The 72,089-nt window shown below is 43.5% G+C and overlaps 1 protein-coding gene across 1 annotated transcript; it reads right to left on the bottom strand.

Moving 5' to 3' along the window:
- Positions 1-62,142: 62,142 nt before the first annotated feature.
- Positions 62,143-65,310, bottom strand: LOC18435220 (protein TEEBE). Its single transcript, XM_006845273.4, has 3 exons — positions 65,228-65,310; positions 64,260-64,757; positions 62,143-62,827 (listed from the first exon to the last, which is right to left on the bottom strand). Exons 2-3 carry the CDS (start codon positions 64,612-64,614, stop codon positions 62,310-62,312), a joined length of 873 nt encoding a protein of 290 aa, XP_006845336.2. The 5' UTR covers positions 64,615-64,757; positions 65,228-65,310; the 3' UTR covers positions 62,143-62,309.
- Between the last annotated feature and the right edge of the window lie 6,779 nt (positions 65,311-72,089).

Below are 72,089 nucleotides of genomic sequence, written 5' to 3'. Positions count from 1 at the left end.
TCTCTTTAAAACAAACTTGCTACAAAATAGATAAAGCCATAGTCAATATTTCCCTTCCAAGATTTAACCATGTGCCACAAATCAAACTAACCTTATCTTAAAAGCAAATAAGAGAATCAAAAGAGGTGGGGTGTGCCAACCTTTTGTGGCACATGTGGGGCCCCACCCACATGCCACATGGTGGATCCATGTGCACTATGGGCCTCGATAGAATATTATAGAAAAATATTATTTTTAAAATTGAATAAAACAATTTAAAATATATATTTGAATTTTTATAACTATGTAAGAACAATAACTGTATTTTTACAAGTCTAAAAATCACAAATAAAATATTGAGAGATTCATAAAAATTCAAATAATAAAAATAAAATCATTTCAATAATAAAATGAACACAATTAAATTAATATGATCAGAAAATGATCCATATGGTTTTAGGAATCCAATTCGTAATAACGGGGTAGTCCACCTTCAACTGTGGACTATAGACCACACTAGCTTTATCAAAACGACCCAGTGTTTCTCATGACCCACAGTCCAAGCAAGGGCTCATTAGTAGGTCACCAAAGTCAAGTCGATGAATTAAGGGGTCGCAATCCTAATCTGTGGATTACAGGTCCTCCCCTAGAGACGAGTCAAGGTCACCACGATCTGATGCGACCACAGCTCTATGACATAGAGGGGTATCTCTCGCACATGCATGCGCTTCACCCAAAGGTGGATATCTGGCTTTCCCGAATGATCTATCAATATGCATGCCATGTGATGGAACTTGGATGAGGTTTTGACTCCTGTCTCAGTAGGCCACCATCACACATAAGGGTCACACAGTCCCTCGGGTCACTCATCCGGGTATGTTCTCTGACCTCATCAAGGGCTAACCCATGAACCCTCATCAGTTTGTTCTTCATGCCCAAGTAACATGGGTTTTGTCCAACCGACTGGCCTAGATCGTTAAGCATAGATCGGTATCAGCAAACCATCATTTGCTTAGTATGGTCCACGAGGGACCACACTCCCACTGAGTTCATGTTCCACTATATCATTTCATTTTACAAGCACTCATAAGGCCTTTAAAGGCCATATAAACCTAACAGTCAGGTCAATCATCATGTCAATCTAACCACTGTGCTAGGCTAGTCACCCGTTCAAATGTCTTTTTCTTTTCTTTTCTCTCTCTTCTTCCTTCTCCCAACCCTCATCTCATCATCTCTTCTCTTTTCTCCTTTAGATGTGCACGCCTATTTCACCCAAAGACAAGGTTGGGTTCCTTGTCCCACTTGTCTTGTAACATTAACCATGTGTGTGTTATTGTAGAAACAGGAGAGTACAGGCCAAGGGAGGCGATTTCTAACCAGTTGATGAACTGGAGGGCTTTCTTCATGATTTAAGAGGGCGCCCACGGGAGCCAACCCGAGTAAGTCCCGAACCCACTTTAAATTCCTCTCTCGTTGGTTGGTATACCTGCTGTTGTTCTTGAGCAAGGTTCCCGAAAGAGCGATCTCAAGTCCTGGGTTCCCCTGAAACCCGAGACACGTGCTGCCAGATCATCTAGATCAAGATGATGAGATCGAGGCACCTAACCAGCTTGGCGACTCCACTGGGGACTTACTACCCCTTCATCGGATCGTACTTGTTTGGCTAGTTTCTCCTTTGTCTTTCTGCTTTTACACACACATGGCTTCTGGGTTCCTTAACCCATTCATTCGGATCGGGGATTTCCTCATCCCCGCATTCACGATCATCCCCCGCGAACAAGGTCCTTGAACCTAGTTCCCATCCTTCCTACTAAGCGAAGACCCAGTGTTTAGCTCTCAGGTCTTAACCTGGATAGGAGTGAGGAGGGACTTAAAGGTCCCTGACTCCCCATCTCCTAGCTTTGGTGGAACCTTTGCCAAAGCACCCTGCATCGATAATGCATCTGCTACCATTCACAGCATGCACCCTGTCATTGGTGAGTCAACTGTCGGTCGTATTGCCGAGGTATGCCGAAAGGCTTCCCAGTCCCTCTCTGCAAAAGGCAAGGAAATTGCCATTACTCCTGTGGGTCACTGCAAGGCTACCCCAAACGTTCTTGCACCACTTCGGGTCTCTATGACTAGAGACTCAACACATCGAGGCACAGACCTTGGGACATCCACCTCTCGCACACACGCTAAGACTCGTGGGTCATCCATTCGAGTCACACCTCAGGGCAGCCCTTGTGCTACCTCGAGTAAGCATTCAGGATCAGGCCTCCTTGGGCCGAAACCCGTGCTTATGCATGTACATCTCATTGCTCGGGGCAACACCCATTCTGCACCAACTAGAGTACACGGGAGATGACCTCTTTGCCCTCCCACTCAGCACACACTTATGCACCTTGTAAAGGGCAAGCTTCCACCTGTTCACTTACAGAAACATGCTCACAGTTCTCGGCCTCTTAAGACCAGACCACCTGTTCGAGCCCGTGCTGACCCCCATGTCAGCCGGAATGCTACATCAAGGGGCGTACACATGACACCTTCCTAGGCCACTTCTTGCTCCCGACGCAGACATCGTCGAGAGCCAACCCCCTCTTCTTCCCCCCTTTCTCCTCCCGACAGATGCCTCAAGACCTGGTACTCAAAAGTTTTCCTTAAGAGTACCATCCTCAGCCAGCCCCATCAGGTCGACTATGCCTCTGGAGCCCAGAAAGGATGATTGATGAAGTTCTGTGACTCCCAAGGCAGCAGCCCAAGCTGGACCCTATCCTTGATCCCCATTCGTTGCCTCATCTTGTTAACATGACCCTCTCATGTTCTAAGAAGGTAGATCAGCCTCGACCCAGTCTCAGTTTTGAAGAGAGGTCTATCGCAATCTCAAGCTCAAGCAAGACAGAGGACTGCAAATCCTAACCAAGGAGCCGACCAAAAAAGTCGAGCACCCAGCTCCATGGGTCTCCTTCCTGAAAATCCCTTCTACCCTCTTCGAATCACAGAGACTCAAGAGGAGATGCGAGAATCTTGCACTGTGGTAAGTGTCATAAAAGATGATCGGGCCACTCAATAGTCACAAGCCCAAGACTGTCGAGAACTGGTCCTTACAAGTTTGGCATATAAGAGTTGAGTCCAATCGGGGCATGCTGAGCCCTTACTGACCGATTTTCCGCGTGCGACCCGCCAACCTCGGAAGCCTTCAGCCGCACCTAAGACTGACCTCTCAGGAGAAACGGTGTAACGACCCGAAATTTTTGGAACTGACAAAAATAATAATAATAATATCAATAATAATAATAATAATAATAATAATAATAATAATAATAATAATGATAATAATAATAATAATAATAATAATAATAATAATAATAATAATAATAATAATAATAATAATAATAATACTAATAATACTAATAATAATAATAATAATAATAATAATAATAATAATAATAATAATAATAATAATAATAATAATAATAATAATAATAATAACAACAATAATAACAACAATAATAACAACAATAATAACAACAATAATAACAACAATAATAACAACAATAATAACAACAATAATAACAACAATAATAACAACAATAATAACAACAATAATAACAACAATAATAACAACAATAATAACAACAATAATAACAACAATAATAACAACAATAATAATCACAATAATAATCACAATAATAATCACAATAATCATCATAATAATGATGATGATGATGATAATAATAGTAATAATAATAATAATAATAATAATAATAATAATAATAATAATAATAATAATAATAATAATAATAATATTATTATTATTATTATTATTATTATTATTATTATTATTATTAAATATATATATCCAAAAATAATTTTGAGTAAAAAGTTCTTTGTGATAATAATACACCATAGAGACCATTCTTTTAGCTTTTCTTAAAATACTTCGAAAGCTAGAATATTATTAAATATTCAAACAACCCATCTCTATTTGAGTGGACCTTAGGTCCACCATCTTGTTTTTTTCTTAACTTTTAATAAGGAAGACTTTACTTTGCAAAATACGTGACCCTTTCGATTCTCCATTGACACCTCTTTTGATGAGGTGTTACAAAAAGTTCATCTCTCTTATATACGTGTAGCTCGTGAAGGTAACATGAAATCAATTGTAACCCACTTTCATAATGTAGTCCGTTTAACATGTTACATTTCAGAAATGTCCTTTAGAACTGCTACCTTTCAGAAATTATTGCCAAAATGTTTAACTGGTTATTTACAGATATTTCATTGAAAGTGATTGTGTAAATTGCTTCAAGTGAATTCCAGTTAATGATTTCAACGATACTGTGCATATATGATGTTGATGCTTTCTGATGTTAAAAGAATTTCAGATATAATTTAAGTATATTTGGGCCTATCCAGGATGTTGGTGGGACCCATCCAAGACGCTGGTGGGGTCTTTGATCTCATCAGGTACGTCGGTGAGGTATGACTAGACGTGCAGGGATTATTTAGGCCCATCCAGGACGCTGGTGGGATAGTTGGACTAATTCGAGACGTCGGTGAGGTATGATCGGAACCACAGAGATTGTTTGGACCTATCCGTTTATGCCAGTAATGATTATTTGGACTCATCTGGTATGCCGGTGAGGTATGATTGGACCTGCGGGGATTATTTGGACCCATCCAGGACACTGGTGAGGTATATAGGTGACCTACTTGGAACTCCAGTAGGGTATTTTGTGAAATCTTTTGAATGATGCATTTTTGTTAAAATGTTTATAAGCATTTCAATCATTTGGATTATGTTTAACTGTGTATTCTGAAAAGTGAAATTGTTATTCATAAATGTTTTTGCTCGCAATGCTCCTTCGCATGTTGTTTTTAATCTACATTTTTTAGAAAATGTTTATATCTTCTAACCATGATTATTTTTAGGACCATGATAAGCACTTACTGAGTAGCCATACTCATCAAACTATGGTAAATATTTTTCAGGGTAATTGCAGTCTCATAGTTCGAGTGCAACAGAACTAGCTTTGGAAGAAATTGTAGTCGTGATTAAATTTCCCTTTGTAACTTTGGGCTCAAATGCACCATTGTAATTTGTGTTCTATCAAGAAATGTATATATCTGGGTTTCATGTTGGTACTAGTTGTGAGCAAACTTTATGCAAATATTTAATTAATTAATGAAAAAAAAATCTATTTTGGTACAATATATATTAGTAGGAATTTAAATTTTTCCTACTATAAGAGTAGCCTGTAACACTTAAAAAAATATTAGTAAACTTGGGGTGTGACAAATGGCCTCCGTCATGGTTGTAAACGAACCTGATGACTCCCAAGAAGCACGCATGGAAAGGTTCAAACAGATGGTGCAAGCGATGGTGGAGAAGATTGATCGCAAGGAAACGACGCGACACTCAGCTAACCATGAGGTCAACTCTCAGCATTCAGATGATGCAACTCTAAGGCAGCCTCCTCCTCCTACCTCACAGGACAATTTTGTCCCTCACCCCATCTCACAGGCAGACATTGATGCTATGGTGACTCACAGTCTCAAGATTAGACAAATTCTAGGAATACATTGTGCAATGCTTTACCAGAAGCTATACCCCTCATATACTGATGCGGTTCCATTTTCCTCAGACCACAAGAAGGGGAAGGTCCCTCAGTTCAATGGTACGACATCCACGCACCAGCATATCGCCCACATTCAAGCGGCATGTCGAGAGACAATGAATGATGGGAGATTCCTCCTCCGTCAGGTTGTTGAAACTCTTGATGGCCCGCCTTTCAGTGGTATACTCGGCTTCCCCCAAATCCAGTACATACTTGGGAGGAAATGGAGAAAATGTTCCACCAGCGTTTCTATGAGGTTGAGAGAGAGGTCCAATCCATTGAACTCCTCACCTTGACCCAAGAACCTGATGAACCCATAGATCAATTCATACCAAGGTGGAGAGATTTGGCCGCTTGCCATCCCAATCCTATGCCTGAGAAGGAAGCAGTTCAGTCCTGTGTGCAAAATATGTGACCTAAGATCGCTCTACACATAGAGGCCTCCAATCCAACCGCCATGTCAGACCTGATCGCTAAGTCAGTTCGCATAGAAATCCATGTCACCATAGTGAGTCACAACAATAGTCTGCAAGCTTGGGAAATAACCGGGGCAATGGTAATTCTAGGACCAACACTTGGGAAACCAACAAAAATGGGTGATTAGTGCGGCCGTCACCATAAGAAATCCGAAGAAGGTTGCCTCTTAGACTTTGGACCTCTCCAAAGGAGTAGACACAACAAAAACAGTGCCCCACGGAGGCAAGCAACAATCGTACAACCCGGTACCCCCACCTGCGAACCTTAATCGAAATGATTATTGGACCAGTCATCAGAACAATGTTTATCCTTTTGAAAAGGAATGGGTTCATGCACTACTCCGACTATTGCTAGAACAAAACATAACCATGATCAAACTACCCGAGGTCAAGTTTCTCGATCAAGCTGGTATTGATACGCACGTAAGATACTGTGCATATCATAGAAGGGTAAACCACCCCACGAAAGACTACTACATGCTTAAGGACATCATCAAGGCTCTGAACCAGAAGGGTCAGATAAAACTCAAAGAGCTAAAGAAAGCATTCGGGGCAGCAGAAGCTTCCCACATAGTGATAGTCCATGAGGAAGACAAAGCGCCCGATCTCCTTCGCGCCTTGTTCGTCATGATATTTCAAGAAGTCCTCATCACACCAAAGTCGGCAAGGCAACCTTGATGCCTTGCATAGGGAACTGAGAACTATTGGTGCCCGTAACATCAGATATGGGTCCACGACTTGAGCAAGTGCTCCAGCTTCCATGACATAATCGCAAAGAAAATACAGGGATGGTCAGACCCCTGTGATGTTTCAGAAGGAGATCCACAAGTCACTGTTTCACTGGTGCAAGAGGGCCTCCAAAAACAAGATCCGAGTAATGATGACTCAGATCCTATCGAACCCTCAACTTCCCAACCATGGTGAGTTTACCATGATCAAAGCAGACTCAATCTTTAAAGCGAGAGGTAGTTCGTCAAGCTAGGGCTCCTCATAAACCTATTGAGACAGTCCAAACACCTTTAAAGGTACCTAAGAGGAGACGGGTGCCAAGAGCCACTGGCCAAAAGAACAAGATTCCTCAGCCACCTGTTGAGCCAGAATTTATCACGCCCTCTTCCTCCCTTGCCGACCTTACAAGACGTCATACAGGTCGCCATCGACCTTACTCCCGCATCTCACCAAGAGGACACCCTTGGTTAATCTCTTACTCGGGGCACGTCCAATGGGGGTGACGATGTTAAAAGCACCCCCCAACAGTCTATGCTGGGGAAAGACCTAAAAGACTCCGCGCACGCGTCCAATTCCGATGATAACATAAAAAGCTGCTCAGATCGGTCTGATGAGGGGAACGACCTTAAAGCTCCCTCACCTTCTAACGTTTATCCTTTTCTTCCTCTTCTTTTTCTTCTCCTTCTCCCTCCTCCTCTTCTATGTCTCCTGCAGGTATAGCCTTTAAATGTCCAGACTTCGAGGCTCTTGACAGAGAACTTGAGGGAACCAACATAAGCAGGATGCAACAGAGGCAGTTGAAGAAGACGCTAGGTCAGGAGGTTGGATTTTTAATACTTGCGGATGCTCTGGCAGCTCGAGCTCAGTCAGAGCCATCTCCTTTTGGAAAGTGTCAGAAGTCACAGTCGAAGAAACCCCAATGGCCTCTTGAGCCCGACTTTGAGCAGAGGTTGAGAGAATCAAGGGGTAAAAGCTTCTATTCTTAGGAAGCTTGTCACCTGGTGCAGGTTTATGAAGTATCAGCTAGCACTGGGCAAGCACTCCAAACACCCATACAAAGATCGAGCGATTTACATGAGGGTGCCTCTCGCCCCACAATCACTGAATCTCAACCTCCCTGTAAATATCAAATCAAACCTCGGTAGCCTGATATGCTGTCCATATTTGAGGTTGACCCTTCTGTTCCTCAATTCGAGAAAAGTACAGAAATCATGTCTTACACCGGAACCCTTCTTGAAGCAGAGATGTCAGGATCATGGGTCCCTGCATTTGAGGTTAATGAGAAGACTTTTGAAGCCAATGATGATGAGTTGTAAGAGGCCCCAGAAGAATGGAAAGAAGGTGGTCAAGCCAAAGTTGATGAACTCGAAGAGATAAATCTAGGGGATGAGGTTGATCCTAGACCTACTTTCAACTTGACAAATATGTCGTTAGAGGAGAAAGAGAATTTCACTGCCTTCTTACGAGAAAACAGGAACGTCTTTGCCTGGATTTACCATGAAATGCCTAGTTTAGACCCTCAAGTCGTAGTCCACTGTCTTGGTATCAATCCATCTGTTAAGCCGATCAAGCAGAAATCGAGGAGGTTCAGGCTTGATCTCGAAATGCAGATAGATGCTGAGGTGACCAAACTCACGTAGACAGGTTTCATTCGTGAAGTCAAATACCTAAAGTGGCTGGTGAATGTGGTACCAGTCAAGAAGAAAAACAGCCAAATCAGGGTCTGCATTGACTTCCGTGACCTGAATGTCGCTTGTCCAAAGGATGACTTTCCGCTGCCGTGTACGGAGATGCTCATTGACTCCACAGCTCACTATCAGATCTTCTCCTTCATGGATCGATACTCCGGGTACAACCAGATACAGATGGCATCAGAAGATGAGGAAGCAACCGTATTCTTAACCCCAAAAGGTGTATTTTGTTACACTATGATGCCCTTTGGGTTAAAGAATGCCAGAGCCATGTATCAAAGAGCACTGACGACCATCTTCAAAGATGTGATGCACAAAGAGGTCGATTGTTATGTGGATGATTTGGTGGTGAAATCTGAAATGAAAGAAGCTCATATGCGAGACCTTGAAAAGTTGTTCGAATGATTACGCCTTCATCAACTCAAGATGAACACGCTGAAATGCATGTTTGGTGTGCGCTCAAGAAAATTCTTGGGGTTCATTATTAGACATCGAAGGCTTACAGTTGAGCCAGTCAAGATCAAGGCTATCCAGGAAATGCCACCACCAGCTACGCTGCGAGAGTTACACTCCCTTCAAGGGAAGCTGGCTTATATCCATACGTTCATCTCAAACCTTTCAGGTCGCTGTAAACCTTTTACATACCTGTTAAAAAAGGATATCCCGTTCATCTGGGATGAAACATGTTAGGCAGCGCTTGACGACATCAAGTGGTATTTACTCAACCATTTAGTGCTCTCTACACCAATGTTGGGAAGACCTCTCATCTTGTACGTGACTGCTCTCGATGAGTCACTGAGAGCAATATTGGCACAAAACAATGACAAGGGAAAAGAGACATTACTATACTATCTTAGCCGCAGAATGCAAGGGGCCGAGAAGAATTATCCTCCTATCGAGAAGATGTGCCTAGCCCTAATCTTTGCGGTACAAAAGCTCCGTCATTATTTTCTCAGGTCATGAATTGATACTCATATCAAAAGCTGACCCTGTGAAGTTCCTCATCACACGTCCATGCTTGTCGAGACGCCTGGCTAAGTAGGCATTATTGCTGATGGAATTTGACATCACATACATACCACAAAAGGCCATCAAGGGTCAAGCCCTCGCTGATTTTCTCGTAGCATATCCTATACCGGCAGAATCTCCTTTATCAAGTGACTTCCCTGATGAAGAGGTATTCTGTACCGAACTTGCTCGCGCGTGAGAGATGTACTTTGATGGTGCCTTTCAATCTGATCATGGAGGTGCTGGAGTAGTGTTCATAACTCTGAAAGAAGGGATACTTCCTCTGTCCTTCTCTCGCTGAAGCCGGTTCTCATAACGAGGCAGAATATCAGGCCTTTATAATTGGGTTAGAGATTGCCTTCGATCTAGACTTGGAGCAGCTCAATATCTATGGCGACTCTGAGTTGGCCATTCGACAACTTAAAGGGATCTATGACCAGAGAAAGGATACTCTCAATCCTTATCACGATACTGCAAAATCATACATGGCTCAGTTCAATGATGTATCTTTGACTCACATCCCCAGAAGATTAAACTTGCAGTCTGATGCACTTGCAAAGCTTGGAGCTACAATTCAATTGTCCTCCCTAGGGCCTACACCTGTCTGGGTGGCAGAGTGAAGACACATTGAATTGAGAACCGAAGTTGATGCAGATGATGAGAGAATCCTCTTTCTTGAATGTCCACCTTACCCATTTGGGGTACTCTTATCTTGCAAAGAGGTTATTAAAGCCGAACAGGAAATGAAACAAAGTCAAGGAGTGGATATTAAAAAACAGGAACAGGAGTTCTTCGATCCCATGTGTGCAGAAATTGAGCAGCTTGAAGATTGGCGAGAACCAGTCATCAATTTCATAAAGCATGGTAAACTGCCTGAGGACCGTGCTGAGCGCAATAGTGTGCGTCAAATGTCTACCAAGTACACTCTCCTTGAAGGAGATACTCTCTTCTACTGATATTTTGACAGAATTCTTCTCAGATGTGTAGATGCACAAGAGGCAAATAAGGTGTTAGAAGAAGTACACTCAGGCATCTGTGGACTACGTCAGTCTGGCCTTAAGCTCTACGACCGGATATGCAGATTAGGGGACCATTGGACTTCGATGAATGCCGACTCTTTAAACTATGCCAAGAGGTGTCAAGTGTGCCAAATGCACTCGAGCCTTGTTCATCAGCCTTCAGAGCCCTTACACCCTACATTGGCCTCATGGCCCTTTTCACAATGGGGTATGGACATTGAGGGACCTATTGATCCTCTTCTAGCGGCGACATATTATTTCTCAAAATGGGCTAAAGCGGTCCCCCTCAAGTAAGTTCCTGACGCTACGGTGGCCAATTTCTTGAGACATCATATCATATACCGGTTTGGGTGCCTGATCGAATTATGTCGGATAATGGACCTCAATTCAGAAGACATCATATTGACTGTCTGGTTAACCAGTTCTTTGTCGAGTGGAAGTACTCAACTATGTACAACCCTCGGGGGAATGGCTTAGTCGGGGCTTTCAATAAAACCCTGTGCAATGTTTTAAGGAAGGCACTATCAAAGACAAAGAAGAACTGACATGAGAACCTACCTGAAGCACTATGGTCTTATCGCACCAACACGCGAAATGCCACCGATTGCACTCCATATTCCCTGGTTATGAAGGTGAAGCAGTCTTACCCCTTGAAATTCAACTCCCATTGTTGAGGGTCACCATACACTAGGGACTGACTGAAGAAGAGAGAGTCAAGCTTTCGCTATCAAGAATTGGATGCACTTGATGAAAAAAGGCTAAGGCTCAAGGCTCAACAGAATCCTAAAGTCAACCAGGGGAGAATGAAGAGAGCCTTTGACAAATCTGTCAGGATTCGCTCATTCGCACGTGGGGACCTGGTTCTAGCAGTCAAGAGGTCGATCGTTATGCATGGGCGGAGCAAAGGAAAGTTTGAACCTAAATGGGAAGGCCCCTTTATAGTTAAAAAGTCTCACCAAATGGAGCTTACATATTGGCACATCCTGATGAAGAGGAGGCGATACCCCCTATTAATGAGCGATACCTAAAGAAATATTATCCTTGATATGTCCTCAAAGGATCCAATATGCAATAAAGAAAGGAAGAAAATAAGTAAGACAGTCTAAAATGAAGTATAAATATTTTTATTGTATTAGAAGGAGTTACGAGTTACATCAAAGCCCATTATTAGGGAAGTTACAAATCTCTTGCATACGAGGAAAAGAGAACGGCTGCGCCAAAGCACCACTCTTGCATCTGAGGAAAAGAGAAGAGTTAACCCCAACATCGCTCTTGCATCTGAGGAAAAGAGAACAGTTAACCCTAGCGTCTCTCTTGCATCAGAAGAAAAGAGGACGGTTACAAGCCAAAATGGCTCTCACAATAGGAGAAGGTGGAAGCACTTTGACTGAGTATATCAGACATACAAAGCAAACTTCTCTGGCAAGGAAGTGGCCTATGATGGAGAGCACGCCCTCACAGTGAGTGCCCTTCCACAGAACAACATGGAATTCATTGTTGTGCTGGAGCACTTGGCTTCCAACAGGCTTCATAAACCTAGTCTTACCATTGGTCACCACCCTTAGCCTGCCCAAGTCAGTGTCGTGCATGATCATCGTCGCGCATGACTTAGCGCCCTGCATGATCATCGTCATGCATGACTTAGCATCGTGCATGAACATCACCGCGCATGACTCAGCACCGCGCGTGACCGCGCACAACCCATCGCCGAGTATGACTTCAGCTGGGTACAACTTACTCCCGTTCATGAAAGGATCGTCGAGCAAACAACAATTGCAGCACGCGGCTGAAGCCGTGCACGTCATGTCACTGGCCATGTGTGACTGGGGCACTGATAAGTGCTGCTGGTTGGGTTTCTAGCGCCGGTTGCATTTCTTGAGGACTAACGCTAGCTGTGACTTAGAGGGTAACACCGACCGTGTTTGACAAAGGGTTAACTCCGACTAAGGGTAACACCTGCTATGTTGGACAAAGGGTTAACGTCGGATGAGGATAACACCAGTTGTGTCTTCTATCGCTGTATGTATTCACTTGAAACGGTGACCCTTCACCTTCCCGAGACCCTTCTCTTCTCGCGACCCCCCTGCGGCTCATATGACCCTTCGGCTGCCTATGACTTTTCGTCTCCCCCCGGTGACTGTGCACCTTCCCGATACTCTTCAGCAACTGGCGAATGTCCATCTTTCCAAGACCCTTCACCTCCTTGTCCCTTCGGTTTCTCGTCGAGAAAGACCCTTAACACACTGAAAACCTCGTTGTTACTCGCCAACTACTCCCCGGTGACGGAAAACCATTGGGAAATGACCAAAAATCCACGGAAAAGCTCGACAACCCTCGCCTACTTCTTTCCCACTTTTCCCTTACCAAAATACTTTTGCAACTAATCGATGTTCTCTCTGAACTCTCTCTTCCCCAGTAGAAACCTAGACACTTCACCGGCAAAATCTTGCGAATGCCCTGCCAAAGTTTTTAATTGTGCCGAAAATATCTGTGCTCCTATGTGCTTGCCAGAGTTCTTACCGAAGTCCTTTTTCTCTTTCTCACTCTTACTATTTTACCTTCGTAAAACAGTTAAAATGGGGTTAATCCCCTTATATAGAAGACAGTTCCCCAAGGTGCCCCTTGCAAAGCCAGAATTCCAAACAGGCCCCTGAAGGCTAAACGACAATGAGCTGGACCGGGTCGAGCTCAGACTCGAGGCTCGAACAGAGGTTTACAGGCACCTACCAATATTGAACACCAACGTTGCGCATGCTAACTCTGTGCGCGTCAGTGCCACTGCCACTTATGACGACTCTCGTGCATACTAACTTCGTGCTAACGCCGTGTGAGTCGATGCTCCCGCTGCGTGTGTTGCTGCACACTGTGGCTAGTACCGCGCATGTCTGAGCTTGATCGCCACTGTAAGTGCTCTGTCCTCATCCTTAGTGGAGTTACACCAAAGTCGTAACCTCTGTCATCCCTAGTGGAGTTGTTTCCAGGCTATTCAACCCAGGCCATGACCGGTCATCCCCAATGGAGTCAGGAGCAGGCTACTGACCCTCATCCCCAGTCGGAATTACAATCGTACTGCAGCCCATTATCCCCAGTGGAGTTAGGGTCATGTTTATCCCTTCAATCCCACAGTTCAGTCTCATACCAAGTTATCTTATCCCCAAGAGTCGGGTTACCTTCCACCAGCCTGTTCCCCATGGAGTCTCATTTCTCCTCAGGGAGTCCTACTTGTCCCCTAACCCCCAGTGAATTTTACTTCTCCATCTAAACTCCCAAATGGTCTCCATCATTTTATCCCCAAGGAGTCAGATTTCTATCCACAGACCTATCCCCCATGCAGTTTCACCGACATGGTGATTCACAAAATGGTCTGTGCTACATGACCTTAAACTACACAGCCTTGGTCTAGATGCACGACCTTAAACTACATGGTCCAAACTATATGACCTTAAAATGTAGCTGAGGTCTAGTTGCATGACCATAAACTGCATTGTCCTAGCTGTAGGACTTTAAAATGTAAAACGGTCCAAACTATAGACCCTAAACTATAGTGAACATCCTAGCAGCATGACGTTAAAGGGCTTCACACCATGGTTCAAACTACATGACCATAAACTGTAGCGGAGGTCTAGATGCACAACCTTAAACTGCATGGTCCAAGCTGCATGACTTTAAACTGCATAGCCACGATCCAAGCTCTATGGCGTTAAACTATAGTGTGCATCCTGATCGCATGACGTTAAACTGCTTTGCACATATCCAGGAGGCATGACTTTAAATACGCCCCTGCACATGTGCTTACGCCCCTCAGATGCATCTTCACGCACGCTTTCCCTAACCGACCCAATTGTATGCACGCATCATCGTCACCAAATTCACCCTCCTCCATTACCATCATCTATCATTCTCCAATGAGTCTTACCCAATCTCACAAGACAATGAGTCATTCCCCCATCCATACTCGTCATTAGTTAGTGGGTCACCACTTTTCACCTCCCTTCCATACATCATTCATCTTTCATAGGTAGCCTCGTACCATCTCCCCAAAGTGAGTCAAACCACCACCATACTCACTCCATGGCCTCTACAGATTGCCATCTATTACCTCCACAGTCCAGTTGTATGACCTTAAACTGCAGTACACCTCCTGGCTGCACGACATTAAAAGGCTTTGCACAAGTCCAAGAGGCATGACCCTAAATACGCCCTCAAAAAAAAATGAAATAAAATAAAAATAAAAATAATGAGCATAGTGTATACCTGAATAATGGAACGTCATGAGTAAAAATGATGGATGGGCATGGTCATGAAACTATCAATAAGAAAGTTCCGTGAAGAATAAAAACCTGGGCACTGAAATCTGTGAGTAAAAATGGAAGAAAAAGTGTGGACATGGCCGAAAGGTTATGGGTAAAATAGCGCCGAATAAAAGGAGGTTATTGAAAACTGTCTCTATGGTGCCACTTCCCAAATCCAAGTGAAAGTTTGCAAACGATGCTTGGGCTAATAAGCAGGTTGATGCAGCGTTCACTCTTATAGGCGGCCTCGAACCACTTGCAAAAGAGAAAAAATCCCTGGTTCCACAATACCAGGACCCAAAAAGATGAGCATCAAGGAAAGATTCTGACAGCTTGAGTCCACTTGCAAAAAGGACTCAATGAACAGAAGACTTGCCAAGAAGGCAAGACAAGTCTCATGAAGAAGAGCATCATTCCCAAGAGGTCACTAATGCACTCCAAGATGCTGAAGGTTCCCAAAGAAGGATAAGCCAGTCATGACTTTGGATCTGTTATGCAGCAGCATGATTGAATCCTATGGGGTTGCCTCGGACAAAGAAGAGAGGTATCCTGATTGTTGAAACTGCTAGCAGTAAGCAAGGGTTATACCCAAAGACGGTCACCTCGATAAACTGAGGTACCTTGCCCACCAAGGAATATCTAATGCACAACGCAGACGACGCCGACCAAAGGCCCTTCAGTAAACCATTCAGGACAAATAACAAAACAAACAAACTAAGACCAAATGGGGATAGTGCCCTTAAGCATGCCACTTGGCCGTCAGACAGACCTAATTCTAATCAACGAGGTCTGTACAAAATCCTCAGCTGTCAGAATCATAAATACTCCCTTGAGGGTGAGGACATCGGCATGATCCCTAAAAAAAGTCTCCTCTCCCTCTAAAGTCTCCACAAATGGACCTGCGAACAATGCATCCAAACGTCTGAGCAGCTTAGTTACAACATTGTGTGGATCTCCTCGGTGTTCATGTGGTCCTATGGCTAGGAAGAAAAAAGTAACAAAGTTGAGGAAATTTTCTAAATGTTGTCCTTCTCGCTTAGCTCGAAGCACAACATTCAGCAGAGCAAGCTGTTTGAACACATTTTTCAACACCTGAGTCCCCGATGCAGAATAAAGGAGTAAGACGATCAATAAAGCCTGAATTACAGTAGAATTATTGACAATCTCAGAATTGTCCTAGAATGGGTTAGAATCTTCCTCCGCACTTCAAAAGGCCACCTGCTAATCAGATACTCTAGGATAAAGTTATGGGTAAAATACCGAAAAGGGGTAGGCCACACACAAGTCCCGTGTGCCCTCCCTACATCAAAGCACCATTAACGAACACTGCTTCTACAGTCACGGGTAGTGACTTTTGTAGGCCATACCTCATTCGTTCCATGTCGGATCGCGCTCAAATTTTGTGAGCGAGTTCATCTCGTCAAGACGAGCGTTTCTATATGTGGAACGCATCATGAAAACACCTAAGCAAGGAGAAAATCCAGAGAGAAATTGTCGATTCGTGAGAAAGTTTCAGGAAAATCAGTAGCGACATGCCTCGCTCGAGTAGCCAAATCATGACGCCGGCATATCGGATCGATGTGAAATCAATTCCATCGCGTGCATAAGGTCTAGGGTTACCCTTGGTCCAAATCCTAGGCGTGATGAACAATCGGATTTCATACATTAAGCCGATAAAGTGGCTGTAATTTTCTGCTGTCGGAATTCGGATTCCAGCTAAAACCCAAACAATGCAAAATCTTCGTCCGAGCACGAAATTGAGCTGCGTTTGTTACCACGTGATCGTGATGGCATGCTTAGTGTGATCCAACAAATAAATCATGGAAAATCATCAAGAAACGAGCACATTATCGATCAGAAGTTTTCAAGATTCATCCAAATTTCAAGTCGCATGACTGTAGCTTAAAAACGTGATCTGTGATTCGAAATTGGTTTAAAATTGATCGTCATGCCGAGCACTACAAGAAAACAATTATCTTTTTGAAAAATGGGTGCTAGAGCAACCTCGGATCATCCATGGAAGATCACGCTTGTTCTAGGGCAGTAGTAGGGATTGTTTTGGAATTTCATTAATTGATAGGTAGGGCAAAACAGTCATTTTGCACCCATTTTTAGATTTTTATTTAATTCAAAATAATTATAATTATCATCAATTGGGATAGTTTTTGGGCATCCACCCATGTTTGGGCCCAATTCTATAAATACATGATGTACTTAATTGTAAAGGGTTCCACAATGATCAATAAAAATTTTGAGATTTTCTTTGAGTTCGTGGATGCTTCTTGGAAAGAGAGATAGTAGAGAGAATAAAAGAGCTGGTACCCCACGGTAAGGTAATTTTCTCTCTCCTCTTTTCTCTCTCGTCTATCTCTTTCTCTCCCCTCCTCTTTTCTCTCTTGTGTATCTCTCTCTCCTTTCGTCTATCTCTTTGTCCCTCCTCTCCTCTCGTCTATCTCTTTCCTTCTCTGCTCATCGATCTCTTTTCTTTCTCCTCCTCTTTCTTTCTGTCTCTTCTCTTCCTCTTCTTCTCTCTGTCTCTCTCAAACATGCACGATAGTGACCATCAGCATGCATCTCTCTCTCTATTTTCTTTTTCCTTTCTTTGTTCTCTCTTCCCTCTCTCTCTCTTTCTTTATCTTCTCCTTCCTTCCTCCTTCTCTCTCTGCTCTATCTTTCTCTCTGTCTCTCTGTCTAAAGATGCATGGTGATAGTAATGTCGAGCACAAATATCTCTTCCTATTTTTTTCATTCTCTAACACACACTGCGGTGGCAACGCAGTGTGTTTTCTTCTCTCCTCTTTCCTTATTCTTCTTCTCTCTTCCCTAATCTCTTTCTTTCTCTTTCCTTCTTTTTCCTCTGGCTCGTTCCTAATTTCTCTCTTCACTTTCCTTTTCTCTGTTATTTCTTTTTCATCTCTCACTATTCACCTTCCTTCTTTCTCAACTTTCGTTTTCTCCTTCTCTTCCCTAGATCCTATTTGTCTTTATTTATCTCACTTTGCTATTTCCTTTTTCTCTTCTCTCCAGTCATGCACGACGATGTTCATCGTCGGGCATGACATTCTCAATCTTCTAGAGACACGCACAGTGAGTCGGGGGTTAACCCAAGTGACGGGCCGGGCTCTGTCCAAGTTTCCCCTTTCCCATGTTGTGCACGGCAATGCCCATCGTCGCGCATGACACTTCTTTCCTTATTCTTTGACAAGGACACTGAGCCGGGAGTTAACGTGAGTGGCGGGTCGGGTCTTGTCTGAGTCCCTTATGACATGAGTGGTGATGCCTAACATCATGTGTGTATTCCCCTTTCTTATCTCTACCTTTCCCCTCTATCATGGACAGCAGTGACTATCGCCATCCTTGCTCTTTCTCTCTCCTCTCTCCTTTGTCATGGATGACAATGACCATCACCGTCTATGTTCTTTTTCTATTCTCTCTCCTCTGTCATGAACGGTAGTGACCATCTTCGTCCATGTTCTTTCTCTCCTCTCTCCTCTCTCCTCTATCATTGATGGCAATAACCATCGTCGCCCATGCTATTTCTTTGTCTTCTTTCCTCTATCATGGATGGCAGAAGTTCATCGTCGTCCATGCTTCCCTCCCTTTTTTTTCTCTCTCTTCTGTTATCTCCTTTTTCTGTCTTCTTTCTCTTTTCTATTTTCTCCCTTCTCTCTCTTATTTCTCTCTCTTTTCTCTCTTCTTTCTCTTTCTTTTCTCTCTCTCTTCTCTTTACTTTCTCTCTCTTTTCTCATCTCTTCTCTTCTTCTTCTTATTCTCTTCCCTTTTTCTATCTATTCTTCTTCTTTCTCTCTTTCTTCTCTCTTATTTCTTCTCCTTCTCTCTCTTCTAGTCTCCTTTCCTTCTCTTCTTCTCTCTTCTCTCTCTCTCTACTTTTTCTTCTTTCTCTTCTATTTCTCTCTTCTCTTCTTCCTCTCTCATTTGACCAAAGGACAAGTTTAGCACTGTCACAATTGTCTTGTCATCAAGCAGTATTATCGTTGTGCCAGTCTGAGTTACCGTGTCCGTCTTGCTGCCACGTCGAACTTGTCATTGTGTCAGGCTGGTTGGTGTTGGTGTTCTGTCGTCGAGTAGTATTACCGTTGTGCCGGTCTGCATTACTGTTCTTATCTTGCTACCACGTCAGGTCAATCATCATGTCAATCTAACCACTATGCTAGTTACCCTGTCAAATGTCTCTTTCTTTTCTTTTCTCTCTCTTCTTCCTTCTCTCAACCCTCATCTCATCATCTCTTCTCTTTCGTCCTTTGGATGTGCATGCCTGTGTACATTCACTCAAAGACAAGGTGGGTTCCCTTTGCCCACTTGTCTTGTAACATTAACCATGTGTGTGTGATTACAGAAATAGGAGAGTAAAAGCCAAGAGAGGCGATTTTGAACTAGTTGTAGGATTGGGGGACTTTCTTCGTTATCTAAGAGGGTGCCCATGTGAGTCAGCCCGAGTAAGTCCCGAACTCACCTTAAATCTCTCTCTCATCGGTTGGTATACCTGCCCTTGTTCTTGAGCAAGGTTTCCGAGAGAGCGATCTCAAGTCCCGGGTTACCCTAAAACCCGAGACACGTGCTGTCAGATCATCTAGATCAGGAGGGCGAGATCAAGGCACCTAACCACTTGGCAAGTGGCCTTTTGGAGCCCTTAGGAAGATTCTAACCTATTCTGGGGAAATTTTAAGACTGTCGAAAATGCCACTGTAAATCAGGGGTTTATTGACCGGCTTCCTCTTTATTTGACATCGGGGGCCCAAGGTGCTGAAAAATGTGTTTAAACGGGCACACCACCTTATAGTTGGTTCGGATTGTCTCCAAACTAAAGTCTCTCTTCTCTTTTCCTCCAAAATTGCAATGGAGTCTAAATGCTCCTCGTTTGTCCAAGTTGGGGATTTCATTATTCCCTTGTTTGTGACCGTACCTTTAAGGAACGTGTCGATGCATTCCTCTTCTCCCAAGCACCCCTCGAGCGCCCTAACCTGCCCTGCTATCTTAGTTTAGCCTTTGAAAACCTGGGGAATAGGGATTCGAAGCCCTTCTCCTCTCTCATCCAACATCAAGAAAAAATCTCTTGATGTTAACTGCATTGATGGTTTCAAACCACCTCCTCTCATATGCACCCTATTACTGGTAGACACTCTGTCGGTCCTAAGCTGGAAGGTGGTCTCAGTGCCACTTCCTCTCTTCTTCTCCAGTCGTTTGGCTCTTCTAAGACTACCATCCCTACGGGCAATCGAAAGGTCACCCTACCCCCACTCTACAAAGGCACTGCTCATGCTAGCACATCGCCACACACACTGCACTTTGACGATTCCTACGCTAGTTCAGGTGGCTCTAAGGCCACCTCATGCACACTCACTCATATCACAGTCGATGGTTTAATCATCACAGTAACCAAGAGGGGCAAGCAACAACATACCCCCACCTGCTCACTTTCTTCGGGTCTTTTGGGACCTAGACCCTTCACATGCGGTCCTTGAACCACTGAAGCATTCCATGGTAATCCCTCAGCTCGAGCAGCCTAAAAACTGCACCCACACACGCACAGGACCTTCAAGAAAAACGAAGGTCCCTTAAGGAGGAACATACATGCTCATGGCCTTAAGGCCTCTCCAATTAGAAAGGGAGGTATTCCGAATACTAAACCTTTCACTTCACAAGGGGATGGACCACACACCACCCCAAATACTTTTATGGATTGTGTACACACATGCACGTCCCAAGACGCTATCGGTGATAAGGGGAAAGCGACGTCAAACACATCCTTAACAAACCCGAAGCCTTTGACCACATGGTACTAAAAAAAGTTCCCATCGAGTACCATTTTATCCGCCTCTTCCTCCTTCAACGAACGAGTTAACCCTCGAGGTTGGACTCTGGATAAAATGATGCCCCTGAAGATGTCAGGCCAACATACTTCTTTTCAAGGCAAACCCAAGCTTCCCAAGCCAACCCTGAGCTCCCTTCTCCCCGAGCACCATACGCTACCTGAACTAATCAACTTCGTGCTCCTCTCTTTGAGGTGAGCCAGTCAGGAAGGATGCCGAAGGTGGTTGCAATTATGGGTAAAAGTATATTGGAACCTGCAGCTCAAGCAGACAAAAGGGATGAAAGTCCCACTCTAAAAGAAAAAAGTAGGGCCTTCAATCCCCAAAGACCCATTAAAGCAAAATCTATTCTATTTTTTACAAACCACAGAAGAACTAGATATAAGTGGCACTGTTCACTGCTGCATTGTGGAAGTGCGAGAAGATGGACCCCATCTACCTGATATGCGGCCCCAAGGCCGCAATGAACAATTAGAAGAAATATTCACCCAAGGTCGTCTTGAGCCTATTGGAGTTGAACAATGGCCCTAAGGCCTTCAAGCACCAAAATCGGCAACGATGCAACTCCAAGACCGTCAAAGGCCACTACTCACCTGAGCGACAAGGCAGTCTCAAGCTCAATCTGGGCAAGCAGAGCCCTTGTTACTTGGACTATTAGATCGTGGTGTGAAATGAATCAAGACCACCCCTACTGCTGAATCACCCGGCATTGACGAACAAGTCAATGTAATGGTAATAAGACAGGCAGGGGATGAATATGAAAACCTGATGGCTCTCCTCGAAAGCAAGTTGAGCAACATCATGGACATGCTTAAAGGGATCAAAGATGCCTGGCTAGTGGCAGGGTCCTCACACCAAGAGGAAAATTCTCCTCTCGAGCCCCAACATGAGGAGGAACAAAGGCGGCCACCACCTCCTCCTATTCCCTGAAGTCCCGGGCCTCTAAACCCTCTTGTCTTTTTCGATGATCAGCCCAACATAGCTTCACATGCTATGCCATTGACATTCACTCAAGAAGATTTTCAGAGGATGATCAATAAAAGCATCCAAGGCTTAAAGCCTACAAAAGCGCAAGAAGGTGTTTAGTACAAGAAACCTTACTCACCTTTTATTGACAAATCCCCTTTCCCTCTGGATATCGAAAAGGAAGATTACCGATCTTTGACGACATTGGCTCACCCCAACAACATGTGGCTCACTTTATGTCGCCATGTCAGGAATCAACTTTAGATTCCAGAATGCTTCTCCAATAGCTTGTAGAAACCCTGGTGGGGCCCTCCTTCAAGTGGTACGCTCGTTTACTCCCGAACTCAATTCACTTTTGGGAAGAGATGGAACAATGGTTCTACAAAGGCTTATATAAAGTAGAACTGAACGTTTAAGCAATGAAACTCCTCACAATGACCCAAGGCATGAATCAGTCAGTGAACGAGTACATTCAGAGATGGAGAGATCTCGCGATGTACTAGGCTAATCCAATGCCAGAAATTGACGCGGTGCAAACGTGCATAAGAAACATGAAAATAGAGATTTCTTTGCATGTTGAAGCATCTAACCCTACCATCTTCTCGGACGTGATCACCAAGGTGGTGAATATTGAAAGCCTATTGAGACACCATGGTGGGGGTCAAGCACAGACCCCAGGGGGATCAAAGCCGCAGTGCTGGTAGCAGTAGGTCGAACCCGTGTGTTGGCCAACAAAAGAATGTGATCAGTGTAGCGATCATCACTACACTCTTTCACCATAAGCCCCCAGCTAATGTTTGTCCTCTCCAAACATTAGATACTTCCCAGGGTTTGCCGCCTAGGAATCAAGAGGAGCCTCGGCCTCGAGCACAGAGTTACAATAGGGTACCCCGTCGCAAAATCTCTATCAGACCGAATAGTTAGAGCACAGATTGGGCCAGTAGTACAACTTCAACAAGATATGGGTGCCAATCCTTTTAAAAATGCTGGTGGAACAAGGCATGGTGGTTCTTCCTGTCATGAGGAGGTCAGACCAGGCAAAACTAGTCCATCATAAAAATTTTTAAGCCTATCATCGAATGTTAGGTCATCTCGTGCAGGACTGTGTTCAGCTCAAAGAGCATATTGAAGCCTTAATTCAAAAGCGACAACTCAATTTGGATAGTCTTAAGAAAGCTTTTGAGACTATCGAGGCTTCATATATGGTCACAGTCCAAGAGGAGCCAATCTGCAGCGACCTCACGACTAAACTATCTCCCCATGCATTCCCCGTCCTCTTCGATGTGATGGTGCAGCAAGAGATGATTGTGCCCTGCACACCCAAGAAGCTAAAATAGGTGAAAGGAAAATGCCAAGACTTGTAAGGCCAATATCACCGATTAAAAGGACATGACTTGTACCACTGTCATGGATTCTGATTTATTTTGGAGAGGTTCATAAAAAGCGGTGAGATAGTCGTGGGTGACGCACCATCCTCACCTCCAAAAGAGACTCATAAAATCAAAATTCTGCAACATGAAAAGCTTAAACAAGTGCAAGTTCCCATCCCTGGTAACTCAAAAGCACCAGCTCTTTTGATCCCTATTAGGATGCACGAACCATGAAAAATTTATCATGGTCATGGAAAGGCGAAAAGTCTTAACAAGGAAGGCCTTCGTGAGGCCCATGAACCTCTTGTGCCCCAAGCTCAGGAAGCCCAAACTATTGAGAAATGAAAGAAAAATAAAAGGGGCTCGCGGGCTCAGTGCTACAAACTGAAGCCTCCTCAATGCCTAATTGAAGCAGCACTCCTTCCCTCTCTCCCCTCTCTTCCAACCCTGTATCCCCCTCCCCCCTCTCTTCCTACCCTGGATGACTCTGTCCCAAGGAAAATCCTTTTTGCCGAGGGCGATCAGCTGCACAAGCCAACCAACCCTCTCCTCCTAACCCCATAGCTACAACTAATTCTTCCGTGACAGACGTAACCAAAGCTTCCTCTTCACAAACCTCACGATCACCTACCTCTCTAAAACCAGTGGTAAACCAAGGGGCCACTCTTCCTGAGGCTGACAACATCATATGATGTGATTGGGCACTTGAGGAAACTTTCGGTGCTCTTGAGTGCCCATGATGCTCTCATGCTATCTGAGAACTTTCATATGGCTCTAGTACAAGCTCTCTCCCATCCTAAAGTATATGAAATAGAAGTCAAATGAGTTGAGGTAGACCCTGCAATAATTAACAGTTGCATGGCTATCACATTCTCAGACCATGATCTGCAATTGAGAGAGAAGTTTCATGATTGACCTCTCTTTGTGACCGGTAAACTGCACGCCTGTCAGGTCAAACGGATCATGCTGGATGGGGGATCTGCAATGAATCTTATGCCTAGAAGAATCCTTACTCGAATTGGTTAAGCGTTGAGCAGCTTGAGCCCTTGAGCTTGAGAGTTCAGGGATTCAACCAGTCGGGAGAAAAACCAGCTAACACCATATGTCTTAAGCTCAAGATTGGTGATTTGAATACCTCCACGCTGGTCCATGTCATCCATACAGACACCTTATACAATATTTTATTAGGACATCCTTAGCTACATGATCATGGGGTGGTTCCATCTATGCTCCATCAATGCTTCAAATATAGTCAAGACCGAAGGCAACACACGATCTATACTAACAAGAGATTGTTTCCCATTGCTAAGTCGCACTATGCTGATGCCAAATACTATTTTACAGACCCAATACGTTCTCAAGAACTGGTGTTGCCTGTGAAATCTAGCGACCCAAAATTGAGAGAGACTGCTCTGACCTCTCATCAAGATGTCGAAAACCTGACTGGTCACTTAGTCACATGTTCAAGGAAGAAAGGAGATATGGAAAAGTCATTCCTTTGATACTTGTAGATGGAACTCTCCACACGGCTCAGAAAGATATGATATGTCAAAAGGTCGAAGGAGAAGCTTTGTCGCCTACCCTCCTTTCAAGAATCCCTTCCGGTGGAGGCTCAAATCGAGCATAGCCATAAAGAGGTAGGGAACTAGAGCCAACTAACACCTACGGTCACTTATGCTCATGACGACATGAAGGTGTTACGCATCCCCATTTCTTTCCTCGAGGCTGAGACGACATGCCTCACCGAAGAAGAACAAAAACTCGACCAAAAGGTTTTGCACATTCTGGAGAGTGATGCTTCCTTTTCTCCTCAGATCAACTATCATGTAAACCAGCTGAAGGTATTTGCAACACCTTGAATTGAAGAGGTCGACGTTCTCTTACCTCACTCTACCCCTCTCTATCAGCAAGACATCCTCAAATTCTTGCAAATCCCTGAGGTTTTGCATATCCCAGTCCCTGAAAGGGAGGAAGATATTACTTACCACACACTAGCTCCTCTCTATGAGCAAGACACCCTCAAAGTCTTGCAAATCCCTGATGTTTTGCATATCCCAGTCCCTGAAAGGGAGGAAAATATTGCTTACCTCGCACCAATTGCTCCCTACCAACAAGATACTCCCAAGGTCTTACAGATCCCTGAAGTCTTGTAGTTCCCAACCCCGGTGATGGAAACTCGAATCACCCATCAGGAAGCTATGAGCGGTCCTTCATTCCTGACCCATGATTTCATGGGCGTTGTTGAATCGCAGTATGAAGCTCAAAGGTGAGCCTCTATTGTAAAGCTGAAAGAACAGGTACAAGACTTGCTCAGCCAAGTGGAGGTTTTTCCCCTAAGACCCCCTCCCACTCCTTTACTAGGTTTCACCCTAGAAACTCAAGAAACAGTTGTTCAAGAGTCCCTTCTAGATGCTGCATCCATGCCCAAATGGGATCTTTATAGTCCCATGGCACATCAGATCATGAGATAAATGGATTACGAGTCGTTCAATAACCAGGGTTTGAATGATGGTAAAGGGCTGCTACCACCCTTTGCCGCCATCAAGACTACATCATCTTAGTATATTCAGAAAGAAGGCATTGGTTACCCAGGGCACCCAAGCCTACCTCCATGGTCGTTCTTTGTCGATCAAATCACTTATGTGACAGCATCGCAAGAATTGTCACCACTTCCATTGGAACTTACTTCTGAAGAGGTCACTGCCCATGAACCTCAAGAACTGATAGAAGACACTTGGACAGAAAAAGAATCACCCTCTGTAAAGCAAACAATCGAGGTTCTTGAAACGCATGAGAAAACCACTGACTCTATACCACTCAGTGTGGAAGGGATCGGAGAGACTCCAGAAGTCATGGAAGATGGTGGTCAAGCCACGACTGATGACTTGGAAGAAGTGAACTTGGGTGATGAAACTGACACTAGTTTATCTCAACCATTATACCCCCTGAAGAAAAGAAGGAATATACTGAATTTCTATGAGCCAATCGAGATGTATTTGCTTGGCAGTATGAAGAAATGGCGGGCCTTGACCCTCGAGTTGCAGCTCACAGAATGGGGATTGACCCATCTTCCAAGCCCGTTAAGCAGAAATCAAGAAGGTTCAAAGTAGTTTGGAAATTCAAATCGAAGCAGAAGTGAACAAGCTTAAAATAACACATTTCATTCGAGAAGTCAAGTACCCAAAATGGCTAGCAATTGTTGTGCCAGTCACGAAGAAGAATGGACAGATCAGGGTCCGTATTGACTTCTGTGACTTAAATGCAGCTTGTCTCAAAGATGATTTCCCACTCCCCTTCACCGAGTCACTAATTGACTCAACTGCCTGCCAAGCATTCTCTTTCATGGATGGTTATTCAGGGTATAACCAAATAAGAATGGCTCAAGAAGATGAAGAGTCCACTACTTTCCTAACACCTAAGGGAGTCTTTTGTTACACGGTGATGCCTTTTGGTCTAAAAAATGCTGGAGCCACCTATCAAACGGGTATGACCACCGTCTTCAAAGATATGCTCCAAGAAGGGGTAGAATGTTATGTAGATGACCTTGTAGTAAAGTCCGATCAAAGAAGCAATCACATAAGAAACATGGAAAAAGGCTTTGAGAGACTTCATCTCCACTACTCAAGATGAATCCCTTGAAGTGTACCTTCAGCGTACGATCTGGAAAATGCTTGGGATTTATTATCAGGTATCGGGGTTTGGAGATTGAACTAGTCAAGATTAAAGCCATCCAAAAGATGCTACCACTAAGAAATCTTTGAGAGCTCATATCCCTTCAAGGCCAACTGGCTTATATGCAGAGGTTCATCTTTAACCTTTCAAGGTGATTCCAACACTACTCTCATCTCTTGAAGAAAGACTACTTAGGTGCCTTTATCTCACCCTCTAGATCTAGATAATCAGGTGGCACGTATCTCGAGTTTTTAGTGAACCCGAGATTTGAGATCACTCTTTCATAACCTTACTCAAGAGCAAAGGCAGGTATACCAACTGATGAGTGAGGAATTTAAGGTGGGTTTGGGACTTACTCGGGCTGGCTCGCATGGCCACCCTCTTAGATTACCTCGGAAAGCCCCCCAGTTACTTTAGCTAGTTTAGAATCATCCCCCTCGACCTGTAATCTCCTTGTTTTTCTACACAATACTTCTATGATTAATTTGCAGACAAGTGGGTTGAAGAGACCCACCCTTGTCTTATGGCAAAGCACATTCGTGTGGCTAAGAATGTGAGAGGTTAGGATATGGAGTGGAAGTTTCGAGCAAAGGTCAAAAAGATAAGACAACTTGATATGGCTCAATTACTACTCTAAACCGAGGCCAATATGGCGGTGCTAGGCTATGTCAACCATCAATCAAGTGAGAAGATGAGAGAATGAAGAGAAGGCACAAGACGATGGAGAGATAGGGTCCTGGCGGCACTAGACATCGCCACCCACGACCGTAGTGTAGCAGTGTCACGGCCCTAGGACAGTGCTAGACACTACTGCTCACGGCGTGAGGGGAAGCATGGAACTACAGATGATACTAAGCATTGTCATTAACAACACACGAAGGCAGCGCGCCCTTACGCAGATGGTGATAGCCTCTCATGAAGCACTTGACAATAGCCATTTACGAAGCTCACGGCGATAGTTCTCATGAGGCGCACGGCAATAGGCGTGGGACATAGGGGGAACGGTGACGGGCACTAAACACACTGAGGAGGCTTACAGACAGCGATTGGCACTGTGCAAGTGAAGAAAACTCACGGCCGGCGATAGGCATTACTGAGACTTCTCACGAGCGGCGATAAGCATCGCGTCTGCGATAGGCATGCAACAGGGGAAGACCCCCACTGGAGGCAATGAGTTTCGCCATCTGTGCTCTTCACTGAGGCATCCAGGATGCGTCTGTTGACAGCGATGAGCAGCACCATCTGCAAGCCTCACTGGGAGGTAGAGATGGATGAACTGAAGGAAAAGGAGGCTCACGCATTGTGCTGCCATTGCCATGCGTGACCTGTAGACCACAGGAGAGGCATGCATGACACTGCCACTGCCATGCAGGACCTCTGAGGGAAGCTCAGACGAAGAAGAGAAAAAGGAAGGAGAGGAAGAGAGAGAATAAGATAAGAAAAAGAAGAAAGAGAAGGTTTACCTTGAGCCTAGGGGTACCGATCCAAAAGATTCTCTCAGTTTTCTCTCTTCAAACGTGACACAACAATGAGAAAAAAGAGAAACTTTATTAAGTAAAAACTCTCTCTTTGTGTATTGTGTGTGTGCATGAGTATTGCATTTTGTGTACAATGATGGTACGTGGTATATATAGAATTTGCCCCAAACATGGGTGGATGATCAAAAGTAACCTAATTGCTGAAAATTAAAATTAAATTGAATTAAAAGAAATTAGAAAATAGGGTGCAAAATGATAGATTTGCCCCTTCCTAACAATTTGTGGAATTTCATAACAGTCCTTGTGTTGCCCTAGAACTTGTGTGATCTTGCATAGATGATTCGGCATCATTTTGATGCCCAGTTGATCGAAAGATGATTATTTTCTTGTAGGGCTCGGCATAGCGATTGATTTGATACCAACTTCGAGTCATGGATCATGTTTTTAGCGCACAATCATGTGTCTTGAAATTTGAACGGATCTTGAAACTTCGGATCAATTGTGTGCTCGTTCCTTGATGTTTTTTGGTGATTTCTTTACCGGATCACACTGAGCATGCCGTTACGATCCTGAGGCAACAAACGCAGCTCGATTCCTTATCCGAACGAAGATTTTGCAACTTTGGAATTTTGGCCTCAATCTGGGATTTCGACGACAGAATTTACAGTCGCTTCGTCGGCTTCATGTGCAGAATCCAACCGTTCATCATGTATGGGGATAGGGTCGAAGATAGCTCGAGACCTTACGTATGTGATGGAATTGGTCTCACATCGATCGAGCTCGCGAACGGCGTGATTTGACTGCTCGAGCGAGGCACAATGCTGCTGATTTTCCTGCACTTTCTTCACCGATCAACAACTTCTCTTTAGCTTTTCTTCATGCTCAAGCGTCGTCATGGGGCGTGCCACATATCCAAACACTCGTCTTGATGAGATGAACACACTCACAAAATTTGAGCAAGACCCGAAATCGAACGATTGAGATATGAGTGTCAAAATTCACTGTTCGTGACTATCCCTTCAATGGTGTGGAGTTGCAAGGTGGCCACACAAGAATAGCGTGCGTCTTCTCCTGTTTCACTCTTTTGCTTATAAGTTCTTCCTAGAGTATCTGTTTAAGCTGAAATTTGACCCTTGGGAATTTCAACCATTCTGAGTCCAATGGCGGTAATCCCACAGCAAATTGAGATACCAAAAATGTAGCTCTAGTTATAGGGTCCATTTCAGGTGCTAGAGGTCGATTTTACCGGAATAGTTTCTTGGTCTGCACTACCTTAAACATGTCAGAATGCCACGAAACTTGGCAGGAGACTTTTGAGAATCCTCATAAACAGATTGACCAATCCTGGGGCCATTATAAGACTGACAAAATTTTCACTATTTGCTAAGCCTTTATTGAGCGGGGGGCCTATGTTGATGAAAAATATCTTCCAACAGCATGCCCCGCCAAATGTTGTACTTCGTGAGTATCGATAAGTCCAATCATTCAGGAAGTTTGAGGGATCTTGTAGAAATCCTCACCCTCAAGGGTCTATTTACGATTCTAAAGTGTGAGGCTTTTGTAGAAACCTCCTCGGACAAAATCAAGCCCACACGGAGGCCAAGTGCTATAAACCTTAAGTCAGCATTGTTCATTGCTACACTAGGTTTGGTTTTTATATTCAAGGTATCTCTGTCTATCCCGTCTAGCGAGGTCTAGTCGGGGGCTTCTGACCTATCCCGAAAGTTTGGGCTCATGTTAGCCAAGGGATTTTAGCGAGGAATACTTTGAATTCTCTAGCAGGTTGGACCATGGCTTCGTCATTTTCTTACCTTCGTGATGGTCTTTAGCATTTTGAAGGGATCTTTTGGTCATTGTCCTCACCCTCAAGGACTCTTGTTGTTGTTGATGTTGAAATGTTGGAGATCGTATGCAGCTCTCACTCCCTGATGAGCCAATTTGTGTTGTTGATGCTTGGGAGATCTTCTGCGGCTCTCACTCCCTGATGAGCCAATTTGTGTTGTGATTGGATGTTAAAATTTGAGGATTTTAGGTGGACCTCATTAGCCAGGCATGTGATTGTTTGGAAATTGGGTGTCTGCTGAGGCGGTGGTAGTGTGCCAACCTATTTTGTCGGTCCAAGCACCCTGTCACGGGTTTTTACTTGAACATGGGAAGTGGCGCTGTAAAGACGGTTTTCACGAACTTCTATTATTTCTGGGTTCTTTTACCCATGACCTTGTGGTCATGTCCACCCTTTTCATCTGTTTTTTCTCACGGTGCCCTTTTGGGGTTTTCACTGTGTCTGAGTTTTGTTTTCACAGAAATCTGTTACTCATGGTTTCGTCACCATGCCCGTCCATCATTTTTATTCATGGCGTTCCCTTATACAGGTGTGCACCATGTCAGTCCATCATTTTTACTCATGGCGTTCCCTTATACAGGTGTGCACCATGCCCGTTTTTCGTGTGAAGGGGTGTTTAGGATGGTGCCTTCGAGACCTATGCGAAGCCTTTTAACATCATGCGGTAGGACGTGCACTATAGTTTAGGGTCATATAGCTGGATTGAGATGATGATGAATGGTAGTCTATAGAGGCCATGGAGTGAGTAAGGTGGTAGTTACGACTCACTTTGGGAAGATGGCACAAGGCTACCTATGAAGGGAGAATGGTGACCCACTAGTGGATGGCAAATATGGATTGTGAAATGGTTCGCCATTTTTGTGAGCATGAGTAAGACTCACAAGGAGAATTATGGATGGTGTGCACACACGAACGGCTCAGTTAGGGAAGGTGTGCATGAAGATGCAAGTAAAGGGCATGTGCGCATATGTGGACTCACTGGGGAGGTAATGATGGTGGTGTGCACACACGAATGGATCGGTTAGGGAAGGCATGTGTGGAGATGCAAGTAAAAGGGGTGTGTGCGTATGTGGACTGATTAGGGAGGTAATGAAAGTGGTGCGCACACATGAATAGGTCGATTAGGGAAGGCATGCGTGGAGATGCACGTAAAAGGGGTGTGCGCGTATGTGGACTCATTGGGGAGGTAATGAAAGTGTGTGCGCACATGAATGGGTCGGTTAGGGAAAACGTGCGTGAAGATGCACGTAAAGGGGGTGTGCGTGCATGTGAGGGGGCATTTAATGTCAAGCCTCCTTGACCTAGGAAAAGCAGTTTAACATCATGCGGCCAGGATGTGCACTTTGGTTTAAGGTCATATAGCTTGGACTGTGGTTATGCAGTTTAAAGTGATGCAACTAGGACTGTGCAGTTTAAGGTTGTGCAACTAGACCCTTGCTGCAGTTTAAGGTCATATAGTTTGGACTATGGTTGTGCAGTTTAAAGTCATGTAGCATGGACCATGCAGTTTAAGGTCATGCAACTATACCTCCGCTACAGTTTAAGGTCATATAGTTTGAACCGTGGCTGTACAGTTTAAAGTCATGCAGCATGGACCAGAGTGTGGGTCGCCATGTAGATGAAGCTGCATGGGGGATAGGTCTATGGATATCCATCTAACTCGCTGGTGATAAAGATAGTCAAGGCTATACACAAGCAGATAGATTTAGATGAAGATAGTGGCCCTACGAGGAGTGGCAGGCGTAAGCAGACTTCTCTGGGGATTAAGAGGGTAAGTGTGACTCCAAGGGGATAATGAGTAATGGTATGCATGTAATTCCGCTGGGGATGATGGCCGGAGCACAGTGTAACCTCATTGGGGCTTGAGAAGATAAGAATGACCTTAACTCCATGAAGATAGTGGGTTGCAGTAGTATGTGACCGTCGCTAGGATGTTGGTACGAAACAAACCCATTGGGGATTAAAGGGGTAGGTATGGCCTTTGCATACATCTAACTCCACTAGGGATGTTGATGAAATCCACCTTAGCGAAGAGGTGGTTCATCACTCGGGCTGTGCGTTACAGTTTTAGGATCTTGTAGCTCGGACCATGGTGATAAGGTCATGCGGCTAGGACCATGCAGTTTAAGGTCGTACAACTAGACCTTCGCTACAGTTTAAGGTCATGTAGTTTGGACCATGGCACTAAGCCTTTCAACATCGTGCTGTCAGGACATGCACTATGGTTTAAGGTCGTCCAACTAGACCATAGTCATACACTTTTGAGTCGTGCGACGAGGACTAAACAATTTAAGGTCGTGCAACTAGACCTCCGCTACAGTTTAGGTCATACAGTTTGGACTGTGGTGCAGGGAATGAACATCCTGAGGATGCAGGACAACGGTCCAAATGGGAGTGTCATGGCATGCGAGTGGCACCAAGTGTCGAATGGCATGCGCGGCATTAGGCCCAGATGATGTGGGCATGGCATTAGGTCCCTTGGTGAGGTGCTCGGCAGTAGCCCTTGACGAAGCGCATGGGGCTAGCGCCTTGATGAAGTGTGCAGCGATAGCCTTGACGAGGCATGCGATGATAGCCCCCTGACGAAGCGCGCCACGATAGCCTTGATGAGGTGTGTGACGATAGCCCTCTGACAAAGCGCGCAACGATGACCTTGACGAGGTGCGCAGCGATAGCCCTCTGACAAAGCACGCGGCGATGACCCTTTCAGATCTTGGGCTTGTCCCGCTCCGGCCTGATCTTATTACCGTCAGGAACTGAGGGTTGGAGCATCATTTCATATTTTTCAAGGGCAGTTTGCAGTACTATTGAGTATAAAAGGGGGAAAACCCCATTATACCATTTACCGAAGGGTAAAACAGTTGAAGAGTTTTAAAGAGAGAAAGAGAGAGTCAGAGCCTCTGACAAGAGATTTGCGACGAGAACTTCTCGGTCAAGATTTGCAGAGATAGGCGGTTAGGAGCTTTCCTGGCAAGCTTCAGGACATCGCGAAGCTTTAGACCATGATCATGAGCATTTTTCAAAGAGTGTCGAGGCTCTCTCAGGGTAAAATAGGGCTTATCAGAGCCTTAGCTGGTTTTGTAACGGTGCTCTATCGGAGCTTGAGTGTTTCTCCGGTAGTTTCGTAGCTGCTGGCGAGGTTGCAGAAGGTTCAAAGGGCTCTGTTGGTCCTCTGGTTGTTGGAGGAGAAGAAGGAGGAGCTGCAGCAATGGACTCACCGAGAACTCAATGGAATTCCGGTGAGTTTGCGGTGAACTGTTGAAGTGAGAAAACAGGGAGAAGGGAAACCCGTAGGATCACAGGGAAGTTTTCTGAGGATTTCGGTGGTTTTCTACTATATTCCCGACTGTCAAAAAGGGGGAAGAACAGGGTCAAACGAGGTTTCCGATTAGCGGGGAAGTGCTTGAGGTGAAACCCGAAGGGTTGAAAGGTCATGAGGAGGTGAACCGTCAGGGAGGAACGATGATTGGGGAAGTCGAAGAGGCGTGGGAATTAATGTCCCTTGGGAGTTGGAGACGGTGGGAATTGGGGCACCCCAAGGGCATGCGTGACATTAAATCGCATGCAGTGTTGTCTTCGTGCGTCCCTAGGCCACGGACGGTGGTAGCCATGCTCGTCGCTCGCGAAAATGTTATCGCGCGATGTTGGCCTACCCATGGTGATGGTAGAACTCAACATTATGTTGCACATGGCGATGGCTGCGTATGGTGCTGAGTTGAGTGTGGCGATGACCATGAACGGCGATATTTCTCGGGGTCAAGAGTGATGGCAAACGAGGAGGACCTGCCACTGTGGTTTGTTGGCAGCCAAATCCTCCAACACAACCGTGAAGTCCATGTTGCTCCGTCATGAGCCGGTTCCTTGGAAGCCACGCCTCGTCAAATGAATTGAAGCTGACTCGGAAATGGTTGGCTTCTTCTTCATGAGGAGAGCATTTCTTTGGTGAGTTTGCTTCCTCTTCATGAGGAAGGAATTTCTTTTAGCCTTTCTTCATGAGGAAGGAATTTCTTTTAGCCTTTCACCGTCTTCTTATCCTCAAATGCAAGTGCAACACTTTTGATGTCAACTGTTTTCTTTCCCTCAAATATAAGAGAATTGTAATCTCCCTAATAATGGGCCTCTTGGCTTGTATCTTGTAGCACATTTTTTCTATAATAAAAAGAGTTAGAATTTGTTCAGACTGCCTTGCTTGCTTGGCTTTGAGTCTCTTTTCTGGAGTATGCATCACGGATAGTACTTCTTTAAGTATCACCCATTGATAGGGGGCATTGCCTCCTCTCCATCTGAGTTCGCCAGTATATAGGCCCATTTGGTGTGACCTTCTTGACTATGAATGGGCCTTCCCACTTAGGTTCGAACTTTCCCTTACGTGCCCGTTCATGACAATCGGTCTCTTGACTACTAGGACTAGGTCCCCACGAGCGAATGTGCGAACCTTGACAGATTTGTCAAAGGCTCTTTTCATTCTTCCTTGATTGAGTTAGAGGTTCTGTTGAGCCTCCAGTCATTTTTCATCAAGGGAATCCAACTCCTGGTAACGGAGCTTAACCCTCTCATCCTCGGTCAGTCCCTGATATATAGCGATACGGAGTGAGGGTATTTGAACCTCGATGGGTAAGACTGCCTCACCTCCATAGACCAGGGAATAAGGGGTAGAGTTTGTAGCATTGTGAATGGCGGTGCGATAAGCCCATAGAGCCTCAAGCAGCTCCTCATGCCAGTTCTTCTTTGACTTTGAGACTAACTTCTGGAGCACCCTGCACAGAGTTCTATTGAATGCCTAAATCGTTGGCTCAAGGGTAGTACATGGTCGAGTACTTCCACTAAAAAACTAAACTGGTTGGCCAGGCGATCAATGTAATGGCTTCTGAATTGAGGGCCATTATCAGAGATTATTCTGCCCGAAACCCCGAACCGGTATATGATGTGGTGATGCACGAAGTTAGCCACAGTGGTCCCTGGAACCTGTTTGAGAGGGATTGCCTCAGCCCACTTGGAGAAGTAATTTGTCGCTGCTAGAATGAAGGCATGACCCAAGGTGGAAGGAGGGTCGATGGATCATACAATGTCCATATCCCACTAGGAAAAGGGCCATGATGTCACTGTAGGATGGAGAGGCTCCGGGGGCTGATGAATGAGGCTTGAAAGAATTTGGCACACCTAGCATCTCTTGGCGTAGTTTTGGGCGTTAACCACCATTGAAGGCCAATAATAGATGAGCCTGCGTATGCGCTCGTAGAGCTTAGGGTCAGACTGATACTGCCCGTAGATACCTGGATGCACTTCTTCCAGTACTTTGCTTGCCTCTTATGCATCGACGCTTCTAAGGAGAATTTTATCAAATGACCGACGAATGAGAACATCCCTGTCGAGAACGGCGTACTTGGTAGACATCCATCATATGCCATTGAGTTCCGCCCGATCCTAAGCTAGCCTTCCATGCTTTATGAAGTCCATGATAGGCTCACTCCAGTCTTCCACTTGTTCGATCTCCATGCACATCGGCTCGAAGAAATCAAGCTCTTGCTTCTCGGCCTTGGATTATTTGCCTCAGGATATTTCCTGTTCTACCTTAATGACGTCCTTAGCTGCGTGGAGCCCTCCGAATGGATAAGGAGGGCATTCAGGGAAGACAGCCCTCTCATCATCTGCGTCAACTTCGGTTCTTAAGTCAACATGTCTCCATTCGGTTACCCAGACTGGGGTAGTCCCTGATGAAGATAACTGAATGGTGGCCCTGAGCTTTGAGTGCGCATCCGCTTACGATTTTAACCTTCTATGGATGTGAAGTTTTGGTCGTTTCATAATAAGGCTTGAGAGTATCCTTCCTTATGTCATATATCCCCTTAGGCTGTCGGATGACCAGCTCAAAGTTGTCGAAGATGTTTAGCCGCCTCAAATCTAACTCTTAGACGATCTTCAACCCGATTATGAGGGCTTGATATTCAGCTTCATTATGAGAAAATGCCTCTGCTAGTGAGAAGGTTAGAGGAATCATTCCACCCTCGGGAGTCCAGAACACGACTCTGGCGCCCCCTCTATCAGACTGAAATGCTCCATCAAAATACATCTCCCACAATCGAGTTAGCGCCGTACATAAAACTTCTTCATCTGAAGATCACTTGACTGGGGAGATTTCGACGGGACTGGGTGAGCCACGAGGAAGTCTACTAGGGCTTGACCTTTGACTGCCTCATGTGGTACATATGTGATGTCAAACTCCATTAGCAATAATGGCCCTTGGCCAAACGTCCTGACAAGCATGGCCGGGGCATGAGGAACTTGACCAGTTCCGCCTTGGAGATTAACTTGACCTCATGACCAAGCAAGTAATGGCAGAGCTTCTGTATCGCAAAGATCAAGGCTAGGCACATCTTCTCAATGGGAGGGTAGTTCTTCTTGGCTCCTTGCATTCTACGGCTAAGATAATAGAGTGTTGTCTCTTTTCCTCCATCATTGCTCTGCGCTCAGAGTGCCTCGAGTGACTCATCAAGGGCAATCATGCATAGGATGAGAGGCCTTCCTAACACTGACGTAGAGAGTATTAGTGGATTCAACAAGTATTGCTTGATGTCATCGAGCGCAGCTTAGCACGCTTCATCCCATATGAAGGGAGTGTCCTTCTTAAGAAAGTGTGAAAAGGGCCTGCATCGTCCTGAGAGGTTAGAGGTGAACCTTTGAATGTAGGCCAATTGCCCTTGGAGAGACCGCAGTTCATGCAGGGTTGTAGGCGGTGGCTTGTCCTGAATTGCCTTGATCTTGACTGGCTCAATCTCCAACCCACGATATCTCACGATGAACCCTAAGAATTTCTCGAGTGTATGCCGAAGGCACATTTCAAGGGGTTCATTGTGAGTTGGTGACGTATGAGCATCTTTTGTTTCAGATTTCACCACCAGGTTGTCCACATAACACTTGACCTCCCTGTGGATCATGTCCTTGAAGATGGTCATCATGGCTCACTGGTATGCGGCGTCGGCGTTCTTTAACCAGAAAGGCATCACAATGTAACAAAAGACACCTTTTGGAGTCAAGAATGCGGTGGCCTCCTCATCTTTTGGTGCCATCCTGATTTGATTATAACCAGAATACCCATCCATTAAGGAGAAGATTTAACAATGAGTCGTGGAGTCGACAAGCATCTCAGTGAATGGCAAAGGGAAGTCGTCCTTGGGGCAGGCAGTGTTCAAGTCGCAGAAATCAATATAGACCCTGATTTGGCCATTCTTCTTCTTGACTGGGACAATATTTACCAACCATTTTTGGTATTTGACTTCACGTATGAATCCAGCTTGCCTGAGCTTGTTCACCTCAGCGTCAATCTACATCTCAAGGTCAGGTCTAAACCTTCTTGATTTCTGCTTCATGGGTTTGATGGTTGGATCAATACTAAGGTGTTGGACAACAATCTGGGGGTCTATACTGGGCATCTCATGATAATTCCAGGCAAAGATGTCTCGATTTGCTCAGAGGAGGGAAATATATCTTTCTTTCTCCTCTGAGGACATTTTTGCTGATATGAAAGTTGGCCTCAGATCGCCTCATCTCCCAGGTTGATCTCTTCAAGTTCATCAGTTGTGGCCTGACTGCCTTCTTCCCACTCTTCTGAAGCTTCCTGGAGTTCCTCGTCAGGGGACTCACAAGGATTCTCATTTACCTCAAATGTAGAAACCCATGATCCCGACATCTTAGCTTCTAGGAGGGACGTAGTGTGGAAGAGGACCGGTCTCTAGCTGGTCCAAGCGATGAAAGGGTCAAATTCGATGATCTTGTGACTGAGATCACTTGGTGCTTGCCCCGATCTGGGTGATTCATGCACTTGGATCATGTCGCAGGCCTCGTGGGAGCAGGAGCTTAAAGATCACTTGGTTTTGGCTTGGGTTGACAGGGCGTTGGCGACTGTTGAGAATCCAGCCGTCTGGGCCAACATTCCTATGAGGCGCTCTTATTGTGACATGTTGAGACTGGTGCTTTCCAGCTCTCTGTTTAGAACCTCGCAGTCTGAACACTATCGAGCTTCATTGTGGAGAGAATAGAAGAGGAGGGTGGAGAAGAAGAGTTAGAATGTTCTGGGCAGCTTTTTACGTCGTCACCGGAATTGGACATGTGCTGGGGGTATTTAAGGTGCTACTCCGGCTTTGACCGTTGTGGGGTGCTTTTAGCATCGTCACCCATATTGGAGGAATCCCGAGTTGCTAGTGACTCAAGGATGTCCACCTGATTGGACGACAGGACAAGGCGAGCTACGCTTGGGATGAAGTCCTGCAAGGTCGACAGTGGGGGGAGAGGCTTGAGAAATTCTTCCTCGGCTGGTGGCTGAGGAAGACGATTCCTTCAGCGAGTTGACCGAGGTGCTCGCTATCTCCTTCTGGATCCCTGAGGGGGTGTTTGGACTGCCCTATCAGGCTGGTCGGTAGTCTTAACTTGGTGTACTTCCTCACGCTTTAGGGATTTGAGTCTACTTCACCCATGGTAGACTTCTCAAGCTTGAGAGGTCGAGGGTTTTGAAGAGTGTAGTGTATGCTCATGAGGGGTTTGTAGTGTGGCTTCCTCTTGAACAGGAGCGCAGGGCTAGACACGTTTTGGGAGAACAACACAAACAATGTGGCCTTGCTGGACCTTGTCCGTGACTATAGCTTCGAACCCAGAGCACTCTTTGAGTTCGTGGACCCATTCTTGGTGATACGGGCACCAGAGTTTCTTCATTCCCTAGGCAAGATGCCTCAGCTGCCTGAAAGACTTGGGAGTGGTGAGGCCCTGTTGGAGCATTGCTTCGCAGAGAGTCTTGCTCAGTGTTTTCCTGGGCATGAGTCGGGATGTTTTCTTGCATAGGCAGAAGGGGGATTTGAGGGCATCCTTATGGGTTGCCTTGAACCTCCTAGCACTGCATCTTCTTTGCCAAGATCTCATGGAAGTCGGTACATTCGCTCACGTCATGGCCTCGGACGAGGTGATAGACGCACCAGAGGTTCTTAGTTCCTGAAGGTAGGAACTTTGGTTGCCTTGTCGACTTCGGCATGATGTTTCCCTCCTCAAGCATTATAGAAAATAGTGTGTGGAGGATAGCGGGTGCCTCGTCACCGTCTTGGATTGTCACTATATGAGAAGCCTCAGTTTCCTCGAACACCTTCTTTAACTCTTCAAGCTTTATCTGACCCTTGTTAATAAGGGCTTTGATAGTGTCGTTGAACTTATAGTAGTCATGAGTAGGGTGGCCTACTCTCCTGTTATAGGCGCAGTACCTCTCATCGGTCTCCTGCCCAGCCGGTTTTACGGTGGTGATCTCCGGCAACTGGATCATGTTCTATTCTAGCAGCAGTCGGAGCAGTGAAAGAGTCCACTCCTTATCGAAGGGGTAAACTTTATTCTAGTGCTAGATCTAGAAGTCATTTTGCTTACAATTTTTAGGGGTGTGACCTCGTTATAGGACTGCTGCTTGCCCTTGGCCGGAGGCGTCTGTGCCTTGGAAAGGTCAAGGGTTTGAGGAGTCGTGCTCTTAGTGCCAGTCACGGCGACGGCCGCGCTGATCATTGCTTTTTGGTTGCCCCGATTGTTGGAGCGAGAATTTGAGCCGGAGGGTTGTTGACGAGGGCTGCCACAGTGCTTGAACAATCCATCAATACGAACTGCCTTAGAGATGAGCTCTGACATAGAGGGTGGATTGGAGGACATGCAGGGCGATCTCAAGGAGCCTGTTCCGTATGCAGGTCTGGACCGCTTCCTTTTCAGTCATGGGAGTGGCATGAAAGGTTGTCAGCTCTCTCCATCAGGCGATGAACTTGTCAAGCGGCTCACCAGGGTCTTGCATCAGAGTGAGGATCTCGATGGTTTCCACATTCCTTTGGAATTCATAAAAGCGTTGGCAAAACAGCTGCTCCATTTCTTGCCATGTGTGCACCGAGTTTGGACGCAGCCGAGCATACCACTGGAAGGCTAGCCCTTCAAGAGTCTCAACAAACTGATGGTGGTGAAGTCGTCCATCAGTTGTCGTCTTCCTACAAGCCTCTTAGAAGTGGGCAGTATGCTGGTGAGGATAAGTAATACCATTGAACGGGGGGAGTTTCCCCTTTTGGTAGTTTGAGGGAAACGACACCGGGTCAATGTACAAAGGGTACAACTTCTGGTAGAGCGGTTCCTCCATTATGCTTGGGACCTTGTTCTTGAGGCTATGAGCCACCATGGCATCTATATCGGTATGGGAAACTCCTCAAGAAGCTTAGCTGTCTTGGGAGACTTGTGGGGGAGTTTTTCAGGGGAACTGTGTCTTCACCAGTCAGGGAATCGGTCAAAGAAGAGGACCAGGAGGCTTCTAAGGGTTCCATCTTTCAAGGATGGATTACATCAATACCTCAAACTTGTTCATCTGCTCTTCTTGAGTGTCTTCCGGATCTTCTATCACCATGACACTGACTGTCTCGTCTAAAGGGTTAGAGCCTAGTGGCGCAGTGGACTGTCGTGGTTGGCGAGTCATAGGTGGCAAGTCAATTTGCTTGGGTCTAGCCAACCCCGACTAGACTTGAGCCTTGTGTGCCGATCTTGTGAGGACCGGTTCTCGACGGTCTTGGGACCGTGGCTTCTGGGCAGTGATGACCAAGCAATACTCTTGGACTCGCTCAGGTTCTGGAGTTTGGAGAGGGAAAAAGGGATTATGAGATAGGAGGTCATCAGGGGTGGTGACCTCAACTACCTTGGAGTCTTATTTGGTCAGGATTTAAAGACCTCTCTTCTACTTAATCCTAAGACAGTTGTGGACTTCATTCTAGAACCGAGCCTAAGACCTAGACTGCCCCGCCTTCTTTGAACATGCAAGGGCTGTGTCTGTGAGTTGGAGCAGAGAGTGGGGTCCGAAGATAGCAGGCAACCTAGGTTTCTGCCTTGGAAGCTGGAGGCCTCTTTCTAACATCAGGTTGCTGCCCCGAATCCCTTTCTGAGGCCCGGGTGCACGGATGACATGAGGCTGACTCAATATGTTACTCTTAAGGAAGACCTTTGAGTACCAAGGCTTTAGGTGCTTACTTGGTGTCTGAAGAGCGACAGAGGAAACAGCTAGTTCATGACTCCACCTGAGTTTGGACTGGGGAGGAACCGGCAGAGTCGGTGGGTGTGCACCTTTAGGGTTAGCCATCCGGGTGACTTGGGAGTCAGCCCGGGCTCAGTCGATGGGTTTGACCTGAAGAGGCTAAGACCTGCAAGCTTGTGTCTGTGAGGGATCGAACAGGAGCCCATCTCTCACAGGGTGAAGCTGTGTGTGCTAGGAGGGAGGATGGAGTGATCGTCCCTCATGTGCTAGAGGTGGCATAGAGCTAGTGCTGCCCCAAGCTGTGGAAAGAAAATGCATGGTGCATGCAGGGTTCGGCTTGAGAAGGCCTAGCCTTGGATGCGAGCTCAAGGAGACGTGAAGGTTGTCCCGAGGTGCTACTCAAGTGGATGGACCACGAGCTGGTAGTTATGTGCAAGAGGTAGAGACCGTAGGGTCTCCACCTCGGTGCATCGAGCCTCTAGGTGTAGGGGTTCGAAATGGTGAAGGAGTATGAGGGGTTGCCTTGTTGTGAACCTCAGGAACGACAGCAACCTGCTTGCCTTTTGCAAAAGTGGTGGGGACAGCCTTCCGGCGTGCCTTAGCAATATGACCGGCAAGAGACTTGCCAGTAGCAGGATGCATGTTGTGTGCGGTAGATGTGCTACCAATGCAAGGGGCCTTGGTGGAGGGTCTACCAGGACAAGGAACGGGGAGTCAGGGACCTTTAAGTTCCCTCTCGCACCAACCCAGGAAAGAAACTGGGAGCCGGACTGTGAGTCACGACTCAAGAAGAGAGTTGGGATGGAAGCTTTAGCAGTTTGCTTCCCTGAGACAATCACAAGTGCAGGGATATGGAAGTCCCTGACTCGGATGAATAGGTTGAACAACCCAGATGCCATAAAAATTAATGCATAAAACAAAAGAGGATACTAGTCAAACAAGAGCGAACCGACTAAGGGGTAGTAGGTCCCCAGTGGAGTCGCCAAGCTGGTTAGCTACCTCGATCTCACCCTCTAGATCTAAATGATCAAGTGGCACGTATCTTAGGTTTCTAGTGAACCTGGGATTTCAGATCGCTCTCTCGGAACCTTGCTCAAGAGCAAGGGCAGGTATACCAACCGATGAGAGAGGAATTTAAGGTGGGTTCAGGACTTACTCGGGCTGGTTCGTATGGGCGGCCTCTTAGATCACGTTGAAAAGCCCCCCAGTTGCTTTAGCTGGTTCGAAATCGCCTCTCTTGACGTAATCTCCTTGTTATTCTGCACAACACTTCTATGGTTAATTTGCAAGACCAGTGGGTCGAAGAGACCCACCCTTGTCTTAGGGCAATGCACATTCGTGTGGCTAAGGCTGTGAGACGTTAGGATGATGGAGTGGAAGTTTCGAGCAAAGGTTGAAAAGAGAAGAAAACTTGATGAAGGGACGAGACTAGCTTGATAGCCAGACAATAACCGACTCGAAGAGGTGGCAAGACGGGCATGGTACTCGGGACCAGCACGGCGGCAATACAACTGGAAATCAAGGTCGATATGGTGGTGCTAGGCTAGGTCAACCCTCAATCAAGTGAGACGAGGAGAGAATGAAGAGAAGGCACGAGACGGCGGAGAGATAGGGTCTTGACGGCGCTAGGCGTTGCCACCCACGACCGTGGAGTAGTAGTGTCACGGCCCTTGGACGGCGTTAGACACTAATGCTCGTGGCGTGAGGGGAAGCAGGGAACTACGGATGGCACTAGGCATCGTCGTTGGCAACATAAGAAGGTAGTGCACCCTTACGTGGGCGGCAATAGCCTCTCGTGAAGTGCACGGCAATAGCCATTTACGAAGCACGCGGCGATAGTTCTCATGAGGCACATGGTGGTAGGAGTGCGACACAGGGGGAGCGGCGATGAGCACTGAACGCATGATGAGGCTCACGGACAGTGATTGGCACCACGCACATGAAGAAAGCTTGCGAGCAGCGATAGGCATTGTCGAGACTTCTCGTGGGCGGCGATAAGCATCGCCTTCTACGATAGGCATGCAATAGGGGAAGGCCCCCGTGGGCAGCAATGAGTTTTGCCGTCTACGCTCTTCACTAAGGCATCCAGGATGCGACTGTGGATGGTGATGAGCAGTACCATCTGCAAGCCTCACTGAGAGGTAGAGATGGACGAACAGAAGGAGAAGGAGGCTCGCGTATGATGCTGCCATCGCCATCCGTGACCTGTGAGACCATAAGAGAAGTATGCACGACACTGTCACTGTCGTACATGACCACTGAGGGAAGCTCAGACGGAGAAGAGGAAGATGAAAGAGAGGTACAGAGAGAAGAAGAAATGAAAAAGAAGAGAGCGAAGGTTTACCTTGAGCCTAGGGGTACCGGTCCAAAAGTTTCTCTCACCTTGCTCTCTCTCTCCAAACATGACACAACAATGAGAAGAAAGAGAAACTTTATTAAGTAAAAACTCTCTCTTTGTTTATTATGTGTGTGGGTGTATTACCTTTTGCGTACAATGATGGTACGTGGTATATATAGAATTTGCCCAAAACATGGGTGGATGATCAAAAGTAACCCTAATTGTAGAAAATTAAGATTAAATTGAATTAAAAGAAATTAGAAAATAGGGTGCAAAATGATAGATATGCCCCTTCGTAATAATTTGTAGAATTTCAGAACAATCCCTGTGTTGCCCTAGAACTTGTGTGATCTTGCATGGATGATTTGAGGTCGTTCTGATGCCCAGTGGATTGAAAGATGATTGTTTTCTTATAGGGCACAGCGTGGCGATCGATTTGATACCAACTTCGAGCCATGAATCGTTTTTTTAGCATACGATCATGTGTCTTGAAATTTGAATGGATCTTGAAACTTCGGATCAATAGTGTGCTCATTCCATGATGTTTTTTAGTGATTTCTTCGCTGGATCACACTGAACATGCCGTTACGATCGCGGGGCAACAAACGCAGCTCGGTTCCGTGCCCGACAAAAGATTTTGCAAGTTTAAAATTTAGGTCTCACGTCGATCGGGCTTGCGAGCGGCATCATTTGGCTGCTTGAGCGAGGCACGATGCTGCTGATTTTCCTATACTTTCTTCACGGATCAGCAACTTCTCTCTAGCTCTTCTTCGTGCTCGAGCATCATCATGGGGCGTGCCACATATTGAAACGCTCATCTTGATGAGACAAATACGCTCACAAAATTTGGGCTTGACCTAACCTTAGAAAAATGAGATATAAGCATTGAAAGTCACCGTTCCTGACTACCCCTTCAATGGTGTGGAGTTGTAGGGTGGCCGCACGGGAATTGCGTACGGCTTCTCCTGTTTCACTGTTTGCCTATAACTTCTTACTGGAGTGTTTGTTTAAGCTGAAATTTGACTCCTAGGGGTTTTCAACTGTGTCGGGTCCAATGGTGGTAGTCCCACAGCAAATTAAGGTACTGAAAAATGTAGCTCTAGTTATAGGGTTCTTTTCAGGGTGCTAGAGGCCGATTTTTTCGAAATTGTTTCTCAATCTACACTGCCTTAGACATGTAAAAATGCAACGAAACTTGAAAAGAGACTTTTGATAGTCTTCATGAAGGCCTTGACCAGTTTTGGGGCTATTATGAGACCGTCAAAATTTCCACTGTTTGCTAGGCCTTATTGAGTGGGGATCCCATGTTGATGAAAAATATATTCCAACAAAGACATGCATTTCGAATGGGACAAAGCATGTGAAAATTATTTTGAATACCTCAAAATCTATTTGCTGAAACCCCCATTTCTTTCTGCACCAATTCCAAGAAAGCCCCTCATTCTATATGTGATTGCATTAGATGAATCGTTAAGAGCTTTGCTTGCTCAGAACAATGACGAAGGGAAACAAACAACTATGTATTACTTGAGTTGAAGGATGCAAGGAGCCAAAGAGTACTACTCCTAGATAGAAAATATGTGCTTATCCCTCATCTTCGTAGTACAGAAGCTTCAAAACTATTTGATTGCACATCCGGTGCAGCTCATCTCTCGAGCTGATCCGATCAAATTTCTCTTGTCACGCCCTTGACTGTCCAGCCAACTTGTGAAATGGTCATTACTCCTCATAGATTTTGACATCCCATATGTGCCGCAAAAAGCTATCAAGGGCCAAGCCCTCACAGACTTCTTAGCTACACACCCTTTACCACCTGGTGCCCCCTTAATCAAAGATTTGCTAAATGAGGAAGTATTTCATGTCGAACTCCCATGCGACTAGAAGATGCATTTTGACATGGCATTCCAATCCGAGAAAGGGGGTGCCAGGGTGGTATTCTCTACCCCTTGTGATGGCCTTGTCCTCTTGTCTTTCTCTCTCTTAGAGATAGAGTCGCATAATGAAGCGGAATATCAAGCACTTCATCATAGGCTGGGAGATCGCTTCCCTTATGAACCTGAAATATTTAAACATATATGGAGACTCAGAGTTGTCATCAGACAACTCAAGGGGGTGTATGATGTAAAGAAGGAAAACCTCATGCCTTACTTCAATACCGCCAAGTCATTGATAGCCGAAGGTTACTCTTGAACATGTACTGCGAAGGCTTAATGCACAAGCCGACACACTCACTATGCTCGGCGCAACGATTCAAATGTCACTAAAAGGGCCCACGCCAATATGGGTGGTAGAGTGGAGATGTGTTGAGTTCATTAAGAAACTCGACAATGAAGGCAAAGAGCAATTAGTGAAAGAATGTCCCCCTTTCCCGCTCGAGGCAAGCATTACAGATGAGGGGGATGCACAAACCTCATGTAGACTGCCAAGAACTCCCATGGTCGAAGAAGAAAATGAAGAAGAGTCCGAGTTGCCAAAACATGTGTGTGCAAAAGTAACGCCAATAATCGACTGGGGTGTCCCCATCAAAGAATATCTGCAACACAATCGGCTCCCTAAAGACCCTATTGAGCGCAATAAGATCTGAACGTTAGCTACACGATACGTGTGTCGTGACGACATGTTGTTTTAAATCTCCTATAATGATATGCTGCTTAGATGCATAGATAAAAAAGAAGTAAACCACATGCTCAAAGAAGTTCACGTCGGAGTCTATGGGATGCATCAATCTGGTCCTAATCTATACAGCAGGATCATCAGGATAGGATATTATTGGACTACCATGAACATCGACTCCCTTATGTTCTCAAAAAGTTGTCCGATATGTCAAATTCATTCAAGCTTCATTCATCAAGCCCCTAAACCTCTCTACTCAACAGTGCCCTCTTAGCCTTTCACTCAATGGAGCATGGACATCATTGGTTCCATTGACCCACCTTCTTCATGGCATGTATTTATTCTAGCTGCTAGATATTACTTCTCTAAATGGGTCGAGGCCGTTCCTCTCAAGAGAGCTTCTGGACTTGCAATGGCCAATTTCGTGTGTCATCATATCATATACAGATTCGGTGTGCCTGACCAAATCACTTCCGATAACGGCCCCCAATTTCGAAGTAATCAAATTGACTGATTGGCCAACCAGTTTGGTTTTATATGGAAATACTCAACCATGTACCATCCAAGAGCTAATGGTCTGGCCGAAGCTTTTAATAAAACCCTTTGCGACGCTTTAAAGAAGTCGGTTTTTGGCACCAAGAGAGATTGGCATGAAAGACTCAATAAATTTTGTGGGCTTATCGTATCACAACACGAGGGCCAACACAATCAGCTCCCTATTCTCTAGTATACGGGGGTGAAGCTATGTTACCTTTAGAAATCCAATTGCCTTCTATCATAATAGCCCTTCACTCTAGGATGACTGAAGGCTACTCTTCGCTATCAGGAACTGGATACACTTTATGTAAAGAGGTCACAAGCACAACAAAGCCTCGAGATTCACAAAAACCATATGCAGCGGGCCTTTGACAAATCAATCAAAATACGGTCTTTTGTAAAAGGAGAATTGATTTTAATAGTAAGGAGACCTATCGTCACTCATGGTCAAACTAAGGGGAACTTCGAACCAAAATGCGAGGGCCCATATATAGTGAAAATGGCCTTTCCTAACGGCGCCTATGTACTAGTCAACACAGAAGGAGAAGAGGCTATGGCCAAAATCAATGGAAGATACTTGCAAAAGTATTATTCCTAAGCCAAGGTCCAAGCTACAAGACCTCCAAACTGTCAGCGCTCGTACATGGTCTCGATGGTATGACCCTAAAAATGCTTTCACTCAGTCATGGTGAAATACATTTAAAAAAAAAAAGAAAATAAAGGAAAAAAGAAAACACTTACTTTTACGGTCTCGAAGGAACGACCTAAAACATGCTTCCCCATGGTCACGGTGGCATGACCTTAAAACCGCTTCCTCGAAGAGACGGGCATGACGAAATCCCGTGAGGGCATCATGGGAAAAAAGGTCAAAGAAAAAAAATAAAAAAGAGAAGACAAGCGCAATAGCAACATCAACTATTGTGAGCAAAACATGTCAAAAATGGGCACGATGAAACCTACAAAGGCATCGTGAGTAAAATGTAAAGAAATTTATGCGGGTCTTGGTGAAAACCAATAACAGCTCATGCCCCAAGGCTTAGCCAAAGACCCTAAAGGGCATTCGAGCCATGGAAGAATGCAAATTCACTCCCAGCAAGTTCCCAGACTCAACGCTCATCCCCTTTTTCAAAGATATAAAACCTAGGAACAAACCATGGAAAGGAAGAAAGACACAAAACATAAGCAAGCAAAGCACACCATCAAATAAGGAGAGCATATAAGGCAAGAAAGAAGATGAATCATTCCATATACACGCTAAAGAATTACAAAAATTCGAATATCAAGTTCGCAAATGGAGTGGAACAAGCAAAAAGGGTGAGAAGCTCATGAGCCCCTAAAAATGGTCAAGAGCTTCATAAATCTTCGCCTTCAATTCCTCCACGAGAGCTAGCGCAGCTTGCTTCTGCTCCTTAAGGTAGGAAATGGCTTCAAAAATTTCATTCGACAAATCACTAACCACGGCCATCTCGAAACTCAAGCGCTCCAACTGTTGAGACTTTCTTTACATTTCCACTTGCTGCTGGTTCCGTCGCATCTTCAGTTGGGCTGCGCGGACCTGCAACATTGCTATTTTGTCCTCCATGGCCCTTATTTCCCTAAAAATAACCATGTTTTCCTCCACAAGACGGGCTTGTCGAGAAGTGAGTTTAACCTTCCTTCTCCCAAAACTCTCAATCGGAGCCCGTTGCTTAGCCAAATTCGCCTCAAAAGAGGTCAAGAGTTCCTCATAGGACGCCTGCACTTCATATTCGCACTGAAAGGCTTCAGCTCCCCAATCCTCAAGATTTGGCAGCAGCCCCTCAAGCTGGTCCAAAGTTTCCTTGTCATAATACACAATCTTCAGACCGGGTGCACAAGCCTTGAAAGATTCTACCTCCACTCTTAGGTTAGAAAGGGCACATTCCTTTATCCCTTGGAGGCCTAAGCTTAGCATACACCTCACTAAGTGTACCTTCACGTTTGATGTTGGCGGTGGAGGAACTGAGGGACCGACGGCGGCAAGGGGAGGGACTTCAACAGCTGAATCCCTGACTACGAGTGCCAAAGGCTCACTAAGGCCAGCAAGAGGCTCAAAGGAAAGCTCTTCAGGCTGCGATTCTGAAATTGGAATTTCCGAGTCTGGTGTCTTCACCAACTCTAAAGGAGGAATTTTCGAGGGAGGCTCCATCTCCAATTCCACTGCTGGAGCAGTCGGGGCAAGCACTTCCGAAGCCGATGCCTCTGCACTTGAAACCTCGCTGACAACATCTCCATTCCCCTCTTTCGTAAAGGCCATAGAAGATCTTCTAGACTCAGGGAAGGACAAGCAGGAGACCCAACAGGGCTTCTTGTAGGAAGCATCACCAGCACCACTATTTTAGAAGGAATCCATCCTGGCTCACACCTCAAACTGAACGAGATCAGGCTTGACTTCTCTGGCTAGGCCACAGCAGTCTTTGGCTAGGCCACAGTAGTCTTTGGCTCTACTCTTAGAGCCGGAGTTGACATTGCGAGAGGAAGAGTCGAGACTGTAGAATCGTCTACCCTCCCGTGCTTGGCAGTGAGGGCAGCAGTGACATTACTGGGATAGACAAACCCTTTCTGCCCACGCAGGTGCCCTTTTTCAGAGCCGAAAGGGATGGACTCGGGTATTTTCCCATTCTCTTTCTTCCCCCTTGTTTCTTTTCCCTCTCTTTCAAGGGCTAACTTCTCGGCTCGACAATGGTGGGAGCCTTCTTAACACATCTAGGTCTAGCAGCTACGCTAGAATACAACCCACTTCCTCTCAAGGCATTCAGGCCCTGGACAGGTTTTCCTTCATGGCCCAAGACTGCGCATCCCTTGGTCCACCCAAAGATAGAGCGACGATCATCAAACAAAGGCTTTGTGCATCGTCTTTGTTTAAAGAGCGAGGCTCAACAAGCTCTCTCCAATTTGTAGGGTAATTCAACTAAAAACTTTAGCGAATGAAGGAGGAGTGAGACGCTTCCCAGCCCTACTGTCTCGTTTGGCGCTGTTGATAGCCTTCCATGGGTGGTCGGAGACCCGCCTGGTGATGTTCCACCACCACTAATAACTCTTTGTCGCATGACCTACTCTATCATAATGAGGGATCACAAACTTGCTTAATCTCGTGTGACAAAGGCAAGGCTCGCACGCCGTTCTCTTGTTGAGGTCGGTTCAGGCCTCACGACTCATTCCAGGGGCCTCGTGTTCATGCAGCGCCCCCTTTTTCCCATACTTCTTCTTGAAAAGTATTGTAAAACAGCACCCTTGGTCCAGGCCATACTGACACACGAAGCGATGAGGGAAATAACCCTCCAACTTTCTATCTCCCACACCTCTGTATGGAAAGATACAACCCCACACACTTAGGAGGTACATGACCTCCTTTGTCTCCATGGTTTGCCCATCGAAGATCCCACCGAAGGAATCTATGTAAATATTAGCAGTAGGGCTGCCTATCGGAAAGGGCTCCCACTGGCAAAGAAAGAGACGTCAGACAAAAGTTTATGAGCCTCTCCCGGCCCCCTGAACACAGCCTTCATCCTGGCAATCTTCAGCATATGAGGGCAAGCATCCTCCGCAATACTCCCATTTATCTCATACACCCCAGTGGTATGTAGGGCAATGTTCCTCGCAGAAAAGTAGGCCAAGAGCCACCCGAAGACATAGTGGACCAGGAAGCTCGTCGTAAAACACCCGGGAAAGCCCTTACCAATGAGGACCTTGCCATTGTTATCCTTTGAGGGAGCCTTACCGCGCAATAGCCCCTAGCCCATGGTAAATATTGCACATAACGGGCTGAGCTACGGAAGACTCACTCCCTTGAGCCATCATGCAAGTCATATAGAAGCAGCCTGGCTGGATGTTGTAGCCCTTTGCCCCCAACAGGGCGAACTTACACAAGAAAATGACCAAGTAGGCAGCCAAGTACACATGGTCCTTATCCCCTCTTCTAGGACCAGCAACTAGTCTCTTTGAGGCCTTGATTGCCTCCGCTCTCAAAGTCTCATCCGCCCATAGGGGGCTCGAATTAGCATCCTCACCGTCTTGGCGGTTCCCGTGAAAATAGACCCTCCATGCTTCAAATGGCACCCCTCCATACTTGAGTTTGGTCTCCAAGTGCAGGAGTTGGTAAATCTCAAACAACTCACGGAGGCTAAGAGGGGTTGGCTAGCCATTGATAAGCTGGTTTCCAAAAATGGCCTTGTTGCTGGGTACAAACTCTTCATACATCTCCCTCAGCATGGGCAGGCCACCTACGAAATACAGGTCAAGGAGAGTGATCTCTGCCTCACCTCCATCAAAATGATAGCTATTGGTCTTATAACACCATGTATCTAATAGAGCTTTGATGGTGTTGGAACAGAGATCGTAATAGCCAGTTGAGCACTAGCACGCCGGGGTTAGTCCACATGCCTTCAGGGTTTCGGCGTGAAAGTCTAGGACATCAAACGTCCAAGTACTATACCCAGGCATCTATTGGTGCTCTCCCTCAAAGCAAAGTGCACCAGCGGCCTAGTGAAAGTCTGTTTTTGCCAGCATCGTCTTCATCAACTTAGGCAAGTCCTCGGTGGCATCAAAATCCATGTGGAGAGCATGATAAAGGGGGACACCATCCCTTTGAATGAGAAGCTCCCCATCATCACTCTCGTATCTACAGAGTCGAGCATCTTCCCCTACATAGGTGATGCTCAAAGGCCACCCTATCTCTTTGGAAGGCTCACGGTCACCAAGCGAGGTCCCTCTGACGAAAGAGATACTTGTATAAGAATTGGTTCCAAATTCCCCCTCACGGGGCAGCTAGTTTACGTCAAGGATTTTCACTGCAAAGAAAAAAAAGTGAGCAACATATGGGTTTACAACTTGTACCCTGATGGGGCATACACACTTGAAAGCTTAAAACATCACTCTCAACACTTGCACGTGCAACCACACGCACGCATAACTCCAAAGGCCGACTTAAGCGATGCCTCATCAAGGCATACACATAAGCAGACACGTACGTGCAAAAACATGTAAATAGGAGCAGGCACACCCAAGTCCATACCCGCGTGGACTTCAGGCGAAAACTCTAAGAGGTAACCTAACCCAGGCTCAGGCGTGCACAAACGTGGACACACACGCGTTCAGACATGCACAAAAACAAGACCAATTAGATGCACATACACCGATCATAGGCACATGTCACAACATGCATGTGTAGTTTCAAACACACAAGACCAAGCATGACTCAATGCACACATGCCAAAACTTAGGAGCGTACAAGATTCCATACGTAGGCATTCCTAGCAAAAAACGAGGGTTGCTTATGACTAAACTCACTGAACCAAGCCAAGATTTGGTTGCAAAGAACGCAACACACGAATACCGGCATAACCATGCTCGAACACTACCAGTGCAAATACACAGTCACAATAAGCGGCAATGAAGGGCTTTTGGCGAAGGGACTCATGCTCACAGAGCTTAGCAGATAGCAAAAATGCCCAAAACGAAGGAATGACACAGTCGACTGAACACTCAGAACTCAATAGAAGGATTGGGAAAAAATGGAGATTTATGACTGAGAAGAAAGTGCAAAAAAAAAAAAAAAAAACAAGTGAGACCACATCGAAGAGAAAGGATAATACCTTGAGATGGGGCAAAGCTTATACTAGCAAATGCTGGAAATGGCACTCGATGGTGAGAGATTCTACTCGAAAGATGGTGGTGAAACGGGGCACTGAAAAAAATTAAGCCTTTTTACCTTGAGTAAAAAAAACTTAGAGTAAAAATGAGGAAAGGGTACCTCTACACGTCTTTTTATATTGACGAGGGAATGACAGTCTCGCAAGAAAACAGAACGTCGAGCGACACCGTCACAGGGAAACAAGGGTAACGCGCAAGTGAAATGTCACATGAAACGGTGCGCAGCTTCGCCACAGAAAGAAGTACAAAAGACGCATGGCTCTACTATCCTTCTTAGGAAAGCGTAAAGACCACACAGTTCCACCATAATGCACGCATAATTCTGTTTCTTAGCAGTGTGTGCGCTGAAAGCCACCAATTTTAGGTACACACACACATACGATCCATGCCAAATGCCTTCAATTTTTTTCATCTTGAGTCCATTGCCACTACCTCTCCTGAGTGTCCGAGCGTATGGATCCATTCACGGGCCCACACAAACTCTTGGCTTGACTGGGGGTTTAGCACACACTCATGCACAACTACACATGGTAGGTAAGGGAGTCATGCCCCTTCTATTATCTACACACATTAGAACCATAGTGTGTAAAAAAAAAAGAAAAAAAAAATCAGGGGTCCTTGTGAATACCAGAAAAGGCACACACCCCAAGAGCCGACAAGGCATTCAAACCATGGAAGCCAAAGAGGACCAACATTCTTACCAGGCAAAGCAAATCCCCTAGCCATCCCTTACCCCCATTTTCCAAGGAGGTAAGGGCTGATCGCAGAAAGATAGAAAAGAAGACATACCATGAGTACAAGCTGCGGACCAAAAAAGAGCATTCAAGTTGAAGGAAGATTTATTTCATGAACAAAAGAGATAACAAAATTGTGATTACAATCATCAGTAGCTACAAAAGAGAAGTAAATAAGGCCACCATCGAGGGATACGGCCCCCAAATACATTGCCTCTTCCACAACTACTATCTCTTCAAGAGAACGTTATTCTTCTTTCTAGAGACAACTTGGAGTACCTAAAAGAAACCACTCTCTTCTTCTTACCAATGGTTCAAGGCGATGAACCAGATGGTAGTTAAGGGAGAAGCATCAAGCAAAGATTTGAGTGGATGACCACTGATGGGCATGTTGACGATGCACCCAAGCTCTGAACATAGAAGTTTCCCAAATCACTCAGGCGGGCAACTACCATGAAAAGGGTCATAGGCCAATAATAATCACCACAACCCATCATCATTTCCCGATGGATGAGATTGGGTTCAGGCCTGTTGACCTTCAAAATCTTGTGCACAGCCTTGAACTTTGTTTTCAGAATCTCAAGTAAACCCTGTAGATCCGGAGGCACGACTTCGAAGGCAAACAATGCCGCATTCTCCCTCTTGTCATGCTTTTATAGGCCACTTCATCCACGGACCTATCACAGAAATGTGTCGCCTCCTTGGCGATGCTTCATCTGACCACAGGTCAATTTTGTCACTTCGCCTCCCTGGCGACGCCTCTTGTCACTTCGCCTCTCGTCATTTCACCTCCTTGGCGCGCTTTGTCTCACCACAGGTCAATCTCATCTCACTTCTCCTCCTTGACGACACCTCATGTCACTTCTCCTCCCTGATGATGCCTCCCATCATTTCGCCTCCCTGGCGACGCTTCGTTTGACCACAAGTCAATCTCCCATCGCTTCGCCTTCCTGATGACGCCTCATCTACTCTCGAGTCCATCACAAACGCACGAGCCCGTCAAAAGTGTTCTCTCAAGCCCTTCGCTAGCACGCGTATATCGCAACCTTGATGTGCTTTCCCATACAAACATGCGGCTACGACACACCTCCTTTCTCTTACAGCAAACCTAAGGTACCTGTTAACCTAGGGAACCTTATGCAAACATAACCCCTTTGTCATATGCCTTGTCAAGGAAGGGAAGTCGGGCATGACATCCGACAAAGACCATCGTGAGTAAAAGAGAGCTTTTACGAGGACATAGTCACGAAACTATGGGTTAAATTGCCAAAGAAAAATAAAAGAATTGGGCATGGTGAAAACCCACAAGGGTTCCATGAGTAAGAATGACACACCGGCATAGCCATGAAGTCATGAGTAAGAGAGTCTTGAAAAGGAAAACCGGGCATGGTGAAAACCCAAAAAGGCACCATGAGTAAAAACAAAAATCAAAGGTGGATGCGCGACCTCAGGGTCATGTATAAAAGAACCTCAATAAAGGAGTTGGTGAAAATCGTGCTGGTGACACCACTCCTACCCAGTTCAGGTGAAAACCCAATTGGGCGCTTGGACAAATGAGCACGTTGATGTAGCTTCTTAACCAAAGATAACTTCAGCCATCTACAGAAAGAAAATTGGAAGATACTGAGTGCAAATCCAGACCATCCCTTCCCCACCAACTAGATTGGGATAAAAAACCCACCAAGGGTACCCACTAGTCGGCCCTAAAGCCAAAAATAAAATTCTTACAACATTGGGGTCAAGTCCAACAAGAACTCTCAGCTGTTACAAATCAAAACAACTAGATTGGGACAAATCACCTACCAAAGGCACACACTAGTCAGCCCCAGTGCTAAAATGAAATTTTTACGACGCTGGGATCAAGTCCACTAAGGACCCTCAGCTGATACAAATAAAAGCAACTAGATTGGGACAAAAAGCCCACCAAGGGAACCCACTAGTTGGTCCATTAAGAGATGTTGTTGAGATGGAATGTAAGCCCTCTCGCAAGGCACCCTATCAGCACACTCTCTCAGAAAACGGAATCTAGTAGCATTGGAGAGGAAGCCTTTAAGAAAGGCCCCTAGTCGCTAAAGTCCACTTTGGTCAAACCCCAGAGAAAAAGCTTAGCATGCCCCCCCCTTCCTCCCTCCCTCAAGGATAGTGCTGACACCTGTGATCGAGACAAAAAAGACCGTTGAGAGGAAATAAAAATGTTTTAGTAAGGATTAAAAAAATGAACTTCAACAACAAATTTTGTTCTGAATGCTTCTCTCTCCTCTCAAAGAGCAACATTTGGAGGGGAAAGTTGTTATACGTCATTTTTGATGTACTTGTATTCCTGAGTCTCATAAGGAGAGAGCCAGTGACAACATGGTCCTGCTAGTACCCAAGATACCACCAGACCATAGGAACACTGCAAAATAAGCCTAAAAATGGGCAACCTTTAAAGGAGCACTGGAATTTCCTTAGAAAGCATGAAAAGGGTAATTTGGAATTCTCGAAGGACGCTCACAAAGTTTTGTTACATTCCGATGAGATTTGACATGATCAGGGAAAAACACAATTCTCAAATCCAGCTCCTATCGTGCTGAAAGAGTCATCGTAACTACATCCCTATTTTTTGGGCTTCAAAACAATACCAAACACCCACTATCAGATCCATAGCATCATAAAACCCCAAAAATCCAATTTTGGGTTTAATCGGACCTTTCAGGGCCATTCTAGGCCTAAATTACTATAAACATATATGTTTCATACTATTGCAATGCGGCCTCAGTGAACCAGTTTCCATATCTAAAAACTGTGTTTTCACCCCTTAGAATGATTTTCAATTGCTCATAGCTCGCTCGTTTGGAATTGGAACAAGCTCAAAATCGGTCACGGGCTAGACCTCGACGGCTCGATCATTTTGACATATGGCATGCATCATGACATGGTCTGAGACGAGAGAAATTCTAGAAAGAAGATGGGCCCCAAAAGCATGAAATCAGAATTTTTGAAAGAAGACATCTCGTACTTCAAGAGGTTATAATCTGAGATCTGGGCATCAGATCGATGCATATACGGGTTTGTTGCAACAACATCGAGGAGAGGTATAATTTGATATAATATTTGCATTCCACTAAAAATGCCGGATAACTCAAATTTCAAGATTAAAGATGACATGAATTTCCCGATTGTCGGAATCCCATTTTCCAGTAACTTCCCAGATTTGGAATGTACTCAAATGAAGATCAAATCGGATGAAACTTAGTGCAGAATGATCATGACGACATCCTCTTCAAATCATGATAAAAAAGAGGATTTGGAGCACCACAGATCACACTACCTTGACGATCAAAAGCTATGGACTTGGTCGGATTTTTACCCTTTGAGTAAAGTTCGTTTCCAGGCGATCAAAGGACGCCAAAATGTTCATAGTCAATCAAGCATCAATTCAATGACAATAGATCTTCCCAACCATGGCCACAAGAGTCCAAAAAAGTTCTCGAAGTCTAGCAATGGCAAGAGGCCCCTCGAGTAGGGATGGTTTCGTCAATAGCCCAAAAGATTTAAGGGGTATTTTGGTCAGTTTGTTCAAAAATGGGATTTTATTTTAATTCATTTAATGTGTAATTTTCAGCAATTTAGCTTAGTTTTGAGTGTTCCACCTATTTTTGGGGGTTGCTCTATATAAATAAGCTTAAGTCAATTGTAAAAGGCGCTGGATTACTCGTTAATGAAATTGAGGCATTAGCTTATGTTTACTCGACTTTGCTTCTAATTACTAGATCCAGTGGAGAGGAAAGAGAAAAATTTTAGGGAGAGAAGTTACCCTTAGCTCGGGCACCCTAGCCTACCCCGTGGTCTTACACACGAACTGTGACTCGCAACAGACCTACGGTACTGTTTTTCTCTTTGTCCCCTTTCTCACTTTCATCGCGTGATATGTTTCGAAGCCACAACACCTGCGACCCCGTCTCTCTTTCAACTCTTCTCTCTCTCTCTATCTATCTCTCTCTCTCTCTCTCTCTCTCTCTCTCTCTCTCTCTCTCTCTCTCTCTTTTTGCTTCACATAGTAATTCGGAACCGCAGTAGACGAGTAGTAATTTGAAACCACAGCAGACCTACAGTCCCATATTTCTCTCTACGCCTCTCTCATTTTCATCGCGTGATAAGTTTCAAAGTCACAGCACCTACGACCCAATCTGTCATTTGGTGCTTCTCTCTCTCTCTCTTTGCTTCACGTAGTAATTCGGAACCGCAGCAGATCTATGGTCCCGTCTTCCTCTCTAGGCCTCTTTCACTTTCACCGTGTGATAAGGTTCGGAGCCATAGTACCTACGACCCCGCCTCTCCCAGCGTCTTTCTCCCTTCATGTCGATATTCACCACTCGCTCAACTTGATATCTCTCAGAGTAGCCTCAAGAGTCTCAAACACTCAGATCACCGCTGTAACTTCATCTCCGTACAGTGGAGTCGAGCCGTGAGAAATATACATGCTCTTGCCCTCACTCACTCGGGTGGAGTTATCCTTAGCAGGAAGTATAAAGAGTTTGGACTCTCCAGCCGCTCTGATCGTCAAGTTTCATAACATTTGCACGAATAGAGGGTCCTTTGTCATCCTTCTTCTTTTGTCCTTCATTTTTGCCAGCCAATCCTTATTCAAGGGGTATTTTCGAGTGCACATTGCAAGTCCTGAAGTGAAAAGAACAAGATGACGCAACAAAGTTTGAAGAGAATTCGTGTTCAAACCGTGTTGGCTGATAGGCGGAGGGCTTTGTGATTATTCTAAGAGGGCAACTGCCCGGGTGTATCCCCAAACTTACAAACAATAAGGTAAGCATCCAAAACACATCCTCATTAGTGAAAACTCTCTTATTGTTGGTTCCTATCCGTGTAAAGGAGAGTGTGTGCGCATGCTTAAAATACGTCCCACCCCTCATGGTTGTTTAAGAGAGGGTTTTCTCTCACCAAGAAAACTAGGCCCCGACCAACTGGTTCATAGTGGCTTCTCATGAATAGTGTAAGGCCTACTCATTTTAGGAATGTCGGGCTTATAAGGGTCTGATTGAGAAATTTATTATTCTGGGGTTTTTGGGCCTTTCGCGGGTGTCTATGGTGGTCTGTTGACCATCAGAGATCTTGTCAATATAGTTCTAGTTCTTATATATTTTGTGCATGTTAGAGGGCAGAATTGTAAATGAAATTTCGTCATGTTCTGCTGTACCTTTGTTTGATAGTGACAAAACTTGGTGGACATCTTTGGGGCATCAAATGTTAGCCTCTCATGCTCTTTAAGACTAGGATAACACCTTTCAAACCTTTCCAAAATTAGGTTTATTTGGTCACGGGCTTCCATAGTCCATAGGTATTTTTTATACCTGTAAGTCTAGGTTACAACTCTCTGTCCTCTTTTATTTGTATCGAGGATACAAGTGTGCCAAAATGTCATACAACAACAAGTCAAGGGTGATATACTGGATCTTTCCTTGACGTTCTACCCAAGCACAGGCCACCTTGGAATATAAAGAGAAGAGAAAAGAAGATAGAGGAAGAGAGTTCCTCATAGATGAGTCAATGACGATATACTAGGTCTTCCCTTGACATTCTACCCGAGCACAATTCTCCTTGGAATTGAAAGATAAAAAAATAAGATAGAAGAAGAGAGTTCCTCAGAGACGAGTTAAGAGTGATACACTGGGTTTTACCTTGACGTTCTACCTGAGCACAAACCTCCTTGGAATGGAAAAAGAAGAGAAAGAAGATAGAAGAAGAGGAAAGTGAGAAGGGAGAGAGAGAGAGAGGAGGGGGAAAGATAAAGAGGGAGAGAAGAGAGAGAGAGTAGATAAAGAGGGAGAGAAGAGAAAGGAAAGGGATGAGAGAGAAGAGAGAGAAAGGGGAGGAGGCTGGTAGATTAGCCGTTGGTCTACTCGAGAGAGAAAGAGAGAGAGAGAGAGGGGGGGGAGGGAAGGAGGGAGGCTGATGGCTTGGCCGTCGATCTAGAGAGAGAGTGAGAGAAAGAAAGATAGAGAGAGAGGCCGATGGCTTTGTCGTTAATCTGGGGGGAGAGAGTGAGAGTGTGTGAGGGACAGGGAGAGTGAGAGGGAGAGAGCAAAGAGGCCAGAGGCCAGAGGCTTAGCCACCAATCTAAGAAAGAGGGAGAAAAGTGAAAGAGAAAGAGAGAGAAAGAGAGGGAGAGGGAGAGTGAGAGAGAAGGAGAGAGAAAATACCTAGGTGGGATAGACCAGTGACTGGGGAATCAAGGGGCTTGGGAAGAGGTATATAGATTTAGGGAATGGGATGTAGGAGGTATGTTGTATGTTAGGGAGTTGGGTGTATAGTAGAGAGTAGGGTGTATGGTGTATGATAGGAAGAAGGGTGTATGGTGTATGGTAGGAAGTAGGGTGTATGGCGTGGGGTAGGGTGTATGGTAGGGTAGAGTGTATGGTAGGGTAGGGGAATTCTCTCAAGGGGAAAAGTTTTCTCTCTCCTCTCTTGAGTTAAGCAAGAAGTCTGCTACTCAATTTTGGCTCAAATTTATTAGCAAATGAGGGAAGAGAGAGAGAGGTAGGAGGCCGGTGGCTTAGCCGTTGGTTTGTAAGAGAGAGAGAGAAGGGGGGAAGAGAGAGGGAGGCTAGCAACTTGGCTGCCGGTTTAGAGAGAAAGAGAGGGAGAGAGAGAGAGAGGCCAACGGCTTGGTCGACGATATGGGGGAGAGAGAGGGGGAGATGGAGAGAGAGCGAGGGAGAGAAGGAAGAGTCCAACAACTTGGCCACCGATCTGATAAGGAGAGAGAGAGTGAGAGAGAGAATGAGAAAGGAAGAGAGAGAAAAGAGAAAGAGAGATAAAGGAAGGGAGAGGGAGAGAGAGAATACCTACGTGGGATAGACTGGTGACTAGGGACAGACACCTAGGCTCGAGAATCTGGGGGCTTAAAAAGACTGGCACCTTGAGAGAGATAAGGGTGTAACAACGGAAACTTAGAGGTAATATCGTAATAACAGTAATTATAATGCATGTATACATTATTTTTTCAGATAATTGTAGCTAAAGTATTGACCTCTCTTTCTTGACGGTTCACACTATTTGCATGTGTCTATCTCCCTCCTCCCTCTTGCCACAAGCCTCCCTCGGACTCTCTTTCCCTCTAACCCGTAATCGGGTACGAAGAAGTTCACCCCACTTTCTGTATTCCCTATATTATGACCCATGTAGACGTGCCCTTCCTTCTTGTCATGGAGGTACAACAAATCCCCTATATTATGACCCATGTAGACGTGCCCTTCCTTCTTGTCATGGAGGTGCAACAAAGTATGAGGTGCTCAAATGAAACTCTCAAGTTCACAAAACTTAATAAATTGGTCAAATGAAACAACTTATGAAAAAATTGGCTCAATAGAAATTCTCAAGCTCCTTTGCACAGCAAAAGGAGCAGATTCACGAAATCAGTAAACTTTGACGATTCTTTCCAAAAAATTCTCATTGAAGGAGATTCCCTCAATGACATCAACTGGTGCAGGAACTCTGCTTTCACCCCTTGGTAATGGATCCATCTTCGGGGGCTTTGTTTTTTTTTGTTTCTTTCTTTGCTACTTCTCTTTGTAATTTTTCATCCCATGAAAAGTTACCGTCAAATGTTAAAAAAAAAAAACAACTTATCAAAAAAGTGTACTTTTACAAAGATCATTTTAATTAAATATCTCCTCAGCAATAAAAAATACGCCACTGCCCATTCGATTTGAACTATTGAATAAGCAAGGGTATTTTAATAATTTATCCTAGTCAAAAGCCCCAAGCCAAATGAAAATCCCTCCATTCATCTCATATTCCAAGGAATAAGTTTTTTTTCCATTAAATTGCCCTTTTCTGAATTGGAATATGGACGAAGTCCTATTTGGTTCAAGTTAAATAGCCTGTACAAAAGATAAATTATTACTTGTTCTAGGTTTCAAACCAAAGTCAAGTGTTATTTTAATTAAAATATTTTTTTTTTTTTAGTTTAGAATTTGAAACAAATTAAGGTATATTAGAAGGGTGTGGTTTGTATAGACCGAAGCTCTAAACAATCAAAGTAAAGCCCACCTTCAAATAGTGTTGAGAAATATAATTTCAATACGAGAAATCTTTATGATAGCCTTAAAATATATTTTTATATCTAATTATAAAATTTAAAGCTTAAAAAATAAAGTGGATCAAGCTGATCTATGAAAACTTGAAAGTCTTGAAAATTGATTGTCCAAAATACGCTACAATATGCACTAAAATTTGAAGATATTTGGGCATCAAACGACCACTTCTAGTGAATATTTTGATATACGCTCTAATTTGATTGTTTAGAGATTAGGCTCTATATGAACTTTTCCCATATTAGAATTAATCCACTGGTATTACGGACTCTATATGAACTTTAAATAATTGAGAGTGATTGTGACATCTTCGGACAAACTATACACCTCCCTTTTGACCAACTTTGAGTAGAGATATTTTGGGTATTTTTAATGAAATATTTTAGCATTAATAAATAAGCTGATTTGACCCTCTTTAGTTGCTGATTTGAGGTGGTTTTACTATTTTAGTTATGTTTTCCAAAAGGATGCAGTTTAATAAAGCCTCACCTTGAAACCTCGTCTAGAAAATACTTGGGGCATAGAAAGTCTCCATGATGGCTATACTCTACCGCTATTAATTTGTAGCTTAAAGTGGACAGATTTGTAAGATTTGTGAACACTTGAAAATAGATGGTTTAAATCACTGTTGGAAAAATCAGATGATCTAACTGCTAACCACCCAGTTAGATCGGAACGGGTTAGTTTCGGTTTTGAGAGGGTTTAGTGATCGACCGATAATTAAACAAATTTTAAAAAAATGTATATAAATTTTGAAAAATAAAGAATTTGATTTGTAATACATTTTTTAGTTTTCTTGATGTTATGGTAAAGATTAAAAATTGGTTTGATTATTAATAGTCACTTTAATTCAAAATTCGATTTGTTAAAATCCAATTTTTCATTAATTTTGACTACATAGAACTTGTCCAGTTAGAACGATTGAATCAGTTTACTGGTTAGGCTTGTTAAACCGCTTCCAAGCCCATGTCCGATTTACCTTTTCAGTTCGATTTTACAAATAATTGTTTACAATCATAATGATCAAGATCGAGATAATTGATTTAAAAGTTTTTCGATGAGGCTTTAATTTATTTTTATTTTTTTTATCTTTATAAAGCCTACACGTTATTTTAACCTTTTCCCTTTCCAAGAAGATTAGAAAACTCTTCCACTCAGCCAAAGAGGGAGACAACCACACGCATCATCACAAAAACTTACAACATACCCATTGTAGCAAGATCACTGTAATAAAAACTTACAACATACCCACCCCACTTGTAAGTACTATCGCTCTATAAAACTCTTCTTTCAAAACAATGCTTTTGGGAGAGAGAGATGGTAAAAGCACAAAACTATCTACACCACCACTCTCTAAGCAGGAGAGACCTTAACCTCATCCACAATAGGACCACACATGGTGCCAGGATCATCAACCTTAGTGTGATAGAACGAGCTGAAGAAAGTGATCCTAGTCCTTGGCTCAAGCGCCATGAACCTCATCTTCCCAACCTTATAACCCCCCTGCCCCCTCGATTCAAATGGAACCTTCACTGTATCCTTCCCTGCGAAAGCCTCAACAAGCATGGATCCGTGGCACCCATTTTTAGCATCACCCACTATGAAGCTAAGAGTGTAAACCTTTTTGGGCACTGTTCTTATGAGTTGAGCGATTGCACTCTCTCTCCCTGCCACCAATTCGACGGCGGCAGCGCCGAGGGGAACGGTGAAATGGTGAGAGTCCAAGTATCTGACGGCCTTGATGGACTCTATGATCCAACCTGGGAGAGGGGAGTTGATGTCATTTTGCTTGGGAGGGAGGAGGATACCGGAGGTTGAGTTCTTCAAAACGTGGGGGCCCTCTTCGAAGCCTCCGTTCTTTACCAGGTTGTCTGCAATTTTAAAGGAGGAAACACACATCTTTAGTTTTAACAACTTTAATTCTCTCTCAAAACCCAACCAACTAATTGGAAAAAGCTATAATGATGATGGCCTCTCTCTCTAGAATGATTCACCAAACATAAGCTTCTCTTCTATAGTTTATTTGCACCTAGCCATAGTTTTTTTTTAGGAAATTGGTTTGATAGGCTGCGGCCCTTGTAATTAAATAACTCATTAAAAATTACAATTCAAGCATCAGAAAACTTTTGCATGGATTATCTCCACTTGAACATTATGGTTGTAAAAAAAAAAATGATTTTAAGCTCTAAAAGTAGTATATATTGTGATAAATTATCTAGACCGTCCATTTAACAATAAAAACAGTATTAAAAAAAATTAGTTCCAAATTTTAATATCAATGTTGGAAATTGATTTTAGAGCGATCGGACAAGGACTTGGAATGGAGCTTTAAAGTCTAGGTCTTATAGAAACTTCATCTTTTTTTCAAGAGGTTGGGGATACTGCTCCTTAGGGTCGCACGACTACCCTCGACCAATGCACTCAACCGAGGCGCCCAAAAGAAAAGATCTAAGTAAAATAATTATTTAAGGTGTGATTTCTATTAGGTTGCAACCTTAAGCAATCCAATTAAAGCGCACCTCCAAATTTTATCATAACATGTAATTTTGTTGTAAAAAATTCTTAGGATTATCTTAAAATCTATTTTCATATCTAATTAGAAAATTTTAAACTCCAAAAATAATAAAAAATCAAGGAGATCTATAAACATATGAAAATCTTGAAAATTGACGGCCTAAATAATGTGTTGCAAGATGCACTATTTATGAGATTCAACTTTTCTTTTATATATATTCATACATCTTAATGTCAAGATTTTTTTCTATATATATTCATACATCTCGATATCAAGATGATCATATAGAAGGTTTTTCAACATTAAAACAACCTTTCCAATAGATTTTTGAAGTGCATCTGTAAATCTACATTTTAAGATTGCAACTTTATATAAACTTTTCCCAGTTATAAAAGGGTAAAAAATAATAAAAATTTGAAAACTGTACTAGAAGTCATTAGAAGACTTAAGAGTACAAAAAAAAAAAAATATCTATAAAAGATGGCTTAGTGAAATTTTTGATTTAGATCCTGAATATTGAACAAATAAAAAATTCTAAAAGTTACCGTATGATCTTAAACGCAATCAAAATCAAATATTTCTAGCTAACACTTTAGTATTTTACTTTTTTTCTTACTTTTGAAATTTGTAATATTTTTTAAAAAACATTTCTTGTAAATTGCCCCATAACTCGCCCATACCCTGTCCTGCTACCCGGCCGGCCCCGTATACCGCAGTTTCTCTTCTCTCACGAAAAGATGAATAATACATCTCTGTGACGCAGAGTTCCTGCAAATGGCAAGTCATACCTTTAGTTGGAAATGGAGGAAACAGCTCCTTAATAGCAACGGCGTCCAACAAAGGGCCACAAGCCGGATCCTCCTGCGCCCCAATATTGTGAAATGTGATCTTTGCAACATTGGAAGTGGCCCTGAACCCCCAAGCATAAGTGTCCCCTCCATCGCTGCTGTAAAGCGTCTGCAATGGCAAATCACCCAACAGAGGGGGAACAGAGACCCTTAACACTTCGTCTTGCGCACAAGTTCTCGAAGAGCCGAAAGTGAGGGAATAGAGAGACCCATTCTTTACAGGGATGGATTGAGAGATCGAGGCCTCGTTTCCAAGCCTCACAGCGTGGACACCGTGCGCAACTGCGAAGAACATGCCACCGGGTTGAGGGCCGCCAGATATGTATTCGACGAGGCCGTGGATCTCCCATTTGGGGAGAGAGAATCTGCCTTGGATCACAGTCTTCTTCAGATCTGATGGCTTTGGTGGGTCTTCGAAGTTGCCATTGGGGAGGAGAGCTAAAGCAGAAGAGAGAAACAAGACAATGTGAGAGAATCACTAGCTGTTAAGAGAGAGGGATAAAACCAGCACCTTTGGGAGCAATATCAAACTAAGTACTGAAACCCCAAAACCCTTACGATCTCCTTTTTGGAGATTGAAATCTCAAAAAAAAAAAAAAAAAAACAGAGCATGTCAAAGCTAACCAGCAACATCTCAAACTGGAAAACATCGATTGACAAAGAGAGAAGCACATTTTGAACTGGAAAAACAGGCAGAGAGAGAGTACACTGTAGAAAAATCCAAGGAAAACAGTGTCTCAGAGATGAAGATAAAAAAAGAACAATGTAATCATCCCCAAATCCACTAAAACCCAAAAAGATAAATGTTGTAAATCCAAATAATAAAAAAAAAGTAAAAGAAAAAGAAAGGATGGATTTTAAATAATCTTATAATCCTTTCAAAGAAAGATGAGGATTGATATGCTTACCATCAACATCTTCAGCTGTAAGAGCAGGTTGACAGTTATAAAAGAAGAGAAGAAGAGAGCAGCTTATAACCCTCAAACCTAATCCTGAACCCATTTGGAGCAGCAAAAGCAGAAGACCACAGCAGAGAGAGGGAGTGATTTCTCAGAAAAAAAAAAGAGAGAGGGACAGAATAGCAAATATATGTAGTGAGAGAGAGGGCAGGAGTTCACATTTATACTTCAAATTAGAGAAAGAGAGACAAAAATGTCAGAAATCATGTTAGGGAGAGACGCCTAATCGGAGGTGGGCTGTCGGTTAACTGCAACATTTTCTCCACATATTCAGGCTTATGGCACGTAATTAATCTATATTTATGATAATAACTAACTACATTAATTGCAATTAATTTACCACATGTAAAATTGTTAAAAAGATTTGCTTTTTACTTTTTGGGATTGTATACAATCAAATTTTTTTGCTTTTACTTTTGAAAGTGTATACAACCAAACCATCTACTTTTAGTACACGAAAGTGACAATTATTATCGCTTGTGAAATCTGATAGCTTGGTACGTTACAAAGGACAAAACTTCTTTTAAACTTTGAGTTTTGTCAATGAAATAAATTCAGCCATTTAATTTTATATTCAATGGTCAAAATTAATTGTGATCACCTTATACAAAAGGTAAATGGATTCATTATATACTTTCTTTTCACTTTTTATCATTGTATTTCTCTGGAAAAAGACACGTAAGGAAAAACTTTATGTAAAGTTGCAATCTTAGTTTTAGGATGTTGCTATAAATGTATCTTAGTTGTAGGATGTTGCAGCGATCTACACTGTTCATTTTATTCGGATAATAAAGTTTTGATATTTAAAGTTGTAAATCTTACATAGAATGGCGAATCATGATTTATAAACAGACCCCAATTATTTGATAAAACACTTTTAATGATGATAAAGTTGTAATGTTTATTGTAAAATGTTGTAGTAATGTACACCATCCATTTTATTAAGATAAATATTGATATTATCTTCTTTTATTAAAAGAGAATCACTTTTTATCTTCGTATTAAAAAGGCAAGCATTAGTCATTGGGAAAAGCTCTAATGATGATGATGATGATAAAAGAAATAGTCTAAATTCCAATTAAAATAAAAGTTATAGTACATCACAACTTTATTTTTACAAAAAAAGTTGCAACCTTACACAAATCACACTCATGCTAAAATCATAATCTCAAATAACCCCCTTAGTTTGTAGAAACCCCATAGACACCCTCCATATTAATATATAAAATGATGTTTAATCCTTTCCTTATATTTTTTATTATCCAAATTATAATATTTATTTTTATTTTTAAATAACCCAACATATAAATAGAATTTGAGATGTCTTATCTAACCTACTAGATTCATGAGATGAGAGACATATTGAGACTCTAAGGGGAGTTGAAAGAGAGAGGAGGAAGAGGTTCCCCATGAGGAAGAGAGAAAGAAAGGAGGAACTTTTCTAGGGTTTTAATAAAAAGTTCTTTAATGGTAACTTTTTATGATGGATTTTTGAAGTGCATCTTTAATTCTACATTTTAAGATTGTAACCTCATATAAACTTTTTTTATTTAGATAATGAAAAATATGCTTTTTTATATAACTTGGAAGAAGTCCTTAGGCATTTTTTAGGGGAGATTATATGGAATAATGATTTTAAAGATGGGTGTGGTTTCTATAAGGTTACAACCTTAAACAATCCAATTAAGTTGCACCTCCAAATTTTATTATAACGTGTAATTTTGGTGTAAGAAATTATTAGGATTATCTAAAACTCTATTTTCATATCTAATTATAAAATTTCAAACTCCAAAAATGGTTAAAATCAAGTAGATCTATAAACATATGAAAATCTTGAAAATGGATGGTCTATAAAATGTGTTGCAAGATGCACTATTTTCGGGAGTCAAAATCTTTTTTTTTTTTGTCATACTCATACATCTCTACGTCGAAACGATCAACTAAAGGGTTTTTCAACATTACAACAATATTCTCTAATGGATTTTTGAGGTGCATCCGTATTTTTACATTTTAAGGTTGCAACCTTATATAAACTTGGGAAGATTACAAAAAACCCCAAGACTATACTTTCTATGCAACCTATCCCCAACCTAATTTTTTCTCTCACTTTTTTCCTCAAAATACACTTTCTATGCAAATTCCCCCCAACTAAATAAAAAAAATAAAAAATGCCAAAACTACCCTACCGTACTTTTACCTTACTCACACCTCTCTTTCCTCTATCGCAACAAAATAGGGGCTCCGGTACTGTGTAAGTATGGTTCGACAGTAGAGCTCGGACACTATGTAAAGTGCGGTCCAACAGTAGGGCTCCAGCACTGTGCAAAGTACGGTCCAACAGTAGAGCTCTGGCACAGTGTAAAATGCGGTCCAGCAGTGCAAAGAGCGGTCCGACAATTGCAAAGGGCGCTCCGATAGTAGATATTACTGGATTTCAGGGCTCCGACACTGCTCCGGTATTATGTAAAAGGCGGTCCGGCAGTACTCAGTTTCGGTCCAGTAGTTGTCTTAGGGATGTCTGACACTAATACGTTCCGGCAATGTGCTACTGGGGTCCAAAACTTAATGTCAAATTTGGCCAAAATGATTTTTGTGTGAAAAAAACATTTCTATCTAAAACAAATAAACCTTTTTCTTTGCTGTTGTTTGCATAGAAAGCTTGTTTTGAAGAAAAAAGTGCGAGAAAACATTAATTTGGGTAAACTGTTTAGCACGTGTCGTCCTAGGTGTTTTTTTGTTGTTGTGATTTTCCCTACAAACTGTTTCCTTTAAAGATTAGGTATACCTCTTACCATCTTTCTATGGAGAGAAAAGATGGATGAATTTCAAAAGGACGTGACCCAAACCCGCTCGACCCTTTCATTTATTTCTGTCCTTTTCTCACAGGATTCAATCTGACTCCCTACCATGTTTTGAAAAGTTAAAACATTTTATGCTCTTGAGGGAGCATATTGTTAATATTCTATTGAATAAAACGCAATTTTGGAGTACTTTTAAGACATCAAGTTTGAGGCATAGTCCTCTCAGTCCATATACTAAACTCGAATTGATTCTCTATGGGCTTGAGAAAAATAATGGGAAAAGATTGAATAAAAACTGTCTAATTTTTTTGAAAGGTGAGATCTAAGTGATAAAAATTTCAAATTTTTCTTCTTTTAAACATGATTATCTAAATATTTTTAGGTAATTCTCTATTTTTATTTGTATAAAACAAACTTTCCACATAAGCCTTCTTCCCGAGAGAGTAAGTGTGCAGCTTGCTCCCACAAAAGCATAGATACATGCTCCAAAAGAAGAGCATGTCATATTTGATAATATGGCTCGTCTTTACATGTTTCACAATTTTGTAATTAAAAATAATTGCTTTGCACACGGCTGGTGAGGGACCCCCATTTATTGAAAAATAACCATCCATTGCTGAGAAATTGTGCTTGCACTCGAACTGCTCCAAACCTTTTTGCATTCACTTTTTTCCCGACCTTTTAAATTAGATTTATGAATGGCACGCATTTGAACATTCGTTGAAATGACATAGGGAAGAGTTAACTCTTGTTAGAAAGATTATTAGATGGTTAGAAAGATATTAGAGGAAATTATGAATCTAATCCTAGTAAATTTGATGAATCCCAGTCAATTTGATGATAAACAAGAAGGTCCAAAACTATGATCCGGCTCGAGACACGGGCTCTGTCGAAGCCGAGTAACCCCACGAGTCCGATTCTTCCAAATAGTGTACAAGTCCCAAAAATCTTAAAAAGCAAAATAAAACAGAAAATTTGTTTTATTTAAACAAATATATTTTTAACTATTTTTATTTTATTTTTAACAAATTTTTTTTGTTTAAAAAAACTGAAAATTTGTTAAAAATAAAATAAAAATAGATTAAAGTTTTTTTTGTTAGAAACAATACTAAAAGACCAAATAAGATGGAAAAATGTATAGGAGATGGATTTAGAAAAAATTGATATATAGCTAGAGCCATTTTTTCTAGGAAAAATGTATAAAAGATGGATTTAGAAAAATTGATGTATAGCTAGAGCAATTTCAGAAAAATTTTAAAAAGAAAATTTAAAAATAGGAAATATATCAAAAAAACTCACAATAAAAAATAAAAATTATATATAAGATATTTATACATCGATTATACAAATTAATATAACTTTTATGATTTGTTTAAAAAACCTTTTCCCTGAGTTTTACCCGACTACTTGGCTCAGCAAGTGGCCAAGTCAAATATCCCTCCATTGAGTTCTCAATCAATCATAAAAGAAAAAAGTTTATAAAAAGCATCAATTTTATACTGTTGAAGTAAATTATCCCCCAAAAATCTTCTAGAAGAGAGTGTTTACGATGTCAGAAAACCCTCCAACTAATTATCTCAACCTCAAGAAACATATACATGAAGAAAAAAATAATTTCAAGTCCTAAAAATAGTACATCTTGGTAACAAGTTTTTGGACCTTCTATTTTTAAGTGAATAGAACCCTCAATCTCTAATATATTGTTTAAATGTACATTTTTATAACTAGGGTTGAAAATAAATTTTCAACCCATCATAAGATTCCCCATACCGAAACTACATCTCAAGGCAAATTTTAGAATTGCACCTTACTTCTACAATATAAGGAAGGCACCTTATACAAACCTCACCCATGATGAAAACATATCTTAACCCAACCAATTTAAATGGAGAAAGAATACGAACCTCAACCATGATGAAAACATATCCCAACCCCACTTATTTACATGGAGAAAGAAATGAAAGGCCATAAGCATAAAGGGAAGAACATTTTTATTTCTTCCAATTGAATCTTATATGAAAATTCTTCCCACTAGTTAGTAATAGTTATTTTAAGAAGCCTTCTTCCATATTCCTTTTCAAGAAAAAGCATCACATAAACAATGAGGGGATAAAATTCAAAAGAAATGACCAATAGTATTCAATGTAGAAGGACTTTAGAAACCTCGAATAAGCATGAAGCTTTGAACCAACTTGAACAACATAATGGTGGGTTGGATTTTGATCAGAAATTGAGTAAGGATCGCACATGAGCTTGAGGGTCTATGGAGAGATGATGAATTTTTTTTATTCCAGAGATGCAGATCGAAGTGGGTTAAAGAAGGGGATAATAATACAAAACACATCCATACTATTGCAAACTCATGTAGGAAATCCAACAATGTCAGTGCTATTTCAATTCATGGGGAGGAACCAAGGGATGTGCAAGGGATAGAAGGAGCGATCTTGAATTTCTTTCAAAGAACTTTTACGTCATAAACCAGGCTCCATGTTTCGATTGAGAACTTATTTCTTCACAAATTGAGTGAGGATAGTGATAAGGACTTGGAGAAGGCCTTTACGGTGAAGTTAATCGATTGAGAACTTATCTCTTCACAAATTGAGTGAGGATAGTGATAAGGACTTGGAGAAGGCCTTTACAGTGAAGTTAATTGAAGAAGTAGTCGTTAGTCATTCAAGAGACGAAGTATCTGGGCCAAGATGGTTTTCCAGTGACTTTCATTCAATAATTTTGGGATATGTTGGAAGATGATTTCATGATTTCTTTTGAGCAAACTCTACCATCATAGCGTTTATCCCAAATAAATAAAATATGGAGATTTTGCACGACATTAGATCGACCAGCCTCCTTTCTTCCACCCATAAAATCAATTCTAAAGTGCTAGTAACTGATTGAAGAAGATGAGAAATGGAGTCATTCAAGGTTCCCAAAGTGCTTTCATAAGAGGAAAATAGATTATGGATAGCATTTTAATAGCTCAAGTGCTCATACATTCTACTAGGATTGGTGGGAGAGAAGGAGTTTTCAAAAGATAAACTTTGAGAAGGCATAAGACAGGGTAGAGTGGGATTACTTTGATAAAATTATGGAGCTGATGGGCTTTGGGGGCAAATGGAGCAAATGGATCTCAAAATGCCTATCAACAACTCATTTTTTTATTCTGATTAATGGTAAAGCTTGCAAGTATTTCAAAGCTTTAAGAGGTTCTGACAAGGTGATCCCATGTCCCCTTTTCTCTACACTTTGGTGGTTGAAACTTTCAATAAAATGTTGGTTGGTGTGCACAAAGAGAAATTATTGAAGGCTTGTGGATAGCTATTAATGGCTCAATCATTATCCATCTGCAATATGCATACTACACCTTACTTGTAATAGAAAGAGAAAATGAGCAAATTCAGCAACTTTGGTTGTTCCTAAAGTGCTATGAGGTGGTGTCAGGAGCCAAAATCAATATGCATAAGATTAATTTGATATGAATTAATTGCCTAGTAGCATAAGTTTGAGGTTGGGCTAACTGGATGGAATGTGAGGTGGACAGCTTGCCTGCGAAATATATGGTAGATTACAGAAAGCAACTTAGGATACAATCATTCAGCTTAGCATAAATTGGATGGATATAAATACTGATATATTTTCTTTGTTGGGCATATTACACTTGTAAGGGCCATAATGTCTATCTTTTCAAGTACTACTTCTCACTTTACAGAGCTCTATAATATCTTTTAAAGTTATTGGAATGTATGATAAGAAATATTTTATAGAGTGGGACACAAGAAATATAGAAATTTCATTTTATCAAGTGGCAAGTTGTTTTTTTGCCAAAGCATGAGGGGGATCGAGGCATACATATGCTTAAAAGAATTAATGAAGAAGTGATAGAGAATGAGTAATTGCTCTTAACAGGGCAACAATTTTTATTGTCAAAGATGGTTAGGATAAAGACCACCTGCTTCCCAAAAAGTTGGCGAGGAATTTTTCGGCATCAACTGTGTGGAAGGGCATTGATTCAG

The sequence above is a fragment of the Amborella trichopoda genome, chromosome 3 (assembly GCF_054954075.1).
Source record: "Amborella trichopoda isolate Santa Cruz 75 chromosome 3, AtrichopodaSantaCruz75HAP2 v2.0, whole genome shotgun sequence".
Taxonomy (NCBI): domain Eukaryota; kingdom Viridiplantae; phylum Streptophyta; class Magnoliopsida; order Amborellales; family Amborellaceae; genus Amborella; species Amborella trichopoda.
Note: the sequence above shows the minus strand (reverse complement) of the source record. Positions and strands in the feature narration are given on the sequence as shown.

Excerpts from the sequence above, each read along its gene's own strand:
- LOC18435220 (XM_006845273.4), bottom strand. The coding sequence starts at position 64,614 with ATGTTCTTCGCAGTTGCGCACGGTGTCCACGCTGTGAGGCTTGGAAAC. Across the intron at positions 62,828-64,259 it reads TCCTCCATTTCCAACTAAAG|ACAACCTGGTAAAGAACGGA; the intron begins GTATGACTTGCC and ends TTAAAATTGCAG.